This window comes from Cynocephalus volans, chromosome 15 (assembly GCF_027409185.1).
Source record: "Cynocephalus volans isolate mCynVol1 chromosome 15, mCynVol1.pri, whole genome shotgun sequence".
Taxonomy (NCBI): Eukaryota; Metazoa; Chordata; class Mammalia; order Dermoptera; family Cynocephalidae; genus Cynocephalus; species Cynocephalus volans.
The window spans coordinates 71167789-71239877 of NC_084474.1; the positions used below are offsets into that span (position 1 = coordinate 71167789).

Consider the following 72089-nt stretch of genomic DNA (forward strand, 5'->3'; position numbering starts at 1 on the left):
TTCTTTTGTTGTATCCTACTTTTAACCATACTAAGCTTACTATCAATCAAAGCCCCCCTAATTTTAAAAAATTACTATATCAGGTGCTGCTAAGTCACATCTTCTTGTATTTGCATAATTGTTTCTTAAATCTATTTTTAGTTAGTTCATTAGTGGTGGATATTTGGCTTATCTTGGGTCATATCTTTTTTAATTTTGATTTTGTCAACAGTGTCATCTAAAAGTAAAAATAAATAGTGAAGCAAATGATTAATATTAACTAGACAGCACAAAGGACAGAGTGAATATCTAGTAAAAGCAGTTGGATTGATTCTGCTACCATGTGTACTGAACTTTGGCATTAATGTATACACTTTTCTAACCTACAGAAGACTAATTCATACACCGGAATACCAAGGGATTGATTTGTTACAGAAACTTTAACTGCTGTGACGAATGTTATCATTGTGTCCACCAGATGTAATTCTTTCTATTATCAAGATATGTAGGACTCCAACTCAATCAGAAAGTTGTTTTTTGAGAATGATCTTACAGAGCAAAATCAAGTTGAATACACCTAAGGAATATTTTTATCCTTTCGTATTCTCCCATACAGATTAGCAGGAAGTCTCAAATTACCAACTGGTTGTATTTCAAATGTCGACTTGTGATCTTTTGTTTAGAATTTGTAATATTTTCCCCTAGAAACAATGTTACCATGGTGATTAAATCCCCAAGCTATTTCAAAAAGCTTGTTTGAGTTGTAATGTGAATAAAAAAACATACTTTAAGCAGAAAAAGGTAGGAAATGGTTGCTGTGTCAAAAGTGATAATTAAACAAAACAAAAATATTGAATAAAGTGGTCCATAAAATATTCACAAAAATTCTGTCATCTTAATTTCTCTTGTGTTAAGCTGTTCTCAGTTTGCTTTCCACACTTTTCTTCTATCCTCATGGCACACTAGGCATATTTATAGAGTAGCATTTATCACCCTTCACTGTAATTGTTGACTTCCTTTGCTGTCTTCTTCACTAGAAGAATCCTTTGTAAACTATGACTTGCTAATAGATGTTTTGAATATATATATTTTTAAAGTTTTCAGAGAATTTAATTATAAGCATGGGGCAAAGGAAAAAACCTCTAGAAGACCAATTCAAAGATTCCCTCCTGGTAAGGACATTTTTATAGAAAAAAAATGGTTAGATAATCTTTATTGGAATACAGAAAATAACGTTTCTTAACAGTCCATAAGTAAGAGTCAGCTGGAAGAGTGGATTGATTACTGGTTACTCAGAATAAGTTCTAAACCCATTAAACTTCATCAGAAATTGCTTATGGATTTTATCAGGAAGTCTAATTTCCTATAGGGGGATCTTGAATAACATTATAAAATAGGATTTTGTGCCATATGATGTTTTGACAATTTTTCTTTTATGGCGATATTAGGCTCTTGTATCTATAAACATCCTTTATTTTAAAAAATATGTGGTTCAGTTCAGTCTTGTTAAAGAACCCAAATTTAGCTCCCTACCCTTGGAGATCAAAGCTGTTATTTATGAAGACAGTATAGACAGAGAATGTGTGTGTGTGTGTGTGTGTGTGTGTGTGTGTGTGTACACTCCACTCTCTCAATCTATGGATACAAGATCAGAAAAAAATTGTGCCCTCAAGCACTGTGATAATTTATGACAAACCAGGTGTTTCAGAAACGTGTTGAAACAAAACAAAGAATCCAAGTGTTAATGACATTATATTTTAAGCCAGTAAGAGCTTGTTCAGAAATATGAAGTCCTAAAGGCTAGAAAAACATTAAAATTTGGGGGAAATAGATTTGCCTTAGCAAAATGCTACCACAGCAATGTATCCTGAACAATAGAAGAATACAATTAATGAGAAGGGTTATCTAATACAACTAAGTTTTAATGCCACAAATCTGATTTGTCTTGGAAGCATATCCCTTTTGGAATATTTATTTTAAAAATATGTTTAATGCTATTTACATAATTTAATACTCTGTTATATATGAGACCTTGACTTGTGCAAATCTAGAGTTTGACAAAAATAAGGCTTTTCAGGAATGTAGACCCCAGAAGTTGACAAGAGATTACTCGGTAAACTCAACTAGGGTAGGGAGCATGCTTAATTTGTCTGCACAGTAGGCAATTGGAAATTTTTTGTTGGGTGAACTTATTGGATAAAGGAGAAAATGTATTCTTCAGTTCTTTTTAATCTATTAAGGGCTAACCAGTATATGATACTGTACCAAGCCATAGTCCTTTGATGAGTGAATGAATGAATGAATGAATGGAATTGTGTATTAATCACTGCTTGAAAGTTGAAGGTTCTAAAGTTACAAAGGTGTTTCTATTACTGTCACTGCACTTGTTTTGTCTTTGGTAACTATCAATACTTTTTTTGTTGACTTAGATCAAACCTTCCTTATCTCTGTCTCAGGTACCATATCATTTCCCAACTACATTTTTCTTGTTTTCTTTTTAACATACCATTTTAACTAAAATATTTACTTTTTCAAGGGACTTCATTACTTCTATTTCCAATATTTTAATGGCTTAACAGCAGCTATTAAAATGACTAGAAGGAATATGTAGATATTAAAGTGAGGTGATGTGATTAGAGTCATGTTTCATGATTTTGTATTTGCTGCAACTAGTATGCATTACTTTTTATATAAAAACTTATGAAAATATTTTACACTAAAATTTATGTAGTTTTTTTTTAATTCCTGAGTTTTCTCATACACAGAGATAATCACATAACCTTCAAAACCCATGCTCATACTCACAACAGATATACTAGAAAAATTGTGGCATTGTAGAAAGAATTCAGCCAGAATATAAATGGACTAGATGTTATGATTTCACAACATTTATTATGTATCCTATCGTTTTTAAGACCCATAATTATTGTGCTAAGTCCTAGGGATAACAAGGTAAATAAAACACCATTCCTGTCCCCACGTAGTGTGCATGTAGGTGAATATCCATTTCATCTAAAATACATGTAGTGAGTGCTAGATGAGTGAAATTCCTGTGATGCTGTAGAAATGAAAGGATGTCATGACTCATTCTACCTTCAGGGAGGCTTAGAGCAGGCTTTATCAAATACGCACATGATTTCTCTCAAACTGTCTTGAAGGGTTGAGAGCTGTGGCATAGACAAAGGAGGAGGGTTCAGTCCAGGTAAAGAAAAAGGAGCCTGTGCAAACATGTAGCCAGTGTTGCAGATGGCTATGGCAGTCATGAGATTTATTTAGACTTGGTGGCCCTCACAATTTCTGACTTCACTTGAGTTGTTACCACTGAACGGAAGTGACTGTCTCTTAGGAATTTTCAGGCATGACTGAGACCTAGTAGTGCAATGGAAGAGCTTACTGCTTTTACCAGTGTTCTCAACCTAGTAGAGTTCCCTTGACATCAGAAAGATTGTTGAGTGAGTCTGACAATGCTTTTAAATGTAGGTTTTAGAGTCAGACGGTCTGGCCTCACATTTCCAGCCCCACTATCGAGTATGTCTTTGAACATGGGTGGATTACTTGACTTCATAATGCTTCAGTTTCTTCATCTGTAAAATGGGGATGGGAAGAATAACTACTTCACTGGTGCTTGTGAGCACTGAAAAGTGCTTGGGAAAGAGCCTGTAACACAATAAATGCTATATCCATGATGTTTACCATTATTATTAGATGTCAGGTTGCAAAACAGTATGATGACATGACCACGTTTTTGTAAAGATTGAATGTGTATTTATATGATTTTACAAGCAGAGGAAAAATATATGTATTTATATATATTTTAAATAATTTTGGTAATGGTTATTAGTGATGGGATTATGGGTTGATTTTTATTTTATTCTTTTTACTTTTTAGGGTTTTCTGGTTTTTTTTGTAATGTTCATTATCCTTACTTTTCCTTTGGATCCTAGGGGCAGCGGTCTGAGTTAACTGTATTGCTGGGTTTAGAACACACTATTATTGCTATGGACAAGATGCTCTCTTGATTTTTTCCCCCCATCACCTTTGATCCTCATCCATATTCCCATTCTCTGCCCCTACTCATAAGTCCCATTGCAATATGTGCATATATTTCCATAAAATATATGTATGTATGTAGGTTTTTAATATTTAAAATGGCATTATGCAATAAATCTTTATTGTTTCTTTTCTTCATCAATGCCCAGTATACTTCAAAGATCTGTTTTAAACAACTGTTCTAGTTAATAAATGCTATATGCCCTTTTATTTCCGGGCTTTCTGCAGTCATAGTATTTACTACCACTATAGTGGATTGAATGGCTCCCCCAACTCATTGAAGCTTGAATTGTGTCCCCCAAGTTTTATGTATTAGAAACTTGGCCCCCACTATGACTGTTGGAGGGTGGGAAATCCTATCATGGTAATTGTAAGGTGGGGCCTTGAAGAGGTGATTAGATTGTAGGACCGGGCTTTAGTGAACGGATTAATAATGTGATCAGGGGCGTAGTTCTGAAGGCTTTAAAAAGAGAGTGCGTTTGAAGGTTAGTCTTTCTCTCTCTGCTCCACCGTTTTCTCACCATGTGAGACCTCTGCATCACTGTAGCCACCACCAGAGAAGAACTTCACCATATTTGTTCCCTGGACTTCAGACTTCCCAGTCTCCAAAACTGTAAGCAATGAATTTCCTTTTCTTTATGAATTGTCCAGTTCCAAGTATTTTGTTATGAGCTACAGAAATGGACTAATACAACCACATTTTACTTATTGATTTTCCTGTGATGGAAACTGATTTTCCTTTACCTCCAACTGCCTGCCCATCACCATGAAAAAATGCCACGATCATTATCCATGCATAAGCTTCTTATGTACCTGAGTGAGATGTTTTATTGAGATATGTAACCTGAATTGGGATCACTGGGTCAAAGATATGTCCATTCCTAAATTCACTAAGTCCTGCCAGATTGCTTTCCAGAATAGCTGTTCTGGTTTACATTCTTACAGCAGTGCATGAGAATGCCCATCTCCTCACATCCTCTCATTTTTAAAATTTTTACCATTCTAGAGCTATTTCTCTGAAGATGACTAGTGAGTATGGTCATCTTTTCATATACTTGTTAACCATTTTGGATTTTTATTCTCTGAATTTCATATTTTTGTTTGCCCATTTTTCTCGTGAATGCCCTATCTTTTCTTAGCAATCCGTGAGTGTTTTGTTATATGTTCTATATGTGCACAAGAAATTTGTATATTTTGCTAGCAGTAATCATTGAAAATACCTTCTCCCAGTCTGTGTGTTAAATCTAGACTATACTGTCATTTATTGAATAGAAATCTTAATTCTGAGGTGGTCAAATCTATTAAATTTTGGACCTGTGATGTGTGCTTCCAGTGTTTTATTTACAAAAGTATTTCTCTATCTCTATATAATAGAGACATGCTCCTACATTTTCTCTTACATTAGTTTTATAATTTCTCCTTTCTCATTTAGTTCTGTAATCCAGATGTAGCTATTTAGGGCTCCACCTTTTAAATGGAGTTAGTGTTCCAGGTTTGTGTTTTGTTGTTGTTGTTGCGATCCTCATTGTTTGTAGTGCCACTTATATCATATGTAAAATTTATACTTTTTATCAGCACCGCACTCTCCCGAGTGAGCCACGGGCCAGCCCTAAATTTATACTTTTTAAAGCCCTCTTATTCCATTGGTTTGTCTGTTCCTTACCAGTATCATATTGTTTTTATTACGGTAGTTTTATAATTAGTCTTATCATTTGGGCGAGAGAGTCATTCCTCTCTTTCTCTTTAATTTTTTTCAAAATTGACTTAGCAGTTCTTGGATCTTTTGTCTTCCATATAAATGTTAGATTGAGTGAGTCAAATTTCTAAACAAATCTAGTTGGTCATTTGATTGGGATTGAATTGAATTTGTAGCTTGAGTTGGGAGAAATTAGTTTTATCTGTTCTTGGATATTATATATGAGGGGTCTACAAAAATTATTAATATATTGAATTGCCCTATTAATATGGTATGTTTTGTGATGTATTATTTTTCAGATCATCATATATATATGATACACATATATAATGTTTTGACAAAATTGGATTGCTTGTCTTTTTATTGTTGATTTGTAAAAGTTCTTTTCGTATTCTAGGTGTGAGTGTGTTGTTCAGATGCCAGATACATGTATTGTAAATGGTTCCAGTACCATTTGCAAAAAAGACTTTTTTTTTTCCTACTGAATTCACTTGATGCTTTGGCCAAAAATCAATTTACTATCTTTAGTAGGTTCATTTCTGGGCTCTTTACTCTCTTCTAGAGATGAAGCTTTTTCATTAGGTGTATACGCTTTAAAAATAGTAATGTCTTCTTGATGATTAAGATCCTATGGACTAATGTCTTTCCTAGAACACAAAATTTTGAACAAAATCACATTTGCTCTATTCAGATTTTGATGTACTTTTCTAATACTATCTACCTCACAAGCATAGTATAAACTCAAAAAATAGTACATATCTGTCTATTATGTTCTTTGTGCAAAGAGCTACTTTTCCTTTAATTTTTCTTTTTTTGCTTTAAAATATATATTGATTAGAAGAGTTCTGCTTGATGGTGGGATGTAGAAAGTTGCAATGCATCATCCTCTTAATCTAAAAACCTCAATCTAAAAACCAAGAAAAAGTACACCAACCAGAAAAATCACAGATTTCTGAACCCATTAGTAACATGAAGATACAAAGAGACCTCAGTGAATCAAACTCTTTAATGTCTCAAGATCCCATGCTCTGTCCTTGAGGACTCAGTTGCTTCATTTTACCTGTGACAATTTAATGCTGAAATGCAGTATAAGAAAAAGATCATTGTGGCTACGCTTCCAAGCCTTGTCCTCCAATAAAGTTTTTCTTGGTAATCCTGTCGCTTATTAGTTGTCAATTCAAGAGTGGAAGAAAGGAGTGTTACTTGCTGGACTCTTTAAACCTCACTCATTTGTAGGGATGCTATATGGGGAAGAAACAGATTTCATAGTTTGGTTTCCTAATTAGACTTTTTTCGTCTTGGAAGATGACATGTTAACTGACAACATTCTGATTGGCTTGATAGTCGTATTTTGTTATTACAAATTAATAAGTGGTTCTTTTGATTTATTAAAACAAAAACAAAAATGTGGTTCATTATGCCATGAAATCAGTTTTTCAAATCAACTTTTTCTAGCACAGTGTCCCTCTGTAAACTTGACACATAAAGTTCATTAATTAAGTGTAAGTCTTTCTTCTAATACCATCATCGTAAATAGACCTTATCTTATATTTTCAAAATTCTTACCAGAATGGAAACATTTCTACTTAAATAGAAAATTTAAAAGCTGAAGATATTGTGCCAGGAGTTATTTTAATTATTAAGTACCTCTCACTAGATATTTATCATTCCTGGACTATGGAATTAAATTTTGTCTTGCTAATAACTGCTTGAGATTATGAAATCCAGTACCAACAATTTATTATATTAATTAAGAAATATTGTAGTGACATGTTTAATAGTCATAGGAATGAGACAGTATTATTAAAGGTTGAGTGGATATATAAAATAATGCTATTCATGACTAAAATTTATCTTCATTCATTTTCTAAAAATAACTCAATATATTTCATTTCTCTGGTACTTTTATTACAATTCTCTATAAATATCATTTAGCTTAGGTAGAATATTTCATTAATTTTGCATAAATCGTACTAAGTCAAGGCAGGAAATAATGAAATTATGTGTAAGTATTAACATATCTAAAAATAAATGAAAAAATTAATGTAACCAAGATACCAGTCATAAAATAAATTACATGGGCTGAATAAAACTGTGAGTATCAAGTAAAAAGAGAAAATGCACTTTAAATCTAAGTCAAGGTGGATGAGTAGTGTTCCATAAAAGGAAGATTTGCGGTCATAACTATAACTAAACTTTACTTCAAACCAACAAATCTCAATTTAGATTCTTTCTTGCCCTGGGATGCAGCTAAAGTATCTCCATTTTTATGAAGAATATTGTCAAGAGTGGTGATGAAAGATAAGTAGACCTAGCATGAAGTTCCTCCTAGAATGGAATGCCATCCACATGAAGGGAAAGAAAACAAATTAAGTCTAAAATTAATGCACCCCCGGTATCCCCAAAACACTGACTCATAATCTGGCCAAGTAAAACCTTTGTTATCTGTTGCTTCAATTTTCGATTTTTTCTGGATAAGTAACCAGTAAGTGTGGGGTGTTTCTGGCAGAAAAGAAATGCCTCTGTAAGAAAGCTTTGGTAGTGATGATAAATTATCACCAAGAGAAAGACTCAATGAAGGCAAAAATATTAATTAGGTTATTTCTGTTTACATTTTTTTCATTCAATTTGTAAAATTCTAATTTTTTTTTCAAAATTTCCCCTTAATTGACACATGCTCATTATAGAAAAAAATTTTCAATGAAGAGACACAAAAAGCAGAAAAATAGCCCATGAAATGTTTACTACTCAGAGAAACACACTTTAAATATTGTTCCTACCCTCCAAAGCTTTCATTATTTTTAAACATATTTGTGTTCATATTAAATATATACATTTTTGTATTCTGTACTTGTATTTACTTAATGTAACATAAGTGTGTTTGCATATTATAACGTACTCTTCGTAAAGATAACTCTTAACAACTTTTCAATATTTTGACACATGTATACATTCCCAGAAGCATAAATATTTTATTAACTTGATACATATAGACAAATAGATTTCTAGGAATTAAACCAATTTACACCATTATGATACCGTCATATTGTGTGAGATTGCCTATTTCCCCACATTTTCAGTAACATTAATATATTTCTGGACTGTTTGTTCCATTTCTCAGATCTCTTTATCAATTTCTGCATCAGCACCCCAGTTTAAATAACAAAGCATTAGAGTGTGTTTTGTTATTGGACAGGCAAATTTTCTGAACGGTTTCTCCTTTTTCACCAGTTCTTTAAAATGTTTATTAGGACTTCCCCTCATATTAACATTGAAATTGCTTCAAAATGCAATCAGTAAAAATTGTCTTGAGATTCGATTGTGTCTTACCCTTCAATAACTTCCCTTTGTCTAGAAAGGTGATGCTCAATGAGGGGAGATTTTGTCTCCCAGGGGAAATTGGGCAATATCTGGAGGCATTTGTGTTGTCACAACTGGGGGTGGGGGAGTGCTGCTACTGGCATCTAGTGGTTGAAGGCCAGGAATGCTGCTGAATGTTCTTCTCTGCACTGCATAGGACGGCCTCCACAACAAAGAATTTCCCCAAGTTTTCCAAACTGTCAATAGTATGGGGGTTGAGAAACTTTGGTCTGTGGGATAAGTTGAAAACCCCTTTGCTTGGAACACCAGCCTCTCTTTCATCTAACCCAGCAGTCTTCTAACCAATGCACTTAAAACCGCTAGGGGTCGGTGTCTAGATCCTCAAACTGACCTTCTGGATAACAAAATAATGCTTCTACATGAGGAGGAGGAGGAAGAAGAAAAGGGGGAGGAGGAAGAGAGGCATATTTTTCATCTATCTCAAATCATACTATGTTGCAATGCCTCTAGGTTGAAAAGAAAGAAACAAACTACGAAGCATAATTTAAAGATTAATCAAGACAGTGCATAAATGCATGGGGCTTCAGTTTTATTATTATTATTTTTAAATGGGATCCAGTGTGCATGTAGTATTTGGTAAGGCTAGTCTTATCTTTTCTCTTGTTTTAACTTTTTCTAGATATTCTCAGAGATTTACATATAATTCCATTTAAACTTTTTTTTTTTTTGTCTTTTTCGTGACCAGCACTCAGCCAGTGAGTGCACTGGCCATCCCTATATAGGATCCGAACCCGCAGCGGGAGGGTCGCTGCGCTCCCAGCGCTGCACTCTCCCGAGTGCACCACGGGCTGGGCCCCCATTTAAACTTTAAAAGTGTTTAGTTCAGTTAAAAAGAATCCAATCCAGAGTGGTACATTTGTTATAATTCATGAACTTATTGACACATCATTATATGTACATATACATATGCTTATACATGTACATACATAGAAATTGAATTTCTGAAATTTATCATAAGTAATGAAGTAGAGAGTTGGATACAAAGATGTGTAAATAATTCCAACATTTATAGCATGCTTACAATGTGTGTCAGGGATTCTCTACAGGTTAATGTCTCAGTTTATCATGACAACTATGTTGAGATTGGTAACATTATTATCCCAATTTATGAGGAAAACTGAGGCTCAGAACAGGAACTTAGCCCAAGTCATGAATCTATGAAGTAAGAGTGTAAATGAAACCAAACTTTCTCTTATGCTAAGACCTTTTATCCAGTTTTTCCTAAATAGCAGTCTTTTGGGTTGCGTGTGTGTGTGTGTGTGTATGTGTCTTTGCGTGTGTTTCTAAATAGTTGTGTGTGTGTGTGTGTGTGTGTGTGTGTGTGTGTGTGTCTTTGCGTGTGTTTCTAAATAGTTTTGTCCTAAGCAACAATATCAGGGAAATCACAGTTTTGATGTGTGCAGAGGATTGAATGGCCCCCCAAAGTCATTAAAGCTTAATGCCCATGCAACTGTTAAGGGTGAGAAATCCTATTATGGTAATTGAAAGGTGGGGCTTGAAGAGGTGATTAGGTTCTGATGACCATGCCATAATGAATGGATTGATAATGGTTGTCACAGGCGTGGTTCTGAGGGCCTGAAAAGGAGAGCATGTGAGAATCTTTCTCAATCTGCTCCTCCATGTCTGTCATGTGAGACCTGTAGGTCATTGTCACCACGTCTAAGGCCTTCACCAGCTGTGTTCCCTGGGCTTTGGGCTTCCCAGCCTCTGAAATTGTAAGCAATAAATTTCATTTTCTTACAAATTACCCAGTTCCAAGTATTTTATTATAAGCAACAGAAATGGACTAATACAATGTGTTTGGTGTATCTCCCCCAAATCAAATTGAATATGTTCCACCTACAATCCTCTCAGAAAGGCCAGCTATCTGTTTTATTTATAGTTACCTGTACTGTGCTTGAAAGGCTAACACAACAATGATCTGAAGGCAGGACTGGTGAGTGAAGAGTCAAACGGGCCTCAGGGTCTATCATGGAGGGACCTCATATACTTTACAATGGCACTGGATTCCTGGGCTTGTCCTATTTCTGCACCTCTGGCATCCAAGAACATTTTGTCTTATAACTTGCTCTTTGTTGGTCACTTATAATAAACATAATTTATTACACCAGTGAAAATCATTGTTAATGCCACTCATTCTAGTTAACACACCTTCTGGTGTACATGTCAATAAGCCTATTCTGAGGATGCAGTAATCAGCTCTCACTCATCTGTAGTAAACACCACTCATAATGCATATGAAAAATTACTTTTAATATTGCTTATGAGGATTAACGTGTCCTCTGGTATAGTTATCAATAAGAATAGTTTAAGTACTAAGAAATCTACTCTTAAAATGTTGATCCCTCTTAGAACATTTCAAAAGCTAATTAATTGCCACAAGGATGTGAATGAAGGATAATTTGCATTGTGCTGTCAAGGGCAAGCATGAGTGTGCATGTGCTCATACACACACACTGCTATGGGTTAAATGTTTATGTTTTGGAAACTGACCCCCATTGTAACAGTGTTAAGAAGGTGGGAAATCCAGTTATGGTATTTGAAAGGTGGAGCCTTTGAGAGATGACTGGATCATGAGGACTGGGCCTTTGTGAGTGGATTAATCTATTTATAGAGTAATGAATTATCACAAGTATGGTTCTGATGGCTTTAAAAGGAGAGAGAGTGAGAAGGTTATCTCTCTCATGCTCAGCCCATTCTTGCCATGTGACACCCTGGTCACCATGGACCCTGTAGAGAGTTCTCACACAGAAGGCCCTCATCAGATATGTTCCCTAGACCTCGGACTTCCCAACCTCTGAAACTGTAAGAAATAAATTTCATTTCTTTATAAATTACCCAGTTTCAGGTATTCTGTTATAAGCAACAGAAATGGACTAATACACATAAATACACACCCCAAAATATTTATATCAACGTAATTTAAAGTAAATTATCATGCAGACCACAGAACAGCCTTAGCAAACAGAAACTGTGAAAGATAATACTATAATATTAACAGCATCACGTCTGGATGGTGAAATTGGGTGGTATTTATTTATCTTTTTAAGTTTTCCAAGATTTCCACAATGGGTGTGAACTACTTTTTATCAGAAAACTTAAAAAAAAAAAACCCTACAGAATCATGAACCTTTCTTTTAGAGAACAAAATGTATTAATTGAGAGCTTTGTAATTGTTTACTTTTAGAAAACAAAATATAGTTATTTAATGCTGTCTGATTGTCTTAATCAAATATTTACATTTTTAGCCTTTTTTCTTTGCTCTGCCATCTTTTTCAGTGACATTTTCTTCCCAATTATTTGACTACTGAAACCTGTAATAGAGAATCTAAAGCCTAGAATCACTGAAATAAAACGCTGATGGACTTTTCTAGAGAAATAAGGTACCCAGATGTTTTGACACAACTTTTTTTATTAACTTAGACTTAATTAGAAAACTCTCAAAAATCTTTGCTGAAGATCACTTGAAAATATATCAGCCAATTTCCCTCTCATGGGTGAAGAATGTTAACAGGTGGAGCAAGCTAAGACAGTGTTAACTATTCTTTGAGGACAGAGCTTCCCTGAGGTTCTGGAGGCTTAGGTCTCTGCACTTTATGACCAGGACACAACACTGACCTAGAGGAAAGTAAGGCATCCTGACCAATGACAATTATTTTTATATTGCTTCTTACTTGTTTGAGGATTATTCAAAGTGGCAAACAGGTGGTTTCTGATTCAGCAGGGGATTTAAACCTGTCTGTCTCCAAAATCACCTCTTCTGCCCATTATGCCAGCGCTAAGCCAGTTACAGTGGATGGAGAACACCGGGGTTGGAGTAGTGTTATCAGTGTCATAAGAGGGTAGCAGAGCAGGTTGAGAACTCAAGGACTTACTAAGATGAAGGGAAGGAGAGATCAGAAAACTCTTTTGGGCTTGAAACATGGGCCTACGGTTTTAAAGGTGAAATGTATAAGAATCTAGAAAGAATAGGTAGCTTCCTAATGATAGGGAATCAGTTAGCCAAATTAGTAAAATCTTATGGTAGAATATCAGATATTCAGTGGAATGAGAGAGGCAGGAGGTGAGAAACTGGGCTATGACTCTGATCACAGGTCAGGTGTGATGTAATGAGGAGCTGAATTGTAGAAGCAGTGGGCTTTGAAAGGAGGATTCCAACTGGATGCAGTAATGGCCTGGAAGGAAAAAAGTGGCTAAGACCTCTGCAGCTGGAATTCCTGATTCATATTCCAGCTTTGGCTCCTGCGATGTACATAGCCTCAGGCATTATTTAACTAAACCTCAGTTTTTCTCTCACTAAAATGAATATAATAGCCTGCCTTGTAGGGTTACTGAGAGATTAAATGACATATGTTCATTTAATGGCATGTTCAGCGCAGTGCCCTGCACATAGGAAAAGTTCAATTAGTAATAGCGGTGCTGCTAAAAAAGAGAAGGAGCAGGAGTGGAGGTGGGGGATGTCCATTCAGGATGATTTGGATCATAGTGGTACCACTAAGGAAAACAGAAAACCCAGAAAAAGGACTTGGCTGATTCAGAAGGTGGACGGTAAGAGAAGCCAGTAAATGATGATCTGGTGTATGAAATGGTAAAAGTAAGTTTTAAGGTTGCATGTTAAGTGTCCAACACTGCCGTGTTAGTCTGGGGAGAGGTTGCAGTATCTTATTTTTCTGGACAGCAGAGGGCTCCCAGGTACTGGGAAGCAGCAAGCTGGGGTCTCCTCTTGTTTTCTCTGCTTTGCTCATTTATAACTTTGTCATCGCTTGCACAAGTGAGCTTGCCTCATCGGATGCCATGGTTAAAAAGAAGTTGTGTATTCCTAGAGTCACAAACGTACAATTTTTTTCTATTAGGTACTTGAAATCCATTGAACCTTACAGAGCTGGAGTGTATGTCAGCTTTTAGTATAACATCCACCCATCCTTCCTACAGCATTTGTGGTGCAGTGGGCTAGACTCCCTAAAGGAGACAAGGTGCCTGCATCAGAAGCTCATGGATTAAAGGGGATGACAAGGAAGTACGTCTAGCATAAAAAGAGAAAGCGTTGGAGTTGTGGATACGGCGGTAGGAACACACAATGGAGAGAGGCTGTATCCTGCCTAGTGAATTTTGGTTAAGACTCATCAGAAGAGCTGGGTAGGATGGGAAGGGTGTTCCACGAACAGGAACAGCATATCCACAAAGGCGTGGAGGACTCAAAGTGCTTGAAAAATGTTCTGGGTGCAGCACATGTAATTTGTAGGAAAGTAACAAGTGAGAAAGTGAGAAGCCAAAGAGGGCGAGTGTCTCACATGAAGTCAAAATCTAAGTGAATGTAGAGCCCATGTCTCTAGAACTCTAGTCCTCTTCCCCTTCACTTTACTGGTTTGCTTCCCTCTACAGGGTTCTGAGAGGTACGGGTCACTGAGTTACTGATTCTGCAATTTCTGGACAGTGGTGTTTCTACCAGTGTATTTTTAAGTTACTAATTCTTTTCTTCCCTCTTCAAAAAAAAAAAAAAATACTACTTCTCAGAAGTCACTTTCCTCTCTCTTTCTAATTTTGATTTCTTATATTTAATTAGGATTTTTCTGTAATTTTAAAAAAGAGTTCTTTGAAAAGCAGGTGTCTATATCGTCTTACACTACATTAAAATAACTAACAAGTAGAATCCCCTCCAAGTCCTCAGTTTTCATCATCTCAGGATGTACTTAGCAATTACCTGTCCTAAGGAATGCGAGCATCCTGGTAGCCAAAGAAAGTCATTGTTCAATCAACAAGCCAGATCCCTGTGAAGACTTCAGATTGATTTAAAGCAAGAGGAATGTTATCTCTGTTGTTGTCTTATTCATGGAGTGGTTCCACACATGTATGCTAATTTTCAGGATTAGTATTTTTCAAGACTGGGAAATTCATTTGTTCTTCACTGAGTGTGAAATTGAAAGGATGGAAGGAAACGAAGTTTAGCAGGGAAAATCAAATTAATGCAAAAGAGGCAACAGTAACAAAAAAAACATTCATACCAGCATCTAGCTCTGTGTCTAGCAGATAACAGGTACTGCAAAATACTTCTTGAATGAGTGAATGTTGGAGGAATGAATGCTGGTGCTCTCTGCCCCTTACATCCAGGTACATTAAAATCAATGTGAGTTGGTGCACGTGATTTTAGATTCTAGGCTGTTTCAAGAATACCCAGAAACTAATAAAAAAGAAAGAAGGTATATTTCGATTTCTATTCAAAGCTTTACGAAGAGAATGTCAGCTCTTGCAGCTCCCCGACTCCTTTTGATAAATGATAAGGGAGCATTTTGAAAATGTTCTTACGTAGACATATAGAGTATATTTGGTAATTCCTTAAAAAATCAACTCATAAATATTGTGAGTGTTTGTTTTGGTCAACACAATGCAGCCGTTATATGCTGGCATTAATGTAACTGAAGGCTTTAAATGGCTTCATGTATTTACCAATAATTCACAAGGGATACATTTAGTTATGTTTTCTACGAAGCCCTTGGCATTTTGACTGAGTTTTCCAACTCAGGTGAATCTCTTCTATTGTTTACACTGGTCTGCATGTGAAAGAGGAGTGACTGAATGGAAAGGCAGCCTTTCAGCAAACAGCTGCCAAGTTTCTGGATCACCTACTTAAGAGAGGTAAATTTGGGACCCAGTCAAGAAACGAGAAAAAAATACCAGTTAATGAACAGAGTAAATATTTCTATTTTATGTACATATATAATATTTAACTAAGGTCCCAAGAGAAATGAAAATCTATAGAAAGTCAAAACAAATAAACATGAACTTTCAGACTGATGTTAACTCAGTGAACTGAAATGCTTAGACCATCACGAAACATTCTTTACAAGTTGCTTCCTGTGCCACTGAAGCAGCGCCCTGTCCAAAGAAATCCCAAGTAGTCAGGGTAGAATGGATTCTGATCAACTTCTCTCTTTTCCTTATTTCTGTTATTTTTATAGCACAGGTAATGCATCACAAAATTATTGTTAAACATTGAAATAATAAAGAGATATAAGATTAAAGAGTAAAAGAGGCCTGCATCAATGACCTCCCAGCCCCCAAAGGTAACCATTGCTAACAATTTGGTATTTATTTTTCTAAACTCTCTTTAAATTCTATCTATAGTTTGTAAGAAAAGTTCTACCATGTGATACATACGGATTTTGATAATATGCTATGGACCTCTTACCAGGACAGTACATAGATCTACCGTTTTAAAGATTGGGCCTATGGAGTTCTAAATTATAAATATACCATAATTTATTAAATATTTCTTGCTATTGTGTTAATTAGGAATTATTTGTGGTGCTAGTATTAGAGACTAAAAAAAAAAAGTGGCAGAAAACATTAAAAGTTTGTCTTTGTTATATAATGAGAGCTGGGTAGTCCTGGGCAGGTACGATGATTATGTGATGTCTTTACAGATAGGCGCATTTCATTGTTCTGATAAGGAATATCACTCCTATCCTCAAGGCAATATCATGGTCCCAAAGTGGCTGTCAGAGCTCCAGCATCAAATCTTTATTCCAGGCAGAAAAAAGTAGAAGGTAAGGAACAAAGATTGTGTGCCAGAGAAGTCAGTCCCTTTTTCAAAAAGCTTTTATCCAAGTCCTACCTAACAATTTCTGCTTGCATCTCATTGGTCACATAGCCATCCCTTTTTGTAATGAATTCAGGCAAATATAATATTTTAGCAGGACATACTGACACCACCAACAATCAGTGTTCTGTTAGTAAGAGAGAAGGGGAAAATGGAGATTGAGTGAGTACCTAGCATTCTTTACCACATTTATTGATACTTAATCTGGTTGTTTACAAATTTTACTATAACAAATAGTGCTGCAATAAATATCCACGAATGTTTCTTTTTTGTAGTATTTGCTTCATTTTTTCTGTAACCCCTAGTTTTTACTTCAGTTGATTTATTATCTTCCACTGTGTTACATTCTCTCATTATTTATAACTTCTTCCATGTTTTCTTCTGCTCTTGGCTCAAAGAAGAAAGTACCCTACTCTTCTAAGTCTGGTCCCTTTTTTCCCCCTCTTTGAGCTTGATGGTGAAAACAGAATAGCCGATTAGGATATTGATCTTTGGATGTTAAAGAGAGAGAAATTGAGGGTGTCCCTACCTGTTCATCTTCATTAATATGCAAGGTAGTCCAGGGCAGAAAGCACAGATGTGGTATAACTTCTTATTCTATGACTGTCTAGGTTTCTGAGCTTTCTGAAATTAACCTCTCTCTGTGCCTTAGTTTTCCCATCTGTGAAATGGTGTTGATTTTGATACTTACGTCGTAGGGTTGATGTGAGGATAGAACATAAAGCACTTGGAACAGTATCTGGCATGTAATAAGTGCTGTGCGTGTTAACAGATGTTAACTATTATTTCAGTGAAGTAAAATATTAGTTTCTGTGCAGGATGATGGGAATTGAGAAACAAAGAGAGGGGAGATGATGGTCAGAGCCCAAGACACTTTTAGCCAAAGGTTTGGGGTGGCCAAGGAGGAATGAGTTAAAGGACTGTTGAGCAATGTTGAGAGGACAACTAAGGTTGGGAGCACACACGTTTGTGATGAACACAGACATATGGCAGTGCTTAACTGCTCAGAATTAAGAGGGAAAACAGTGGGTAAATAGGTTAAGTTGGGGTTGGGAGTGACTAGGTGGGGTTGGTAGAAGGCCAAGTGGGTAGAGCATAGACAGTGCTGATATGAGTTTGATGAAATAAACTACCACAGGTGGGAAGGGGGAAATATGCAGCAGCAGAATACTTCAAAAAGGAGTTTTTCTTGAATTGAGGGGTTGGGGTGAATTATGGATGGAAATAAAGATGTGGACTGAGAGTAGAGTTTAGGCTTTTTTTTTTTTTTTTTTTGAGTTTAGGCTTTTAAAGATATCATTCTGGGTAATAATACATTCCCGGGCATGGCACATGTGAGTGGATTGCTGAAGTGAAACAGAAGCCAGAGATGAAGGTCAGGGAAACAGAGGAAACCAAAGGTTCCATTTAGTTTAATTAAATAGGCAATTAATGGTCATGTAGTATGTGCCAGTGAATGTGTTTTGTATTGCTGTGAACAAGATAGAGGTATTTCTTAACATGAAGTTGCTTACCATTCGGTGGACTAGGAGGATAGACTCTTGAATGAATTATGAAGTGGAATTTGCAATCACTTGCTGGCACTGGAGACAGAAAGAGATCAATGGGCCACTAGCCAAAGTCCACACGAATGTGGAGGAATGGCCAGCAGTGCATGACAGTGAAAAAGAAGATGGTATTACAAAACATCATCGAATGGGGTTGTCAAACTCAGGTTGCAGAATATTGGATGTGATTTTGTGAGTTGTCACCATGTCTATCTCTCTTACTAGATTCTGAAATCCCTGATGGCAGGGACTAGGTCTGTATAGTTTATATTCCATTTGTAGTTTTGGCACATAATGGATCCTAAAGAAATGTTTATTGACTTACCATGAAAAAAAAAAGAGAAATATTTCCAATACTTAAATACATTAAATATCTATTGCTGTGTAACAAATTATCCCCAAATTGGAAACTTAAAATAACAAAGATTTATCATCTCAGGATTTCTGTGTTCAGGAATCTGGGTGCAGCTTAAGTGGGTCCTCTGCCTCAGGGTCTCTTATGAGGATGCAATCAAGGTGCTGGGCAGCATCTGAAGACTCCACTGGGGGAGGATTCCCACCCAAGCTCACTCATGTGGTTGTGCCAGGATTCAGTTCCTTTTGGGCTACTGGACTGAGGGCTTCACTTCCTCATGAGCTGCTGGCCACGGGCCTCCCTCTGTCCATTGTTAGATGTACATCTTCATAGGCAGCTCACAGCACAGCAGCTAGCTTTCTCTGGACAAGTGAACAAGGAAGAAAAAGAGAGTGAACGTGAAACTCACCGTATTTTTGTGAACCAGTCAGAAATGACGTCCCTACTCTCTATCTGTTAGAAGTGAGTTACCAGGTCCCAGTAGGGGTCATTGGGGGCCATTATTGAGGCTTCACAAGCACTAAAAGTGTTTTTGGCAATTATCATCTTTTCACTTTAGTTTTTTATTTATTTTATTTTTTGTCATATTTTCTTTTTTAAAATTTATTTTTATTTATTATTTATTTTACTTCTCAATATGCATTGTAGTTGATTTTCATGCCCCTCTCCCCTCCACATTATATCTGTTCACTTGATTTAAATAGTTCAAGGAATTTTGGGGATTATTCTGTCTTCTTCCCCCCTGCTGATTTGTTTGTGTGTTTGTTTATTTATTTGTTTTTAGCTCCCACAAATAAGTGAGAACATGTGGTATTTCTCTTTCTGTGCCTGACTTATTTCACTTCATATAATTTTCTCTCTAGGTCCATCCATGTTGTGAATGGCAGTATTTCGTTATTTTTTATAGCAGAATAGTATTCCATTGTGTAGATATACCACATATTCCTTATCCAGTTATCAGATGATGGACATTCGGGCTGCTCCAACCTCTTGGCTATTGTAAATAGAGCTGCAACGAACATTGGAGTACAGGTATCCCTTCAACTTGATGATTTCCATTCCTCTGGGTATATTCCCAGCAGTGGAATAGCTGGATCATATGGTAGATCTATCTGTAATTGTTTGAGGAACCTCCATACCATTTTCCATAGAGGCTGCACCCTTTTGCAGCCCCACCAACAGTGTATGAGAGCTCCTTTTTCTCCACAACCTCTCCAGCACTTATCATTCTCAGTCTTTTGGATGTTAGACAACCTAAATGGAGTGAGATGGTATCTCAAAGTGGTCTTAATTTGCATTTCCTGGATGCTGAGTGAGGTTGAGCATTTTTTTCATGTGTCTGTTGGCCATTTGTAAAAGGCGAAAGATTTATACGATCTGAAGAGAAACCAGAGTATGGCCATTTGTATATCTTCCTTTGAGAAATGCCTATTCAGCTCCTTTGCCCATTTTTTAATTGGGTTGCTTGTTTCTTTTGCTGTAAAATTGTTTGAGTTCCTTGTATATTTTGGATATTAATCCTTTGTCAGATGTATATTTTGCAAATATTTTCTCCCACTCTGTTGGTTGTCTTTTTACTCTGTTGATTGTTTCTTTTGCTGTGCAGAAGCTTTTTAGTTTGATATAGTCCCATTTGTTTATTTTTCCTTTAGTTGCCTGCGCTTTTTGGGTCCTATTCATGAAGTCTGTACCCACTCCTACTTTCTGAAGTGTTTCCTCTATGTTTTCTTTAAGGTGTTTTATTGTTTCAGGATATATATTTAATTCTTTAATCCATTTTGAGTTGATTTTGGTATATAGTGAAAGGTACAGGTCTAGTTTCATTCTCCTATATATGAGTATCCAATTTTCCCAGCACCACTTGTTGAAAAGGCAGTCTCTTCTCCAGTATGTAGATTTGCTACCTTTGTCAAAGATCAGATGGCTGTAGGCATATGGATGGATTTCTGGGTCCTCTATTCTATTCCAATTGATCTGTGTGTCTATTTTTATGTCAGTACCATGCTATTTTGGTTATTATCACTTTGTAAAATAGTTTAAAGCCAGGTAGTATTATGCATCCAGCTTTATATTTTTTGCTCAGGATTGCTTTTGCTATGCATGGTCTTTTGTTGTTCCATATGTGTCTGGATAGCTTTTTCCATCTCAGAGAAAAATGTCATTGGAATTTTGATGGGGATTGTATTGAATCTTTAGATCACTTTGGGTAATAGGGACATTTTCACAATGTTAATTCTTTCAATCTAAGAGCGAGGTATATCTTTACATCTTCCTGTGTCTTCTTTAATTTCTCTCAACAGTGGTTTGTAGTTCTCTTCATAGAGATTTTTCACATCCTTGGTCAGCTTTATTCCTAAGTATTTTATTTTTTTGGTGGCTATTGTAAATGGGCTAGCTTCTTGATTTCTTTTTCTGCATGTTCACTGTTGGAGTATAGAAATGCTACTGATTTTTTGTGTTGATTTTGTGTCCCACAACTTTGCTGAAATCATTTATCAACTCTAGGAGTTTTTTTATAGAGGCTTTAGGCTGTTCAATATATAGGATCATATCATCCGCAAACAGGGACAGCTTGACTTCATTCTTTCCAGTTTGTATGACCTTTATTTCCTTCTTTTCTCTGATTTCACTGGCTAGTACTTCCAACACTATGTATGGCTTTAATTATGTTGAGATACTTTCCATCTATGCCTAACTTGTAGAGAGTTTTTATCATGAAAGAATGTTGAATTTTGTCAAATGCTTTTTCAGTGTCTATAGAGATGATGGTATGGTTTTTGTCTTTGCTTTTATTGATGTGATGTATCACATTTATTGATTTGCATATGTTGAACCAACCTTGCATCCCTAGGATGAGTCCCACTTGATCGTGGTGTATAATTTTACATATGTGTTGCTGTATTCTGTTAGCTGGTATTTTATTGAGGATTTGGCCTGTAGATTTCTTTTTTAGTTGTATCTTTACCTGATTATGGTATCAGGGTGATGTTTGCTTCATAGAATGAGTTTGGGAGAATGGCCTCTGTTTCAATCTTTTGGAACAGTTTGTAGAGAATTGGTATCATTTCCTCTTTGAAGATTTGGTAGAACTCTGCAGTGAACCCATCTGGTCCTGGGCTTTTCTTTTTTGGGAGCCTTCTGATAACAGCTTCAATCTCCTTTATTATTATTGGTCTGTTCAGATTTTCTGTATCTTCTTGGCTCAGTTTTGGTAGTTTGTATGCATCCAGATATTTATCTATTTCCTCCAGATTTTCAAATTTGTTGACATATAGTTGTTTATAGTAGTCTCTAATGGTTCCTTGTATTTCTGAGGTGTCAGTTGTAATATCACCTTTTTCATTTCTAATTTTTGTTATTTGGGTCTTCTTTCTTCTTTTCTTAGTTAATCTTGCTAAAGATTTGTCAATTTAATTTATCTTTTCAGAAAACCAACTTTTTGTTTCATTGATCTTTTGTACTGTTTTTTAGGTTTTTTATTTCATTAAGTTCTGCTCTCATCTTAATTATTTCTTTCCATCTACTAACTTGAAGTTTGGATTGTTCTTGTTTTTTTAGATCTTTAAGGTGAATTTTAGGTTGTTTATTTTCCATCTTTCCATTCTTCTGAAGTAAGCATTTAATGTGATAAATTTCCCCCTTAATACTGCTTTTGCCGTATCCCACAGGTTTTGGTATGATGTGTCATTATTTCATTAGTTATAAGAAATTTTTTGATTTCCTGTTTAATTTCTTCTTGGATTGATATGTCATTAAGTAGAATGTTGTTTAATTTCCATGTGTTTGTATAGTTTCCAGAATTTCATTTATTATTGATTTCTAATTTTAATCCATTGTGATTGGAAAAAAACACATGGAATAATTCCAATTTTTTTGAATTTGTTGAGACTTGCTTTGTGTCCTAACATGTGGTCTATCCAGGAAAATGTTCCACGTGCTGATGAGAAGAATGAATATTCTGAGGTTGTTGGATGGAATGTTCTGTAGATGTCTGCCAAGTCCAATAGGTCTAAAGTATTGTTTAGATCTTGTGTTTCTCCATTGATTTTTTGCCTAGATGATCTGTCCAATGAAGAGAGTGGAGTGTTAAGGTCCTCCACTATTATGGTATTAGTGTCTATCTCTTTCTTTAGATCTAATAGTATTTGCTGCATAAATCTGGCTGCTCCGATATTGGGTGCATATATTTTTATGATTGTTATGTCTTCTTGATGGATAGATCATTTTATCATTATATAGTGGCCTTCTTTATCTCTTCTTGTGGTTTTTGCTTTAAAGTCTATTTTATCAGATATAAGAATAGCTACTCCAGCTTGTTTTTCATTTCTATTTGCATGATATATCTTTTTCCATCCTTTCACTCTTAGTCTATGTGTGTCTTTTTAGGTCAAGTGAGTCTCTTGAAGACAGTATATTGTTGGATCCATCTTTTTAATCCAGTCAGTCAGTCTGTGTCTTTTGAATGGGAAATTTAATCCCTTTACATTTAGAGTTGTTATTGAAAGGTGTTGATTTACTCCCAGCATTTTACTAATTTTTGTGTAGATGTTTTAAGTATCTTTTGTTCCTTTCTTTCAAATTTTCTGTTTGTCTTCTGTATTTGTTGGTTTCTTGGGGTGATAGATAAACTATTTTTTTCTCTTTTGTTAGCATTTTTATTTTGCTGGGAGGTATTGTTCTTTCTTGAGTATTCATGGCAGTGATGGTTGTTTTTGTGGTATCTAACCCAGTACTTCCTTGAGAATTTCTTGTAGGGCTGGTTGTGTGGTAGTGAATTCCCACAGTTTCTGTTTGTCTGAGAAATATATTATTTGTCCTTCATTTCAGAAGGATATCCTTGCTGGGTAAAGTATTTTTGGCTGGCAATTTTTGTCCTTTCATGTTTTGAATATATTGTCCTATTCTTTTCTGACTTTTAGGGTTTCTGATGAAAAGTCTGATGTTATTCTGATTGGGGCTCCCTTATAGGTGACTTGCTGCTTCTCTCTTGCAGCTTTTAAGATTCTCTCTTTGTCTTTGAGTTTTGCCAGGTTGATTACCACATGTCTTGGAGAGGATCTTTTTGGGTCAAATGTGTTTGGGGATCTTTGGGCTTCCTGAATCTGGAGATCTGTGACTTTCCCTATACCTGGGAAGTTTTCTGCTATTATTTCAGTGAATATGTTTTCAATGCCATTTCCTTTTTCCTTCCCTTCTGGAATACCCATGATTTGGATATTTGAGCACTTAAGGTTGTTTGTAGTCTCTCTTAGATTTTCTTCAATTTTTTTGATTCTGTTTTCTTTTTTCTGGTCTGCCTGTGTTAATTCAAACAGACTGTCTTCAAGGTCAGAAATTCTCTCTTCTGCTTGCTCAAGTCCACTGGTTAAACTCTCTGTTGAGTTTTCTATTTTGTTGAATGAATCCTTCAGCTCCACAAGCTCAGCTACATTCTTTTTCAAGGCATTGATTTCTTTGTACATTTCTTCTTTCAGATCCATTATATATTTTCTCATTTCATTGTGTCGTCTGAGTTTTCTTGTATTTCATTTAATTTCCTTAGAATTGTTACTTTAAATTCCTTGTCTGTCATTTCAAAGACTTCCTGTTCTATAGGATCTAGCACTTGAGAGTTATTATTTTCCTTTGGTGATGAGGTACTTTCTTGATTTTTCATATTTCTGGTATCTTTCCTTTGGTGTTTTGTCATTGTGGCCAGAGGTATCACAGTCCACTCATTTCACACTGATGGCTTGGATCCTGAAGGGACTGCCACTTCTGGTCAGCAGGAACTACCCTGGGCTGGGGTTCCCACTGAGCCTGCCTGTTCTGAGACAGATGGCTTGGGGCGTGGGGTCCCCGAGGCTCTTATATCTCTCCTGGGGGTGGGGATCAGTCTGGGCCAGAGGTCCAGCCCCACCTGCCTTCTCTGGGATGGCTGGTTTGGGGTGTGGGAGCCCCAAGCATTTTAAGTCTCTCCAGATGGTGGGGACCGGCCTGGGCCAGAAGTCCCACCCCGCCTGCCTTCTCCAGGATGGCTGGCTAGGGAGTGGGAGCATGGAGGTTCTAAAGTCTCTCTATGCAGTGGGGAGCAACCTGAACTGGGGTCCCATGGCGGCACGCGGTTCCTGCCTGTTCCCGTGCAGATCTCGGGTCTTCTGTTGTTGCTCCTTAATAGTTGCAAATTGGTCATTCTGTGGGAGAGAGTGACACCAAGAACCGACTACTCCACCATCTTGAGTGGGACTCCACCTTTTCAATTTAAATCTGTGTCATCAGTCACAAAAGGAATGCATTTGTTGACGTACGTCTCTGCTTGGATATTCTTTGAACTGTGCGTTGCACCAAACACAGTTTAACTGTTGATTGTGGATAATATTTCAATTTTGCTGAAAAGAAAGTTCAATCTTAAAATAAGGTAATAATGTTTTCCAGCAGATATTGCTTTTGAAACACCTAAAACTTTTCTTAGAATTGAAATTGCCAAAGAAAATAATTACTTGTTTACTGCATGTTAAAATATAAATATATTTATTAGGGTGGGTATCAAAGTTGCTGTTTAGACAAATTTGACAGTTATTCTATTTCTCAAAACTCGTGAATATCATAGTATACAAAAGGCCCTGCAGAAAAGTGTCATAAATTTTCTGGTTCCTATATGTTTACAGTGTCAGGTTTAGTTGAATCTTAGAAGGCTGTAATTGAAATGTCTTCAAGATACAGAGCATGAAGACAAGATAAACAATCAAAATTGTTCTAAAAGAAACATAGCCCTTTTTATATTTGCTGTGGAAATGAAGCTGTGATAGTATTCTCAGATTACAAACTGATAGTCTAAAATTATACAGGATCCTGTATATGCATTTTTACATATTCTCTGTCAATGAAAAGAACCAATTACTATTATCTGTATTTCATACTCAACCTCCATAATTTATCCAAAAAAAGAGCAAATGGACAGGTACTAGAACTTTTTAGTACTTTCCAACAACAAGATTTTTCTTGTTTGAGACAAATAAGCTTCACTGTATTTTATTTATTGATTGATTGGTTGGCAGCTGGCTGGTACAGGGATCCCAACCCTTGACCTGGGTGTTATCACCACCAGCTCTCCCAAGTGAGCTATTGGCTAGCCTGTACATCTCCTGACAGAAATGATTCAGTAAAACTTAATTTACCAGAACCGTCAGTCCTCTGGATGCTTACTTCTGCATTCTACTCATAGAGAAAGGAGATACATCAAAAGGAGAGTTAGGTATCAGGGATTTTTAAAAAGCGAACACACTAATCTCTGTGGATTACTACACAGGTTTATTTCTCCCTCAAGCTACTCACTGTAACAAGCCAGCTTCTGCTCTGTAATCTCTTCATTCCAGGACCTGGGGTATAGGAGCTGCCTGCCCTGGGACACTGCTAGAAAAGTGAAGATGTAGATTGTGTGATGGCGCCTGAAGGTTTTGCTGACAAATGGCATAGGTCCCTTCTGCTCACTGTTCATTGGCTTAAGCAAGTCCATGCTCAAGCCTGAGGTCAGTGGAGTAGAGAAATATAATCTTCCTTCTGGGAGAGGCAGAGAATATCTTGAACAATACCAACCATACACACTTAGAGGATGAAACAGGTAATGATACTGCTTCCATGGTCACTGACAATCTAAAATGGTCATCTAACCCACTGGAATGGAGATTGGACTGGTCTCACTGCTGTAGTTCAGACCTGACTCAGTTTCCCTTGCAATCTTAACACCAATTCTCCTGTATATTTTAGATACATAATGCTATGATGTTCAGGAACATGTATCTATGACAAGAAGCTCAATCACAGCCCTTGTATAAGAAACAGGAATAGCATTTGTAAATTGTTAGGAACTTGGTTCAGAGCACTCCTGGGTGCTTTAGTTAATTTACCCAGGGCTGGCTGGTTAGCTCAGTTGGTTAGAGGGCAGTGTTGATACCACCAAGAACAAGAGTTGGGATCCCCATACCGGCCAGTCCCCCCAAACCCCGCCAAAAGAGAAAAAGAAAAAACACACAGTTGGTTAATCTACCCAGCAATTGGATGACTCTGGCAATACCTGGAGAAAGCTAAGGGGCCTCTACATCCCCAACACTTGGCACAGTACCTGGCAGATGGTAGAAAGTCAGAAAAAAAATCTTTTAAAAGAATGAAGTTTTAAAACCATCAAGGTAACTGGGAAGGCTTTGTGTCAAAATATTCACGTTTGGTCCCTAATCCTCCCCCTGTATCTCAGCTTCCCCCTGCGTGGACAGCCTGCTCAGAGCCCAGGTCATCTCCTTAGAAACACTCTTTCTTTCACGCCGAGGAGCAAGAAGAAATGACCCAGTTGAAAGCTCTGCTCGGAGTTACGGGAACCGCCTCCTGCTTTGTCGCTAAAGAGAGGTAGAGAGGACAGAGGTGGGGCTGGAGCAAAGCAGCACCTCTGAGTGGCCCAGCAGTCACAGCGTCCCACTCGGCCAGGGTCCTGCCGGTTGCGTTCAGTGCCCGGCCCCGTCCCGCCCTAATCCTCCAATCGAACTTGTGGAAACAAATTTCCAGCAAGAGCTCCGGACGGGGGACCCGGCGTCTCCGCGATGGGCCCGGGGGACTCGGGCCGCGGCAGAGAGAGAACTTCCCGGGGGCCCCCCGGAGGCCCAGGCAGAGCCGGGCTTTGGCTCCCGGTCCCTCGCCCCGCGCTCGGCTCCCCCCGGGGCGGCAGGGGCACGGACGTCGCGGCGGAGGCCTCGGCCACCAGCCAGCTGCTGGAGGACATGGGCCGGCGGCTGGTGCGCGCCCTCCAGCGGGCGGTGCCGCGCGGGGGCTCGAGGCGCGCGCGGGAGGCGGCGGCGGCGGCGCGGGAGGAGCAGGGCCGGACGCGCGTCGAGGGCGTCCTGGCCGGGCTGCGCTCGGAGCTGGTGAGCGCTCGCGGGGAGGCCGCTCCGGGGCCGCCGTCTCCTCGGTCCCCTCCGCGGGCTCTGGAGCCGCGGCCCTCGTAGCCCACCCCAGGGCTTGGGGAGGCCGACGGGAGCTGTTCCCGGGGAGGGGGAGCTGGCCGCCGGCCGCTGATCTTCCCGGGGCCACCAGCTCACGTCTGCACGCGGAGTGGACGCTCCCACCAGCCCAGCATCATCTGGGTCCTCGCAGGGACCCGTGGGGGCCTAGTCTACCAGTGACACCTCTGAGATGTCCCCTCCACACCCGTGTCTATGGTTTTTTTATATGTATGCAGAGGGCGTGTGCATGAAACGTGGAGGAGGAAATTTCCATGTGATCAAGTCTCCCATGAAATTGATGGAGCAGGGTCACCAGCACCTTTCTCTTTACATCTGGCAAGTTTTAGCCTTATCTTTCCCCTTGGTGAGAATTCAGAAAACTGCAAATACTGGAATAAGGTATTTTGTAAAATTGTAGCATTTGAACATTAGGCAGGTTAGGTCTGAATGTTAAAAGGGGAACTGGCGGTAAATAATTTAGATGACTTTTTTAATTAAGAAAAATTTCCAAATTAGACACAATTTGAAAAAGACAAAATGAAGAGAAACAATTCAAACTTTAACAGGGTGCCACCTATTAATGTGGGCAGTGGAGACTTGACTTGAAAAACTCTCCTCTTTTGCACTGAATACTAAATAAAATAACTGCTTTAGAACTGAATTAACCATCAGTAGATTGTCTGATTTAAGAACCTTAATAGAATATCTCATTTTTGAGTTTAAGAAGAGCAACATGGCATAAATCTAATTTTATGTGTGTTAATCTGAATCTGATAAGGGATGCATATATCTGATACAACTGTATCGAAGAAACACCTGGCTTTAAACAGCTAGGTGGTGGAGCTGCCTCATTAGACATCCGGAGGCCTGGAAGTCTGAGACCTGGCTCCACCCTCTCCCTGTGCTGCTGACCCAGGATATGTCACTATTATATTGAATAGGCTCTGAAACACCTTTCAACCTTAACATTCTAACAAGTTGCTGCACCAGTAGGAGTTTTAGACAACTAATGTATTGGGAGTGGTGAGAAGGAAGGGAATAAAATTGCAAACAGATGAGAGCTCAACCCCAGAATTGCCATGTACAGGCGCTGCTAACTTGCTGGCCTTACAACTTTGGCAATGTTAATTGGTTAGTTTGAGTTTGTTTACTCATTATCTGTCAAATGAAAATAATAATCTCATAGGATTGCAGTAAGGATTGTATGAGATAATACTATATGAAGTGCCTAGACCATAGGTACTATTTACTATCTCTTATTATGCTCATTATTACTATAGATTTTGGAGACTGTACCCAAAAAGGACACATACGCAGATGCTGCGTTCCTTGGTTACAGACCACGCTCAACATCTCGGTCAACGATCTCACCAATGTATGTGACTGGTCACGAGGAAGAGGCAAAAGAGTGTGGATGCTTTAGTTTAATATCATTACCACTAGAAGAAGTTTTTTTTTTTTTTTGTCTTTTTCGTGACCGGCACTCAGCCAGTGACCGGCACTCAGCCAGTGCGTGCACCGGCCATTCCTATATAGAATCCGAACCCGCGGCGGGAGCGTCGCTGCGCTCCCAGCGCCGCACTCTCCCGAGTGCGCCACGGGCTCGGCCGAAGAAGTTGTTTTTGATTATGGGCCATTAGCCAGATTTCTATAGAAATTATCATGCATTCATACACATATTAGGTATTTGTGTAAGGAACAGTGATGAACAAGTTCAATTTGATTAGAGTCATGTTGTGATTTTTACTATGTTCTGTTGTTTTACTTGGTCTTCTAGGTGGAGCGTGTTTATTTCTAGGATCTGTGAGTGGATTTCATGGGTTCTATATACCTAAAATTGTACACAAGATTTTTTATGTGCATAAAGTGCATTCCTTCCTCAGAAAGTGTTCATAGCTTTCATCAGATTCTCAAAGGAATCCATGATGAAAGAAAAGTTAAAGAACCATTGGTGTTTGAATTTCCTAAATAAGTGTGAATTATACATACTTCCTTTACTTAGGTGGTAAACTATTATCAATAATTTAACTCCTTGATTCTTAGCATGAAAGTACAGGATAGATATTCATCAGTTCCTTAATTCATTCATTCATCCATTCACTCACTCAGTCTTTTAACAAACATACAGAGAACCCACGGTGTTGTATGCTTAGGCAGTGTACTCACAGTTGGGGATACAATTATGAATAAGAAACACATTCAAGATCATTAGTCTAGTCTAGTATAGTCTGTGTGTTAGGACAGGCACATGTACAGAATGCTGTGGAAGCACAGATAAGAAGCAATTATGTCTGCCTGTTAAATCAGGGAAGGCTTCTCAGAAGAGTTGGCATTTGACTAGGCTCAGTAGGAAAAGAAATAGCAAAGGGCATCTTACACAGAGAGGGCAGAAGGAGATATGGCTTAGCGTGGCATTCAGGGACTGGCAAGATTTCTGACCAGCTGCACAAGGAGCTGACACAGGGAAGAGTGCCAGGAAATTAAGTTGGAAAAGTAGGGCAAGGTTATAGAGCTTCCGGGCCACCCTAGAAAACTGATGCTTCCTGTAAGCAAAGTACAGGGTCTTTTTGTGGTTGTGGTTGTGTGGTTACTGTTATTGTTTGTTTGCTAGATGTTCATTTACTTTATTCTTTGCTAATTCTTGCACTCAGAGAAATGGTTCCAGTGCTGAGGAATGAAGAAAAACGTCTCAGAGAAAACAGATAATTTTATCCAATGCTTTATTTTGCGAATTGGGAGGGCACCACCAATATTGCTTTCTACAGACATGACACCCTGGTTCATCCTGGGGTGGTTTCTATTGATGAGTTGATGAAGAGTTTTAAGCAGAGAGAGCAAGTTCCTCATGAATTGCATTAAACAAGATCTTCATTGAAGAAATTTGCAAGTAGTTGATCATTAGTTTTCATCTATAATACAAAAAGTATGTTGGGCTAATCTTTGTTGGGCTGCCCCTAAGTAACATGCCCTAGAAATCTATTATTATTTTTTCTAACACATGAGGACCTTCATAAACTCTCAGTGGAAGAAGGGATAAATCGGCCTTGCTATGTAACAGATTTCACTCTAGAGTGAAACGCATTGGATTATATAAGTACACATAACTATACATGTTCCTCTAAGGTGTCGTTAAATGTTTTTGCTCAGCAGGGAGACCATTTAAAATCCTGAAAACTTGAAATGACAAGTAATCAAATAAATGGGCCCAGATTCTGAACACTCAGGTGGCCATAGGCAGTTATCCTGTGGCTCAGAAAACTCATAAAGATAAATGATTTCATTGTGGATTGCATGCCATTGCTGGAAAATAGCCTTCAGTGCATAGGTATTTTTCATATGGACAGCTTTGTGCATCAGCTATTTTTGTTTTCATTTCAAGGCCATTTCAAAAGCTATTTATATATCCAGGTTTTACCTTGTCGTATAGAAAGTCAGTTTAATGGCCAGGGCAAACAGTCAGAACTGGAGAATAAGATGAGAAATACATCTTTCTTGATATCTTATTTTCCTTTCCTACAAACTCCTTATTTCTCCTGTGCAGTCACAGAGCAGTTTCATTTGATCTGTATCTCAGGCTAATAAAAATCCTTATTTTTTTCCCCTCTACCTTTTAGCTGGAAATGCATTTGCAAAACCGCCAGCTGGCCAGAACATTACTGGATTTAAACATGAAAATGCAGCAATTGAAGGAGGAGTATGAACAGGAAATGGTATCAGAATCTCAAAGGCCGGAGGATAATGCTTTGAATCCAAAATAAGAAAATGCCCACTTGAAGATCAGAACCCTGAAAGCAGCATAGACAACTCTGAAACAATTCTGACAGTAACATTGTGGATGCTTCGCATAAGCTGTGAGGGGCAATTTGCAGACCAAAAACTCAGAAGCCGAGGGGAAATGACAAAAAAACATCTAAGAGAGGAGAGAGAGAGACACTGATGTTTTATCAAGTTTTAAAGTTATTTATTCAATATTTTGCCTGGGATATAGAAGTAAAAAAAAAACTTAGACTTCTGGTACTCCATCTTTTGTCACCTTATCTTTCTGACAATGCCTGAACTTTCAGAATCTGTGCTTGTGTTTTTTTCTTTCTTTATTACTTATTGGTTTGTCTGTCCAGTAGCCTACTCAGTACCTCTGCCTCCCCCGAACCCCTTTCTTGGAGCGTTACTTCTACTTGGATTCCAGTGATGCCCTTTAGGTGGTTAAGGGCATCTCACCTTCCTGCATATAGTCACTCAGAACAAGGTAGGCAGATTGGTTGGTCCTTAGGATTTTTTCAACAGGTACTAGGGGAGTAGATGAGTATTCCTTGTTGGCAGAAACAGTGGGACAAGGAGCTTGGAAGCTGCTAGTGGCCACCATGAGAAAAAGCCCAAGCTCTAATGAGAAGGGGTGTGAAACTGAACCCCTGAGAGCACAAAAGGAAGTCTGCTGCTGTTCTTCCTTGGCCCTGGAGTCAAGCTGCATAAAACCCCGTCCCTTGCTGTTGTTTAGATACATGAAATAGCCTGGTAACCTCCTCATTGAGTCTCCTTTTGCCTAAGTTAATTGAAGTTGGAGTTTCATGACTTGTATCCGGTATGTTCCTCACTAATACAATTCCTTTGTTCAATTTTTAGGAGTTAAAATGGTTTTTACTGTTCAATTAGAATATCTAACTCTACCCTAAAAGTGCTGTCTTTTTAATGCAAAAAATAAAGTTAATAAAAATAGCTGCATATTTAAGTGATATTCATAATGGTTATTATCTGAAAAAATAAAAATTAATTTTTAACCATTTATGTAATTTTAATATTTAATTAACAATAAAAATTATTTCTTGAAGGCAAAGGAGAACAGAAGGGACATGGTCTTTCTCTTTTTGAAACGAATGCAAGTTGTTTTATATGTGTGAGGATCTGAGAATTATCTGGACCAAGTTTAGTTTGTCCTTAACTTTTTTCTTCATAGTAAGTAAATTATTCTAGCCCTGTGGTACTTAATATCTTCCTTCTGTAAAACCGAGGTATCGCCACGTTCAACTTAGAGGACATTGTCAGATGAGCAGTCCTGATATCTGACCACTGGACTCTTTGAGATATTCTGCTTATGAGCTCCTGACTGTAAATATACAGACTGATATCTCAAATTATATTTGTAAAACAGATTTCCTGTTTGTTTCTTCTTTTTAATTTTAGAGAGCTTCGGAGGAAAGAGTTGGAGTTCCTTGTGATCGGTTTTTTTGAAAAAGTTTCTACTTAAATAAATGCTGAGACAATCATTCTCGAGTGTATTTTAAAGGTTAACATTTATAAATAGTTGTGATTTTGTGTTTAGAAAATACTCAAGGGAATTAATTATATAAGCTTAGTTCCTTACCGAGTACAGATTGCTGATGTTGGTTATTATTCATGTAAGTAATTTGATTATACTGAGAATGTACTATATTGGGATCAAAACCGAGAAAACGTCAGAGAACTTCTGAAAATGGATTCACTGTTTTCCACATTTTCAGACAAAAAAAAAGTCTACTCTTTTATTGTAAAATTTTTGTTCCACTTTTTTTTCTGTCTCTCAGTGATAAACTTTGGATCATTGTATCTTTTAGGGGTGACAGATGCAGAAACAGAATAAAAACTGCTTTGTTTCGAAAGTATCTTATTTATAAAAGTCCTAATCAGTGGAGTTGGCCTGTGACTTAGCTGTGCAATATGGAAATTAAAAACCCTGGAAAGAGAGGAAATGAAACTGTGGGAGCTTGATACATGGGATGCTATTGTTGTTAAATGTTTTTGCTTTGTTTCTGCTCTGATATGGTATCCTTAGCCTTTTTTTTTTTTTTTGGAAGTAGCAGAAGCCAGATGATTGTTTTCATATTTTTTCCTTGAAATGGCACTCAGCTGTTTGTTGTGAGCTTGCTGGATTGTCATCCTGTCAGTGGTGGCACATAGGAAACCAGCAGGGAAACTTTTCTAAGGGATGTGAGAACGTGCTGGCGGTGGTTACATTCCCCCTCTTTCCAGGGTTTTTAAATAACCTAGAACAACAGTGTGACATTTTAAAGATATATGAGATGGAAGGGACCAAACTGGTGCCAGCTGGAGGGGAAAATGAGAGAATAATTATAACCTAAACTATGCAACAGGGAAGAAGTAACTGGATAAGCTGAAGAAAGTAAGATGTTCAAAACAATAGTGGAGAGAGAGAGGGCCAAAGAAGAGACATTAAAAACAGTTTTGTGAAGAAAATATGGGGCTTGGGTTTTTCAAATGACATGATTTCTCACGGCTTTGATTACTGGGGGGTGGGGGATAAAACCATGTTAGCAGGAAATGGGCTTTCACTATACAGCACTGGTTTATCACCTACTGGTGAATAGGTGCCAAATTAATTATGACAATCAGGAGCTTTGCACAGGTTGTTAGGCATTAAATTCCTTTACAGGTGGCTTGCATGCTCCTCATTTTGTTTCGCTTGCCAGACTGCTTCTGCAGTGACAGGTGTTTCTGCAGCTCCCAGCCTGGGACAGATCAGAGGCTGCTGCGGGGACGCCCACGATGGCTGAGCCTGCACAGTGTAATTACAAGAACCCTATTTCCTCTGGTCCCTTCCCGGCAGGGTTCAGGGCCCCGGCACAGCCATCAGCTCTGTTTATTTGCCACTGGAATTATTGACAGCGTCCCTCTGGGCCTGGGATCTGGCACAAAGACCCAGTGCCAGCTGCTTTTTCTCTTGGTTGCCTTCACGGTTGCTGCTGCTGCCATCACTGCTCCCTCTCCTGCCTCCTTGACCACGTTATTAATGAAGGTTTCAGTTGGATGAGAACTATGGTTAGCTTTAGGGTTGAATCTGTGTCCCCCTGCCTACCTCTGGGTCTGGCAGCCTCTTGTTCGACCAGAACCAAGTGCTGGGCAATAGAACTCTGAGATGGGTGGACGCCTCTTGCAGCGGCCTGGGTCAGCTGCTGCTTCTTGGTGGGGGGTGGGGGTGGAGTGGGGCGGGGTGTGTGCCTCTTGCTGCTTCCTGATCCTGGCACTGATGAAAGTGGGGAGTTAGGGGGCTTCACCTCTTTCTTAGGAGCAATAGTGCATCACCTTTTTCTGCTGGAACCTGTGCAAGAGGGCTGGCAAAATGTAATGATAAAAATCAAACTAGCAATTTTATCAGCCACCACTCCTGTGCCAGCCGCTGTGCCAAGAACTTCACATGTATCAGCTTATTTAATCCTCACAATATTTTATAGGCATGAGGACCTGTTTTGAGAGTCATTTGACCTTGGCATTTAGTCCTGGTTCTGCCACTTAGCAGCTATATGACGTAAAGCAAATTGCTTTAAATTCTTTATGTCTATCTAAAGAAGCTAGTGAAAATGGTAACTGTCTTATTTAAATTTTGAAGAGCCCATATTGGAGAGCCCCAAAGCAGGTTTGGGAGAAAGAATTCATGGTGGAGATTCTTCTGCTTGGTTTGTTTGTTTCTGCCGTATCCTTAGTTTTATATGATCCTTACCACCTTTTTGGACTTAGACCTTTTCCTGTGCTTCTTTCTTCATCGAATCTTTATGTCTCTTTAACATTCTGTTATGATATTGACTCTGAGTTCCCTCTGTTGATCAATAAATCGACTCACCAAACATGGGAATAAGCAGCAGGGAGCTATAAATGAACGGTAACTGCTACTTACTAACCCCTGAATCTACTTGGCACATGGTGCTATGTGCATTTAAAACTTAATTGTCCCAACAACATTGTAAGGTTGGAACTATTGCTTTCCTCATTTTATAGAAGAGAATGAGTATTGGAGAGGTGATATAGCTTGCCACAGGCCACCCAAATAGCAAGTGGAGCTGTCAAATGTCACACCTGGGCTTGGAAGTGGTCTGGCTATTGAGACTATCTCAAACTAATGGGAGAGACACATGCCTAAGTGAATAAATTCAGTATTATAAGGGAAATTATAACACAAGCATGTATGAAGTGCTAGGGATGTTTTTTGCAAGAGCCAGACAAAAAAGGCTTCATTGAGGACATGCCTCAGGTTTTTACTTGTGTCCACCTGGAAAAGGCCCCATATCTTATATAAAGGAGTAGGGTGATCTTGGGCAAATTACTCCACCTTATTTGTGCCTCATTTGAAAATGAGAGGGATAGAGGAAATGGCCCCTAAAACATTCCTCTAACTTAGAAACCTCTGTTTTATTCTAATCCTGCCTGCTTGTTACAAGGTAACCACTCTTCCATCACTCGCCTCGACTCGCTGAGACTTTCTGACACCTGTGGCAGCATGATGGGATGCTGTTTATCACTGTCCTCTGGCAGGAGGTGGACAGTTCCAGTCCCAGCCCTTGCCCTGATCACAGTCCCAGATCTTGCAGCCTTGATGATGACAGGAAGCAATTCTTGTCACTCTTGGACACCCCTGTGCTCTTCCCACTGACACTGTGACTGCAGCCGGGGGAAAATGGCACATTTGCACTTCACAGGGAGACGAGCCTCACTCAGAACTTTTATGTGTCACGATGTTAGAGGCAGCCTGCTGCGGCAGACACTGCCAGCTGAAGGCTGTGCCTCGTGCAGTCGGAGTGCAGCCTCTCCAGTCAGATGATGGAGTTGAAATCTTGGCTCCTCACCTTTTCACCATGTTACTTAACATTTGTGTAGTTTAGTTTGCTTAGCTGTGAAATGGTAAAAATCACATCTAACCTAAGGTGTGATTGTGAAGATCTAATGGATTATTACATGTGAAGTGTTTACAACACACTGAAACAGTGTTTATTATTGTAACAGCCTGCCCAGCAAGCATTGTCTTTCTTGCCTGTGGGATAGACACTAAGAACGATAGTTTCACTTTTCCCAACCTCTCTTGCAGCTTAGGGTGGCTATGGAATTCCGTTCCGTCCAACAGACATAAGGGGAAGTTTACAGAAAGGTTTCTAGAAACGTTTTTTTCCTTACGCAGGAGAGATAGGAGGTAAGTTCTCTTCTTTGCTTCCTCTTCCTTTCTTGCTTACGGATATTGTCACATGAGGGTTTAAAGCTCGCACCTTCTTCATTCATGATGGGTGGGAAGTAAATGGACACTTTGAGAATGAGAAGACAGAGAGATGAAAAGAAGCAGTGTCTCTGATGACATCATTGAGTGGCTGAACCAACCCTGTGACTGCCTACCTACGGCTAGTCTTGTTGCATGAGACAATAATGATGATAATCAAACCTATTTGTTTAAGCCAAATAAAGCCAATTTGCTTAAGCCAATACCCAGTTTTGTTTGGGTATTCAGTCCTTGCACCCAAAAGCACCCTATCTGACACACTTGAACACCAATACCTTTTGGGACAAAGGTTCATAATGGTGCATTGTCTGATGGCAACTGCAAACATCATCAGAAACTTTGGGCAGAGGACTCCAAAGACATTATTTGGTTGCTTGACATTTTCACACATGCCTTCAGTGAGGATCTACCCTATGCAACAGAAGGCCACCAAAAGTATACTGGAGGGAGACTTGTCTGTGAGAAATACCCTCCAGAGCCCTGTGGAGACTCTGGAATCCCACAGTAAATGTTCTTACTGTTAAAAACATTTCCCTCCATTCATCCTCCGTTAAGGATGTCCGAATACGTATGCAACCTACGACCTATCTGATTCTGTCAGAGAAGCCATCTTATTTTTCAGCAACTGAAAGAAATGGGGAAGAAATATTTTCTTAAAGCGTCCCAGAACTGGGCTGGCAGCAAAATGCAGTAAACTGTTTATCATCTCTTAAATTTTAATATTAGGAAAGTTTAGCAAACTGTCAATAAACAGCCTGAAATTGAGTTTTTATAAAAATTGCTTCTAAATTGATATTGAGGATACTAGTTTCTCTAAACCTTTAAAGGATTCAGTTAGGAAATGTCATGTAAAGAAATATTGCACAATTTGAAGGTGGGATTGCCAGCTTGGGGAGAGCACAGTCAATATCCTGTGAAATCTACCATCATTTGTACTGGGCTTTATGGCTCACAGTTTACCTGTTACCTTACAGTTTATCAAGTACTTTATGGTTTACAATTTACTCATTAAACTTAATAATAATGCTCTGAAATAGAGGCTGCTTGAAGCTATTGAAATTCAAGGGGCATCAAGAAGTTTGTGTATTGCTCTGTTTCTGTTGCTAATGACAAAAATACCTGGAACTGGGTAATTTATAAAGAAAATGAAATTTATTGCTTATAGTTTCTGAGATTGGGAAGTCCAAAGTCCAGGGAACACAGCTGGTGAGAGCCTTGGTGGCAGCAACAGTGACAACAGAGTACCACATTGCGAAAATGGTGGAGCAGAGAATGACACTAACTTCATTCACTGTCCTTCTAAAGCCCTCCAAACCATGCCCATGACCACCATTTTTAATCCATTCACTATGGCATGTTCCTACAATCTAATCATCTCTTCAAGGCCCCACCTTTCAATAACCATAATAGGATTCCCCATCCTCAACAATTACAGTGGGGATTAAGTTTTGAGGGGACATTCAACCCAAGGCAACTTGCCTGTCTGATTTTGGAAGTATCACCTTAATCCAGCTTTGCTTTCCCTAAGCAAGTGGTGTTACCTCCTGGAGGGAGGACAGTGTTGCCAGCTTAAGTTGAACTTGCTGTGTGATATCTGGTGAGTCATTGATGTCTCTGGGCTTCAATTTACTTATTTATAAGGTGAGGGATTGAACTCACAATGATCTTTAAGATTCTTTGGGTTAAGCATCATCATCTCCATCTAGTACTTTTACAATCACCCTTTTAAATAACATTGTCATCAACTCTTTGGTTGAATTAGCATAGGTGGTGATATGAAAACACTGAGCTTTAGAGTGTGTGATAGTAAGCAATTAAAGTGAAAGGGAATAGGAAAAATATTGAAGTTAAAATCCTTTTACTTTAAAATTTTGCTTTGGGTTAACTTCCTTTAACAGCATAAATCTAACAGTCCAAACTCTTTCTCTGTCTCTCTCTCCCTCTCTTCAACATACTGATTTGCTTTTCTGTGGATATACATATATATATATATATATATATATATATATATATATATATAGTAGTGGGATTACTGTATTACCTAATAGTTCTATTTTTATTTTTTTGAGGAACTTTCATACGGTTTTCTAAAGTGGCTGTACTAAATTACAATCCTACCAGCAATATATAAGGGTTCCCCTTTCTCCAAATTCTCACCAGCATTTGTTATTTTCTGTCTTTTTGATAATAGCCACTCTAACTGGGGTAAGATGATGTCTCATTGTGTTTTGATTTGCATTTCTCTGATGAGTACTAATGTTGAAAATTTTTTCATATACTTGTTGGCCATTTGTATGTCTTCTTTTGAGAAATGTCTTTTCAGGTCATTTGCCCATTTTAAAATTGGATTATTGTTATTATTATTTTCGTCATTGTTGTTGAGTTGAGTTCCTTGTATATTCTGGATATTAATCCCTTGTTGAGTGAATAGTTTGCAGATATTTTCTCTCATTCTTCAGGTTGTTTCTTCACTCTATTGGTTGTTTCCTTTGCTGTGCAGAAGTGTTTAGTTTGATTTGTACCATATGTCTGTTTTTGCTTTTGTTGCCTATGCTTTTGAAGTCTTATCTGTAAAATCTTTGCTCAGACCAACGTCCTAAAGCATTTCTCTTATGTTTTCTTCTAGTACTTTCATAGTTTCATGTTTTACATTTAAGTCTTTAATCCATTTTATGTTGGTTTTGGTACAGGATGAGAGATAGGGATCTAGTTTCATTCTTCTGCATATGAATATCCAGTTTTCCCAGCACCATTTATTGAAGAGAGTGTCTGTTCTTCCAATGTATGTTTTTGGCACCTTTGTTGAAAATCAATTGGCTATAAATAAGTGGGTTTATTGCTGGGTTCTTTATTCCATTGCATTGGTTTATGTCTGTTTTTATGCCAGTACCGTGCTTTTTGGTTACTATAGCTTTGTAGCATATTTTAAAATCAGGTATTGTGATGCCTCCAGCTTTGTTCTTTTTGCTCAGAATTGCTTTGGCTATTCAGTGTATTTTATGCTTCCACACAAATTTTAGGATTTTTTTTTTCTATTTCTGAGAAGAATATTGTTGGTATTTTGTAGGAATTGCATTGAATTTGTAAACTGCTTTAGGTAGTACTTCATGGTCTTATTCTTACCAGGGTGATCCTCTAGTATATAGCACCTGAAAGCAGCCCTGTGTCCTCCCACCACTGGCACCCCATGTGGTCACCCCATCTCATCAACAGACTCCATGCCAAGTGTCAGAGTGTCCTTCAGATTTGGCTATGCCTCTCTCCTTTGAGCACTATCAAAACTTTTGCTCCACAATTTTAATGTGTCCTTCTTATCAATATCATCTCGTCTTCAGTTGATGATAAACATATTGTGCTCTTCCAAGTAGGTCTTCAGCCATGCCAGGTGAGGGATGGACCACTCTTCTTACTCTGCACATAGGACCCTCACCTATCTTCCCTGGTGGTTGTATGTTTGGAAGGCAGGGGTGCAGTCAGCACTGAAAGAAGTCACATTCTAGGAATGTAGTAATTATGGCCATTTCCAATACTCTTCATTGTTTTGTATAGATCTGTGCTTCCATCCGGTATCATTTTTCTTCTGCCTGAAATATTTTTTCTAACATTTTTTGTAGTGCAGGTAAGAGGCTTATGGACTCTTTCAGCCTTTTCTTTCTTTTTTTGACATGTCTGAAGAAGTCTCCACTTCACCTTTATTTTTGAAAGATTTTCATTGGGTATAGAATTCTATGTGAACAGTTTTTTCCCCTAGTGCTTTAAATATGTTGCTTCACTCTCTTCTTGCTTGCATTGTTTCCAGTGAGAACTCTACTGTCATCCTTATCTTTGTTCCTTTATAGGTAACTCACCAGTTTCCTTTAACATTTTTTCTTTACTACTGGTCTTGAGTAATTTTATTATTATGTACATTGGTGTGGTTTTCTTGTGCTTGGGGCTTATTAAAGTTTCTTGAATCTCTAGGTTTATGGTTTTTGCTACATTTGTAAAATCTTTGATCATTATTTTTTCACATTTTTTTTCTTTCTAGCCCCTTTCTTTGGGGATTTTACTTATATGTATATTAGACCTCTTGAAGTTTTCCTACAGCCCAATGATGGCTTTTATTTTTAAAATTTCTGTTTTCTCTGTTTTAGATAGCTTCTGTTGCCATCTCTTCATGCTCATTAATCATTTTGCTGCGATAGCTAACCTGCTGATAATCCCATCCAATATATTTTTGATCTTACACAGTATAGTTCTCATGTCTAGAGGTTTTCTGTATCTTACATGTTTTACTTATCTTTTTGAACATATAGAAAAATTTTATAATAACCATTTTAAGGTGCTTGTCTGTTAATTCTAACATTGACATCATTCTAGATTGGCTTCAGTTGATTGATTTTTCTTCTCATTATGGGTCATATTTTACTGCTTCTTTGTATGCTTAAAATCTTTGATGGAATGCTGGACATCATAAGTTTTACATTCTTGTGTGATGAATAGTTTTGTTTTTCTATAAATATTCTTAACCTTTTTTTTCTGGGATGCGATTACATTACTTGGAAATTTGAGCCATTCAGATCTTGCTTTTAAGATTTGTTAGATGGGACCAGAGCACCATTTAGTCTAAAGCTATTTATTCTCAGCTACTGAGGCAAGACCCTTCTGAGTACTCTGACCAATGTCTTGCGAATTATGAAATTTCCCAGTATGGCTGGTGGGGACAGGAATTATTGCTCTGTATGAACACTGAATACTGTTTTGTTTAGCCCTTTCAGATGGCTCTTTCTCTGCCCAAGGACCATTTTCTTACATGCATGTATTGATAAGTGCTATGGTGAGTTTTCAAGGAGGACCTTCTGAGAATTTCAAAAGTCTCTTTGTATGCATCTCTTACCTTTCAGATACGCTCTCCTATGAGCCCTAGCTTCTTTAGTATCATCATATGCTCAACTCTATCTCCTTAACTCAGAGAGTTTGTCAAGATCCTCCCTGTGCACCACAGCCTGGAAACTTCTTAAGGCAGTCATCTGGGTCAATTGTAGATATCACCATGTACATTAGTCCATTTACATTGCTTATAACAAAATACCTGAAACTGGGTGATTTATAAAGAAAAACGATATTTCTAAGGCTGGGAAATTCAAAGTCCATCTGGTGGTGGTGACAGTGATTCAGGGGTCTTACACTGCAAGAGGGTGGAAGCAGAGAGAGCAGAGAGAAAGAGATAGACTCTTCTTTTAAAACCCTCAGAACCATGCCCCTGGCCACCATTTTAAGTCCGTTCACTACCACATGGTCCTACAATCCAATCACCTTCTCAAGACTCCACCTTTCAATTACCATAAGAAGATTTCCCACCCTCCTAACAGTCACTGTGAGAGCTGAGATTCTAATACGTAACACTTGGGGGACACAATTCAAGCTTCAGGGAGTTTTGGGGGGACATAATTCAACCCACTACATCATGTTTGTTTTTCATCTTTCAGAGATCACTGTTTTTTGTCGCTTGGTGTCTAGTGTGTTGAAAACTGTTGTTTCACATATTTTGTCTGTTTTTGTTTATTTGTTTGTTTCAGGTGGGAGGACAAATCTAGTCTTAGCTGAAGCTATCTATCTCATCATCTTTTAAAGACCGTTGATTTGTGAAGATAAATAAAGTAATGCACCATAAATTGCTACCTCACTTGATAGAATAGAGGAGCAAATTTTATCCTCGTCTTTTTGAAAGAGTGTTCTTTATTATTGTTAATAGAAGAAGGAAGAAAGTCCAACAGATCTTGTTTGCTTAAATTGATGTTTATCATGCACTTTTTTTCACAGTAATCTAAGAAGAGGAGATAATTGCTGAGACACTGTAATAAGAAGCTAAACAAGCTTGCAACTTGTCATTTCTTTCAGTACTTTCACAGCCTTTACAAAGGGAAATATTAAAAGGATTTGTAATTGGAGGCATGATTTCATTACCTTTCAATAAGTAAGTAACTATTGATAACATTACACTAGCATTCACAGCTTAGAATGTGGTAGAGAATAGAAGATTCTTTTTTGCAGAAGTTCATAGACTGGTCTCCATACACACCATAGTAGTGAGAAGTAGAAAATGGTTAAATTTAGTCACACATCCAGTTGTCTTGAAAACAACTCTATAAATGCATCCAAATAATTGTCTAAATGTATTTGGAATACATATATGCATATTGTATGTTCATAATTTCTGTATGCTTGTTTAGGGTACAATGGGTATAATCTAGAGTAATTGTACAAGAATTGAAGCAATCACATCTGAGGAACGTGCAGGTCTCAACATCTTTTTTTTAAGTTATTTTTTATTTTTATTTTATTATAACTTCTCAATATACATTGTAGTTGATCTTTTTGACCCTTTACTGAGACTTTAATTTATAAAAATTTCCTTTTTGAGTTTTGTCTTTAAAAATCTGGAAGATATTAATGCTTGCATGCCATTGTGATTTGTTTTTTTATTTTATTTTATTTTATTTTATTTTATTTTTTATTTTTTTTTTAATTTTATTTTGTCGATATACATTGCAGCTGATTAATGCTCCCCATCACCAAAACCTCCCTCCCTTCTCCCTCCCCCCCTCCCCCCAACAATGTCCTTTCTGTTTGTTTGTTGTATCAACTTCAAATAATTGTGCTTGTTATATCTTCTTCCCCCCCCCCCGGTTTGTGTGTGTGTGTGTGTATGTGTGTGTGTGAATTTATATATTAATTTTTAGCTCCCACCAATAAGTGAAAACATGTGGTATTTCTCTTTCTGTGCCTGACTAGTTTCACTTAATATAATTCTCTCAAGGTCCATCCATGTTGTTGCAAATGGCAGTATTTCATTCGTTTTTATAGCTGAGTAGTATTCCATTGTGTAGATGTACCACATTTTCCGTATCCACTCATCTGATGATGGACATTTGGGCTGGTTCCAACTCTTGGCTATTGTAAAGAGTGCTGCGATGAACATTGGGGAACAGGTATACCTTCGACTTGATGATTTCCATTCCTCTGGGTATATTCCCAACAGTGGGATGGCTGGGTCGTATGGTAGATCTATTTGCAATTGTTTAAGGAACCTCCATACCATTTTCCATAGAGGCTGCACCATTTTGCAGTCCCACCAACAATGTATGAGAGTTTCTTTTTCTCCGCAGCCTCGCCAGCATTTATCGTTCATAGTCTTTTGGATTTTAGCCATCCTAACTGGGGTTAGATGGTATCTCAATGTGGTTTTGATTTGCATTTCCCGGATGCTGAGTGATGTTGAGCATTTTTTCATATGTCTGTTGGCCATTTGGATATCTTCCTTAGAGAAATGCCTACTTAGCTCTTTTGCCCATTTTTTAATTGGGTTGCTTGTTTTCTTCTTGTAAAGTTGTTTGAGTTCCTTATATATTCTGGATATTAATCCTTTGTCAGATGTATATTTTGCAAATATTTTCTCCCACTCTGTTGGTTGTCTTTTAACTCTTTTAATTGTTTCTTTTGCTGTGCAGAAGCTTTTTAGTTTGATATAATCCCATTTGTTTATTTTTCCTTTGGTTGCCCGTGCTTTTGGGGTCGTATTCATGAAGTCTGTGCCCAGTCCTATTTCCTGAAGTGTTTCCCCTATGTTTTCTTTAAGAAGTTTTATTGTCTCAGGGTGTATATTTAAATCCTTAATCCATTTTGAGTTGATTTTAGTATACGGTGAGAGGTATGGATCTAGTTTCATTCTCCTGCATATCGATATCCAGTTATCCCATCACCACTTGCTGAAGAGGCAGTCCCTTCCCCAGTGAATAGGCTTGGTGCCTTTGTCAAAGATAAGATGGCAGTAAGTGTGTGGGTTGATTTCTGGATTCTCTATTCTATTCCATTGGTCAGTGTGTCTGTTTTTATGCCAGTACCATACTGTTTTGGTTATTATAGCTTTGTAGTATAGCTTAAAGTCAGGTAGTGTTATGCCTCCAGCTTTATTTTTTTTGCTGAGCATTGCTTTGGCTATTCGTGGTCTTTTATTGTTCCATATAAATGTCTGAATAGTTTTTTCCATTTCTGAGAAAAATGTCTTTGGAATTTTGATGGGGATTGCATTGAATTTGTATATCACTTTGGGTAGTATGGACATTTTCACTATGTTGATTCTTCCAATCCAAGAGCATGGAATATCTTTCCATCTTCTTGTATCCTCTCTAATTTCTCTCAGCAGTGGTTTGTAGTTCTCATTATAGAGATTTTTCACCTCCTTGGTTAACTCAATTCCTAAGTATTTTATTTTTTTGGTGGCTATTGTAAATGGGCAGGCTTTCTTGATTTCTCCTTCTGCATGTTCACTATTGGAGAAAAGAAATGCTACTGATTTTTGTGTGTTGATTTTGTATCCTGCTACTGTGCTGAAATCATTTATCAATTCCAACAGTTTTTTTGTAGAGGTTTTAGGCTGTTCGATATATAGGATCATGTCATCTGCAAACAGGGACAGTTTGACTTCATCTTTTCCAATCTGGATGCCCTTTATTTCCTTCTCTTCTCTGATTGCTCTGGCTAGTACTTCCAACACTATGTTGAATAGGAGTGGTGAGAGTGGGCATCCTTGTCTAGTGCCTGTTCTTAAAGGAAAAGCTTTCAGCTTTTCCCCATTCAGGATGATATTGGCAGTGGGTTTGGCATATATGGCTTTAATTATGTTGAGATACTTTCCCTCTATACCTAACTTATAGAGGGTCTTTGTCATGAATGAGTGCTGAACTTTATCAAATGCTTTTTCAGCATCTATAGAGATGATCATATGGTCCTTGTGTTTGAGTTTATTAATATGGTGTATCACATTTATTGATTTGCGTATGTTGAACCAACCTTGCATCCCTAGGATGAATCACACTTGATCGTGATGAATAATTTTTCGTATGTGTTGCTGTATTCTGTTTGCTAGTATTTTAGTGAGGATTTTTGCATCTATATTCATCAAGGATATCGGCCTGTAGTTTTCTTTTTTGGTTATATCTTTACCTGGTTTTGGTATCAGGATGATGTTTGCTTCATAGAATGAGTTTGGGAGATTTGGGTCCGTTTCAATCTTTTGGAATAGTTTGTAAAGAATCGGTGTCAATTCCTCTTTGAATGTTTGGTAAAATTCTGCTATGAATCCATCTGGTCCTGGGCTTTTCTTTGTTGGGAGCCTTCTGATAACAGCTTCAATCTCCTTTATTGTTATTGGTCTGTTCAAATTTTCTATGTCTTCACGGTTCAGTTTTGGGAGCTTGTGTGTGTCCAGAAATTTATCCATTTCCTCCAGATTTTCAAATTTGTTGGCGTATAGTTGTTTATAGTAGTCTCGAATGATTCCTTGTATTTCATATGAATCAGTTGTAATATCGCCTTTTTCATTCCTAATTTTTGTTATTTGAGTCTTCTCTCTTCTTTTTTTTGTTAGCCATGCTAATGGTTTGTCAATTTTATTTATCTTTTCAAAAAACCAACTTTTTGATTCGTTGATCTTTTGAATTGTTTTTTGGTTTTCAATTTCATTGATTTGTTTTATATTTCTTCTCTTTATGGCTCTCCTATTTTAAATAATAAGTATCCTTAATATCTCTTCAGTTTCCTGAGTACAAAAGGAAGGAAGGGATGGAGAAAGAAAGGAAAAGTAAGAACGGGTATTTGTTTATTATCTATTGAAGATATAATTGAATCTATTTATGTCTTAATATAATACTTTGTTTTAAAAGGATTTATGGCAACCTACAAGAATATGTACAATGTACAAGAAAAAAAAAAGACAGGGATGAGAAAATTGGATGAAGAGAAATAGAAGAGGGCACAATAGTTGACACAAGGGCAAGGCCAGTTTTTTTTGTGTGTGTGTACTGCTATAACAGAATACAACAGATTGGATCCTTTATAAAGAACAGATATTTATTTCTCATAGTTCTGGAGGTTGAGAAGTTCAAGGACAAGGCACTGGCATCTGGTGAGGGCCTTCTTGCTCTATCCTTCAGAGGGGAAGAAGGCTGTGTCCTCATGTAGTGAAAGACAGAAGGGCAAGAGAGAGAGAGAAACTACTTCTGCAAGCCCATTCTATAGTGGCATTAATGACCCAGAGCCTTCATGACACCTCTCGTTAAATCCCACATCCCAACACTGTTGCATTGAGGATTAAGTTTCCAACACATGAATTTCCGGGGGTCACATTCAAACCATAGCAGTCAGTACTTAAAATATCAAGTCTTGAATACTTGCAAGCAATGGATTGAAGATTGAGCACTGAGTTTTCTAGCAGCTAACAGCAACAACAACAAAAAAGAGAATTTAATCTATTTCTGGTGTACCATTGAAGATAAATTGTTTGCCATATATGTGCCTAGGAACTAAATAAGTTAACTCATTTTATTGGCTCCTTAACTGTAAGGCAATTAGGTCCAGTGATGGCTACCCACGATGATGACTTTTGGTTTTAGGATAGTTGAACATGAAGCCTCATAGAGCAGAAACTAAAAATAAGAACCAGTTTTTCTGTGTAGGCTTATCCTAAGTTATGCCATTAAAAGCCATGGCACCTGCATATCAAAAAATATTTATGTTAATTTTCTTAAGTAATTGCTTCCTTTTTCCTGCTCCCATTTTAACCTTTTCATTCTACATTGATGTCAAGACATTATCATAATTTTGTTCTCCCCAATTCATTGCAAAACTGATGTTACTGATGTGCACTCTAGTCACGGCATTAAGGTCACAGCATTTTAGTTTGAATTTATTCATCTTAGTCAATAGTTGATTCATTATGACAGAATTAAAAATTAAAGAAAGACCGATAAAAGTCACAAAAATCTCATGTTGCTCTTAGCACATGTATTCATGAAGCAATATAGTTCTCCTGTAACCACAGTCATGTCTAAAGATGCCTGCTTTCTGTGTATGACACAGATGCCTTGCAAATGTCTGGTTTCAGTTTATTGAAAGGGAAACTGATCTATCCATTATTAGAAGGATTATTTAGTGAATTAACAGGTTAATAATCTGGGAGCAGTATACGGTTGTCATTTTAATACACCAGTTAGAGTAATTTCTGGAAATGCTCCCGTGTGCCAGAGCAGAGTACAAGGACCACAGGAACATGCAGGTCTTAAGGAACTAAGTCTGGCGGGGAAGGGAGACAAGTCAGCAAAAAGTTATGATGTAACGTGATGGTTTGATGGTATTAAAGAGAGAGAAACAAGCACCTAAGTTGGCCTTGGAATGGGGGAGGTTAGGGAAGACTTTGCTGAAGAATTTAAGAAATCTTCAGGCCTTTAAGAAAAAAGTTCACTTCATGGAATCAGGGAAATTACTTACATTGGGCTGTATTTATTCCTTTAGAACCCAAGGTCTGAAGGGAACCATGAGGCTTTCTAAAGTTTCCTTCTTAGAGTTTAAGTAGGACTATAGTTATATCCCTTCAGAAATTTAAGAAGAAAACTCACTTAAAATTTGTCCTTAATTGTAGAATACACATAACATATAATTTACCATTAGTGACATTTACTAGTTCATACTGCTGCACAGCTATCGTGACCATCTAGTTCTGAAACATTTTCATTGCCCCTAAATGAAACCCTGTGCTCATTAAGCCATCACACCCCATTTCCCCCTTTCCCTTGACCCTGACAGCCACTAATCTACTTTCTATCTCTTTAGATTTGTCAATTCTGAATATTTCATATGAATGGAGTCACACAATTTTTGTGTCTGGCTTCTTGCACTTAACATAATATTTCCAAGTTTCATTCATATTGTATCAGTGTTCCATTCTTTTTTCTATGGCTGAGTAACAGTCAGTTGCATGGATATACCACGTTTTGTTTATATATTCATCAGTTGATGGACATTTGGGTTGTTACCACTTTTTGGCTATTGTAAATAGTGCTGCTTGGAACCACTGTGTACAGTTTTTATTGGAACACCGCTTGTTTTTATTTCTTTGGAGTACGTAACCAGGATTGGAATTTCTGAGTGACATGCTAATTTTATATTTAGCTTATTAATGAGCTGCCAAACTGCTTTCTACAGCAGCTGCACCATTTTACTAAACTTACTTTTAATGAGAAAGGACTTCCTTCAAGGCTACTGTGTGTCTTGGTAATTTATTCTCCCTACCAATTTCAAAAGATTGTTCTGAGGATTAATAACCTTTGTGAAACTGTGAAAGGTTTTTCGAAAGCAGACTTTATATAAAGTATTATGTACTTAGGCATTCATTCCAGTGCAGTTTCCAAGGAGTTTGATACTGCAATAAATTTACATGAAATTTGATCTGCATAGGTGTGGGTTTTAACAATCTTGTAAGACTCACAGCTGAAAAGAGACAAATTAAGTTCAATTAGTTTATTTCCATTTGACCCGTTTTTCATAATGAGATATTGGAGGCACTCAAAAAAAAGTGCCATCCATTTGAAGTATGGACATGCTGATTTCAGTTGTTAGATAATTAATTTATCTCTATTCAGAACATTCTAGTGAACTAAAATCCAAGTATGCTGTTGATTTAAAGCAAAAGCAAGAGCAGGGCTGAACTGATGTTTGCTATGTTTTAGCTGACTTTCATAATGGTTTCTGAGAGATAACCAAGTGAAAAAAAATTCGAACTATTCTTGTGGCTTTTAGATAGTGTTTTAAAAACTCTTCTTGAGAGGGACAGACAGCTCCTGTTCCACATCTGGTTCACATAGTGCTTTTGAGAAGTTCATCAGTCTAGCAAAATATTTATACAGCACCTCTCCCTGTAGCACCTGGGTGCTGGATGCAAATCTTTCTGAGAAAAATCTATTTCCCATTCTTGAATTAACCCGTGACTTGTCTAATGGATCTAGGTGCCAGCAGAAGCTCACACAGGAGGTACAGAAGCCAAAATAAGATATCAGGAGCTCCATCTATGTTTTTCTCTAATTTGTGATTTCAACGTTGCTTCCATGTCAAGGGCCATCCTGCTAAAGGGAACAGCATGGGAGCCTGAGGAGTGATACCCCTTGTTCAACAGGCTGCAAGGGGGTCCCATGTGTGTGACACGGCTCTGTGGAATTTCCTGTTTGTTCACCTTTGGTTGTTTGACAAGGCTTCCCAGAATTAAACAGCCTAACCTTTTAGGTTAGTATGGCTTTGGGAGGTTCCGAGGGCCCTGGGGTTTCTCAAAGGACATGTTAATAATATATCAAAATTAAGTGGTTTATTTAAAAGGCATTGTCAGTACTAAAGGTGTTTTTGATGCATGTTCCCGGTATGGGTTGGCTCAATTTAACTTTGTTATTGATTTTTCCTATAAGTGATGTACGCATTGACCCATTGTAGCTGTGGTCATGCTCTTGTATGTGTGGAATGAAGTTGTTATGTTGGAATTTTATCCACATCCCCCAGGGAGTCGGTGGGTCCGAGTGCAGTGGTGTTTACAACTAATTGATCATAACCAGTTACAGATTTCTTTGTTTTTCCCCATTCCCACAGTTTCACTTGATTTACCAAGAACATGTTGTTTCCCTAGTAATAATAAGAATGATATAGTGTGTTTTTGTTAGTTTGAGTAGGATCATTTAACTTTTTACTTTGTTCCCTGTGCTGTTCCCAGAGTCTATTGGCAGAGAAATAAAAGGTTTCGTTATAAAATAAGTAAGTTAGATAGTAGAGAAACACAAATTTTGATATTAATACGTTTTGTTTAAATCAGTTTGTAACACAAAATTTGTAACAATAACATAGAAATTTAATAGAGATTTATAGTTAAATTTTGTAATATTCATGTTATAAACATTGTGATTTTGATTAAAAATTAAAATGATTAATATAGAGCATAAGCAATATTAAATTGTTAACCATAACTAATCAATGTTATTAAAATTAAGAGTAGTAAGTATAAGTAAGATTAAAAAGGGGTTAAATTATAAGCTAAGAAGGTTAAGGTTTATGATTCAGACCAAAAGTCTGACGTTTTAAAGCCAAGCATGTTGCTATTGTATAGTTTCCTGGCCACAAGCCACAGGCTTTGGGGTGAACTATTGATGCATGAGTGGGTGTTTTTGTCACATCATGAGTGCTTTGGAACATTTTGATTTTTCTTTTTCTATAGAGATGAAATAAGAAATGTTTTGATTAAAAGATAAATCATCATGTAAAAGATTAAGTAAAACATATAAATAAAGCAAGATTCATGTGGTTGTTGTCCACACTTGCACTAGACATCTGTGGTCCGTGTCTTTCTTTTTTCACCAAAGCCACCCCACCTATTCAAGTCCAACAAATCCTGTGGAGCTGGTCTCCAGCACTTCCACCTGTCCATAACCTATTCAAGCCCTACCTTTGCTAAGGTGACACATACACATACTTGGACCCAGTTTTAAAAGTATCTAGTCTTTTCATACCTACTATGTGTTATATATTTTCCATTTATTATTTTAGACCCTTACGATCACCATGTGAAGTAGTACTTTCATATTCATTTTAGAAAGGTAAAAACTGAGTCTCTCAAGAATAAATAGTTGGTAAAGGTAAAATACAAACTGAAGCTGATACAAAGTCTGAGATCTTGCTAATATACCAGTTAAAAGATAAAAAAAGGTAAAAATAACAACAAATATTAAAAATTAATAAATTTGCTCATCTAAACCAAGATAGAAGATTCATCAGATTATTTAAAAAATGTATTACATTTATCTGCCTACCACCTAGATGTCAGCTGAGGACATTCTGTTCTTCAAGATTCAAATGAATTTGAGTGTAACCCACAATCTCCTGTGTGGTGGGAGTTCCTCATCGTCACAGGATTTTTAGGGGCTTTTCTTTTGCTTATTTACTCTTGCTCCAAGCTCCGGTACCCTCTGTAGCATTAGGTTGTTTATATGAAATCTTTCTGTTCTTTTGATGTAAGTGTTTATTGCAACAAACTTCATTCTTTGTACTGCTTTTGCAGTATCCCACAGGTTTTAGTATAATGTGTTCATTAGTTTCAAGAAATATTTTGATTTCCTGTTTAATTTCTTCTTGGACCCATATGTTGTTTAATTTCCATGTATTTGTATAGTTTCCAGAGTGTAGCTTGCTAGTTTTAATTTATTGTAGATTTCTAGTTTTAATCCACTGTGGTCTGAAAAGATATTTGAAATGATTTCAATTTTTTTTTTAAACTTGTTGAGACTTGATCTGTGACCTAACATGTGGTCTATCCTGGAGAATGTTTTATGTGCTGACAAAAAAGAATGTATATTCTGCAGTTGTTGGATGAAATGTTCTGTAGATACCTGCAAGGTCCAGTCGGTCTAATGTGTAGTTTAAATCCTGTGTTTCACTGTTGATTTGTTGCCTAGATGATCTGTCTAATGCTGAGAGAGGGGTGTTCAGGTCCCCAGCTATTATTGTATTGGTGTCTATTTCTTTCCTTAGAACTAATAGTGTTTGCTTTACATGTCTGGGTGCTCCAGTGCTGGGTGCCTATAAATTTATGATATGTTTTTTTTCTGGATAGATCCTCTTATCATACTATAATAACCTTCTTTGTCTCTTTTAATGGTTTTTGGTTTAAAGTCTATTTTATCCAGTATAAGACTTGGTACTCCTGCTCATTTTTGGTTTCCATTTTTGTGTTATATCTTCTTCCATCCCTTCACTCTTAGTCTGTGTGTGTTTTTACAGGTGAGAGGAGTCTCTTGTAGACAACATATAGTTGTGTCTAGTTTTTTAACCCAGTCAGTCTGTATCTTTTGAGTGAAGAGTTTAATTCATTTACATTTAGGGTTGTTACTGAAAGGTATTGCCTTACTCCTGGCATTTTATCAATTTTTGTCTGGATATTCTAAATATCTTTTGTTCCTTTCTTCCCTTTTATAAATGTTTGTCTTTGGTGTTTGTTGTTTTTTTTTTTTGAAGTGGTAAGATATAATTTCTCTCTCTTGTTTGTCTTCTTGTTCTACCAGTATTTTGTTCTTTCTTGAGTATTCATGGTAGTGATTATCGGTTTTTGGATTCCAGATGCAGGACTCCTTTGAGTGATTCTTGCAGGGCTGGTTGTGTGGTGGTGAACTCCTGTAGTTTTTGTTTGTCTAGGAAATACACTACTTCTCCCTCATATCTGAAGTATAGCCTTTCTGGGTATAGTATTCTTGTCTGACAGTTTTTTTTTTTCTTTTAGTATTTTGAATAGACCATCCTATTCTCTTCTAACTTGTAGAGTTTCTGTTGAGAAGTCTGCTATTAGTCCAATGGGGACTCTCTTATAGGTAACTTGTTGCTTTTATCTCGCTGTTTTTGAGATTCTTTTTTTGTCCTTGAGTTTTGCCAATTTGACTGTAATGTGTTAAAAGGAGAAGACCTTTTTGGACTGAATCTGTTTGGGTATCTTTGAGCCTCTTGGGTCTGAGGGTTTGTGTCTCTCTACATCTCGGAAGTTTTCCGATATTATTTCATTTACTAGGTCATCAATGTCTTTTCCTTTCTCTTCCCCATCTGGAACATCCATGATTTGGATGTTTGTGTGCTTAAGGTTGTCTGCTAACTCTCTTAGATTTTCTTCATTTTTTTTTATTCTCCTCCCTCCCTCCCTCCCTCCCTCTCTCTCTCTCTCTCTTTCTCTCTCTCTCTCTCTCTCTCTCTCTCTTCCACCGGGGTTATTTCAAAAAGGCCATCTTCAAAATCAGAAATTCTTTCTTCTACTTGCTCTAACCTGCTGCTTAAGCTCCCTGTTGTGCTTTTTATTCTGTTTAATGCATCTTTCAGTTCCAGGAGTTCTGCTACAGTCTTTTTAAAGGTACTAATCTCTTTGTAAATTTCCTCTTTTATATCCTGGATACTCTTTTTCATTTCATTGTGTTGTCTAACTGAGTCTTCTTGTATGCCATTGAGTTTCCTTAAGATTGTTACTTGCAATCCTTTCCAGTCATTTCAAGCATCTCCTGCTTTGGGGTCTGGTACTTGAGAATTATTGTATTCCCTTGGTGGTGTCATATATTCTTGTATTGTTTTGTTTTGTTTGTATTTCTGATATCTTTCTACATTGATGTCTGGTCATCTGGTAGAGCAATTCCTTCTATTACTCTGGAGTGGACTTGGAGGAAAGACACTTCCTCCTGTAGATGTGCTTTATATTGACCATTGAGTAGGATGTTTTAGTATTGATTCCAGGTAGATGCAGTAGTGTAGTCTCTGTGTGGATACTTCAGCTGTATTCAGTGTTGGAGTTGTGTGTGAGTGCTTCCATGTCCTAGGCACTGGGGCACTTGGTGATTCCTTGCTGAGGTTAGCGACACTGTGCTGGTTCATTGGGGTACGGGCGAGCTTTCAAGTTCTTGGGAGAAGTGCCTGGGTGCCCTTTTGCTCTTTGGCTGGGGTGGGTGACCCTGGGTGGGCTTTTTGGCATTCTAGTGAGTTTCCTCTGACCCTGATGGGTGCACTGGGGTATATTTGAGTTCCTCAGTTTGAATGGGTGACCTTGGATAGGTTGTCTCCTTCTTTCCTACAGGCAGAGGCTCGTCCTGGGACCTTGCTTCCCCCTGTTCAGGGATGGATTTATTGTTATTGGGAATTTCTTCCTTACTCTATTTGGGTATTCTGGGTTTCTGTGCTCTTGGGGGTTCCATGAGTGTCTCTCCCTGGATGAAGGCAATCCTGTGGGTTGTACACATACCTCCCACCCCTAGGTGTGCTACCACAGATGGCAGCATAATTCTCCCTATGGATCTGACCACTGGGCCTGTGCTCACTCGCCTCTTTCTCTGGGCTTCACTGGTGACTATCCTTCTATATATGCCAATGAGTGATCAGTGGGCCACCTATGAGGTGGCAGTGCCTGCTGGTATGGCAGCAAGCTGATCTTGCAGTGGCAGCTGCTATGGTGGTGGCTGTTGCAGACCATTCACTCACCTCTTTCTCCAGCCTCCACTGGAGACTCTCCCTGTGTAAATGCAGTTAAGTGATATGTAGGCCACCTGCACAGCAGTGGTGGCTGCTACTGTGGTGTTGGGCTGCCCTTGCAATGGAAGTGGCTTTGACAGGGGCTGTGGTGGACCTCCTGTATGGCAGCAGTGTCTGTAGCAACAGTGGGGGCTGCTTGCAGCTGCTGAAGTCTGCAGCCATGCTCAGTAACTTCTGAATTAGCTTAGTTTATGAAGCATTGTCTTTTCTTTCCCTAGCAGTGGAATAAAGAAAAAATCAATTTTGGCTTAAATACTATTTTATTTTTCCTTTATGTGAACCCTGGCAGAAAAATACCTGAATAATTCTTGCCACTAGCTAACTTTTTACTACTATGAAATCTTCATATTAGAGGTTCTTCCCTAAAAATGTTTTAAATTCTTAGTAAGGTAAAGCAAATTAAGTGTGCAGCTCACCACTTGATATGAAGAGAAGAGTGCAAGAGATGGAACAAGGAGGTTCCCTCAAGTCCCTCAACTAGTAACCTTTATGTTACGGTTGAGAACATAGTGGACCAGAGTGGCCTGTGGCTTGCTCAACTTCAATAGCTAGTTAGCTGACATGTTTAACTTTTAGGCCTGTACTCCACATCACTACCCACAGAGTTTGCTCAACTTTCTTTTTGGTTGTATGTGCTTTGCTTAGGCCTCCTCTAGGTTAGAGTTGGTGTTTTTGGCATTCCCAAGTACACCCAGCCCTGTGAAACAGAAGCAGGGAATGAGGTCACAATCCTAGAAAAATGTTATGCCTTAAAGGAAATCCTAAATGTCTATAATATCTTTGAGTTACTTTACCAAATGTCTCCCTCCTTCTCGGGCTTTCACAATCACAAGGAGCCTCTCAAACTGTCACCTTTTAGGTTCTCCAGGACCAACAAATGATAAGGAGAGAGAAATTCTAGTGAATTTGGCCATGGATAGCCTATTACAGAAAATCAGAATGAGAATCTCAGTATTCCCAGGGTAACATAAGATTCTTGTAAAATATTTTCCCAATTATAGAAGAAAATTACCAGGGAAATAAGAGAAGAGGGTGTTGTTACACAGATACAAAACAACAACAACAAAAAGCCTGTCGGTGCCATGAAGGCAACGAGACTGAGTCTCAGAAAACACTTTATTGCCAGCTTCATGTCTTCTAAAGATGTGTCTAAACATAAGGACCAAAGATTTGAATGAAGTGAGTCTCTGACTCATTCACTGGGTTCCACTGGTGACTCTCCTTCTATCTATGAAGATTCAAAACCATTTGTAGCAATTTATTCTCATTCCCTGAGAATTTCTGACTGTTCAGCTGTTCCTTTTAAACCTTGAAAAGTAATAAACAGCTACATCATTGTTGTCATTGTCACTAGAGAAAAATAAGGGTATGCATTATATGAAGGACTAAGACAATACCACGACTCAAAAAAGAATCCCCCAAGGTAGAGGAATGGATTTTTAGAAATGTGGAGGTTAATACTGTTTCAAGATTTCTTTGTCTTAACTGGCAGCCTAACTTTAAAAACACAAACAAAACCCATAAATCCCAATTTAGCTTATGTGAAAAAGTAGATAGAGTAGAAGAGAGAAGATAATGAAAGTCAGTGTACAAAAATTAAAGAACAGCAAAATATCTTTTCCATACGATTTTTACATAGCCTGGGGAATTCATTTAATTTGAGCTAGTGTATATCTACTCCTTGATGTAGATTGTCCAATCATATATTTATCTCTGTGTTTCCCTCAGAGGTTGTCCACTCAGGACATTTATAGTTAACAAGAGTGTGATGCTTTCTGATTTCTATGCTGATCGTGCTACATTTTACCTTTATAACTTCAGACCATCAAGTTGAATTGGATTTTTCAGTCTTCAGAGTATAATACTTTGACTTTCAAAATTCACAGGGGCAATGAGTGTGTACCTGTATAAACCAAGTTCATAAATAAAAATCACTAATATGATAAAATATGCAGTAGTTTTCTTATGATGGCATATAGATTTATAAAGCATAACCAACTACAACTAGAGATGGTAGGTCTCCCTAAACAGTATAATATAGTTTTTTTTTTTTTTTTTTAGATTAGTAAAGGGAAAAAAACACCATCACACAACCAGCAATTTAGGGGTACTTCCAGTTCGGACTGGTTGAAAATTGGAGATTGAGCTTTTAAGCTCTAGTATCACAAACACTCTATAAGTAATACGAATCTGGCAGGGTCTGCTCTCCTGCTGGCAGAGGATGCAGTGCACTATCATGAGAAAGACCTGTGCCTTGAAATCACACAGACAGATAAAGGCTGGAAATGGCTTTGCAGTGCTAAGTATGTGACCTTGGACAAGTCACTTGATCTGAGATATGTTTTCTCCTTTATAAAATGAAGGTAATGACATTTTCCCAATAAAGCATATGAAGATTCTTGGTTTATTCGGATACACACAAAGTACCTTTGTGAATTATGAAGAACAACATATTACACTTGCAAGATTTGAGAATTTGTTTCAACCCATATTGGCACTTAGGAGATGGTAACTGTATTAATTAGTTGTGCCCAAGTAACAACCCCTCTTAAATTTCAGCAGATTAGGACAGTAAATATTTATTCTTGTCCCCGTTACATGTCAGTAGCTTGTGGTCAGATGGAGCAGCATCTATGTGGGAACTGCTTTATTCATGGCAGAGAGAGAGAGAGAATTAGAGGAAATTATGCCTTTTTTAAGCTTCTGCAGGAACTTGGCAGACTGACATTTCATTGGCCAAAGAAAGTCACACGACCAAGCTTACCTTTAATGGGGAAGGTAAGTATAAAAGTGCCACCAAAGGTACTGCAAGTCTCATGACAATAAATGAGCACATTTAATCATCTTATAAGAGTGAATCATAGGAAACAATAATACAATGTACCACAAAACTATTACTGTTATCAGAGAGGTTGCATTGGGTGGTGGGTTCAGTGCATGGACTCTGAGCCTGGGTTTGTATCCTACCTCCAGTGCTACTTGCTATAAGAACTTGGGCAAGTCACCTAACCTGTCTGTGCCTGGTTTGCTCATCTGGAAAGCTGGAATAATTATAGATTCTTTCTCATCTCATGGGATTAAAAAATGTATGTATACACACACACAGATATAAATAATCACTTAGAACAAAGGCTGGCAACATAGTAATCACCATGTGTTAGCTCTTATTATTATTATCACTGGTTACACTGAGGAAATAGTAAATTTATAGAGCCATTCCATATAGAAAAAACCAGTCAACTAAATTAAAGTAGCTGTGGTGGGAGAATGGTTTATGCATTTCCCACTTCCCTCAATTTAAGTGACTTCTCTGCACAGTTCAATTGGTTCATATCATCGATTCTTTACCACTTTTTTCCTTTGTCTTGTAGGCATCAGTATTTGGAGACAGACTGGAAGAAAAGGTAAGCAGGAAGGTTCAATGACTAACATGGCATAAACCACTAACTTTCTTTCCTTGTTTCAGACTTTTTAAATGGTATTCCTATTTTCAGCAGCCTTTAGGAGAAGCGATTTTTTTTTCATGATCTTTTCCTCTATGTTTTCAAGGAATCAAATTTAGAAAGATTTTGGGTTCTGGTAATAAACATCAGTCCTTCTTTACCCCATGGGCTTATTTCCTTAGATAATGAGTATTTTATCCTTCCAATACTTTATTACTCTATTTTGAGGAATAATCACATAGGCAATTTCCCAAATAACACACAACAGTAATAATGCAAATGGTCTCAATGCCATAATGATGGTGGTTCTATAATACAAACTGTATATAGCTTATTTCCTCTATCTATATTACAGACTCTGCTTGAAAATAGCCTTAATTTCCCTTGAATAGTACCTCTGAAATTTACTAGGTAAGGAGAGGTATCTATAAACTGAGATATACATGCAAATAAGTGTTTAAACTAAAACAATGATATTTTTTCCTGTCACAAGGTAAGCAACCTAGTGAAAACCAGCTCAAATCTCATAACTGCTTATTCCAAATACTACAAAAACACTGCTGAATGAGAAAAGAACCAGTTATACTATACCTTTATTCAAAAACTTTTACTTTCTTTTCCTTCCCATGAAACATGTCTAATTAAAAATTTGCACCTCATCTTCCACTCATTAGAAATATTATGCAATGTTCTTCATAATCCTGATGGCATATGATTCAGGTTTCTAGGGAGCAATTCATAAATTTGCTGAAAAGCCTGTCTCCACCAAAATAAATGAAGTAGAGCTCTGAACTCCTGTTAAATTGAGGCAGAGAAGTGAGTCAATGGACAATTGACTTCAACGATGGAGGAATAAGTGATTGCTGCTTCTGAGTTGGGTTTAGATGGGTAGGATCACAGGAAAAGAAATAGAAAAGAAACCAACTCTGCACTCATTTCTCAATGCAGGCTTCCCACCTTCAGCAGAACTGAGCTCACAAGGAGGGGAAGCTTTAACTTTCAATGAATGTGTGAGTTTTAATTATTATACTGGAATAGATATATGAATTAGTGAACTGAGGCTATTTTGGAGGACTAAGTGACTGGCAGACTTTTATTATTTGAGAGTGACCATAAAAATCATAAGGCTGACCCTAGATTTTACCCAAGTGGTCAGAGAAGAACTGCTTCCTAGGGCTAATATGCTAGAGCTCACATGTTATAAATAATATGTTGTTTTCTATTCAGGTATGTGGTGGAACCACAATTTGTTCATAATTTCTATTCCATCTGTTTTCCTAGTAATAAGTCTTCTAATTTTTAGCTGGGCCTATGGATACCCACTAAGGACAACATTCTCCAGCCTTCTACTATGGTCTGAATGTTTCTGTCTTCCCCAAATTCATATATTGAAACCTAATCACCAATGTGATGATAATAGGAGGTGGGTCCTTTGGGAGGTGATTAGATCATGATGGCAGAGCCCTTATGGGGGAAATAGTGCCCTTATAAAAGAGCCCCAGAGAACAGGCTTCTCTTCTTTTGCTATGTGAAGACACAGAAGGCACCTTCTATGAACCAGGAAAAATGGGTTCTCTACAGACACCAAATCTGCTAGCACTTTGATCTCGGACTTCCCAGCCCCCAGAACAGTGGGAAATAAATTTATGTTGTTTATAAGTCACCCAGTTTATAGTATTTTTGTTATACCTTCCTGTACAGGTAAGATACCTTCCCTGTAGTGGTGTGATTACATGGCTAAGTGTGGACCAATAAGGTGTGGGTGGAAGTGCTATTTATAACTTCCAGGTCATTTAATTAAAAATAAGCTGCTTTATCTAGATACTCTTTTCCTATGGATAAGAAATGGCAATGATGGGGAAATTTGGGCCACAAATTGAGGATGTCAGAGCTACACCTCTAGCTTTAGACTGCTTGCTCTGGGATAGTATGAAGGAAGAATAAGATACATTTATTTAGGACACTGTATTTTTTGGTATATTTGCTGTAAAGCTTACCCTATATGCTACTTAATACAATAATTAGTATCTAAAACTATTTTGCTGCTGTTACAGAAATCTAAAATATGTAGCCTGTCTTAATGGTTAGGTAGAAGGCAACCAAAAAAGATAGTAAGGTTAGAAGGCTGGAAGACTCATGACCATTTTGTAATGATTTGGAAATCAATTTGATAAAACTGTCACCTGCAATGACTTGGAGGGCAGACCACTTAACTTTAGAGAAGTGGTTAGAAAAAGGTAGACTATCATGTGTGTTGACTGTTTCTTGCTTCAGTTAGCAAGATTTCAGAAGAAAGAAATGAGCTCGGGCAAGAATTGGCCAATTTAAGCAGAGATGAAAGGGAATGGAACTGTGCTAATAGAGGCTTGTGCTGCCTCTGATCTATAGTCTAAACTAAAGTTGTAGAGTTTTGGGGCTTGCGGGGTTGGAAAAGCCAACTCTATCTGTACCTGAAACAGCGGGAGATGAGACTCATTCATAGTCTTTCTCGGAGGTGTCCTATTAAGACTGCTCAGCTAGTGGAAGGAAGCCCTCAGACAATGAGCACATGAAAGTATGGCCTTCTGACTCAAGCCCTGTAGTAGTTCTTGTTGAAATAAAGGGGAGGAGAAGGGGCTGAACTAAAAGCCAATAAAAGGGGAAGAGCCAGCAGGCTTAGGAAAATTGTCCAGTAGAGATCCTGAGTATGATTACTTTTATGCAGAACCAATGGTGCTGGTAAATGTATAATAACCAGGTCTATGTTTTAAAAAATGCTTTGATTTTTAGTATTTTCTGACTTTCTTGGTGTAAATCCTCCCTCCGTGGTTTATTTCAGGCTACCAACATGATGCCACTGATTGTGTGGAGTTGGAAAGGAATGCGCACAACAGGATCTTGCAAGCTGGTGTAAGCCAGACCCAGAACACCCCTGCATGGAACTGACTGGAAGAAAATGGATAGGCAGCCTACTAAGTTTTGTGAGTAGTTGTATTTCCCAAGAAATTATAAGCCTAGCTCACAAAGGCTGTGAATTTTCTCATCCCTAAAAAATCCAGCAGGCTCTCAAATGTACAAGAGCAGGAAATGGGTTGTCCAGAAGGACAGACACTCCAGCATCTTCAGATGGGGCCACAGATAGTAATGCATAAGGAAGACTCTCTCAGAGGGCAAAGCCAGGGTCACAGAAGGCAATCAACAAGGGAATCATTCAGAGATCACCATCAGGTAACCTACTCCCCTGCAAGGGCAGGGAGTCCTCACAATTACTGCTCAGCAGAATGTCATCTTTGCTATGGATCACCGAATAGTGAGTGTTCCACATTCTTTCCTTATTTAAATGGGAGTTTTCATTGTGGATATGCCATTCCTTCTCTACCACTTTCTACTGGATGGGGTGGGGCAGGGAAGCCTATTGTCTAGGAGCCAACCTCAGACCTGTGGAGGTTGGGCTGGATGCAGTAACTGGACAGAGTTTGGGCTTATCTTTCTAAAGGAGGAGGTAAGGGTGTTCTTTGAACTGGGAGAAGGGTGATCATGAATTCTTGAGTGGCCAGCAAGGCACAATGTGGTAGGGATCAATAGTTATTCCTTATCTTCCATTCTTCCTGTCTTTCTTTTAGTACTAGAACCCCCTGAGATTTAGCTGGACATGTGGACTCTTGGATCAAAGACGACATGTCCCAGTCTCCCTTGCAGTTAGTGTGGCCAGAAGACTATGCCTAGAGCATGGCTGGAAGTGAGACATATGTACACTTTCCAGGTCATCTCCTTGTTGGGTAAAAAATTTGCCGAGACCTAAGTACGTGAGTGCAAGTATCCTGCAGAACCATCTTGGATCTCTTTAAGAACTCTTCCCATGCTTTTATGACATAAATCTAAGAAATGACCCATCCTGAAGCAGGCGTACAGTCCTCTTATTAATCAAATGATTCCTTCAGAATCTTGCCCTATATGGCAAAACTTCCCCCTTTTACCTTATGTCTAACCCCTTCCACTTTTAACTCATGAACTTGATTTTGAGTACTGTGGCTCTCTTTTGCCTGGCAAGAAATAAACTCAGCTTAGTTTTTATAGCTCTAGTGGTTGTATATTTATCTGACTTTTTATATTTTATTTTATTTATTTATTTATTTATTTTTTAAATTTTATTTTGTCGATATACATTGTGGCTGATTATTTTTATCTGACTTTTTAAAAGATAAAATGTTTGCCATGAATTTTTCTTTTCTTCCTTTCTGCTTGTTAGGAAATGGCTACTACTTGAAGAGCCAGCTAAACATGGTGGAGCTATTCCACCAACTTTGGCCCCCTGCACTCTAGATTGCCCTAAAAGAGAAAAATAACCTTCTCACTTAACCTCCAGTAGTTTGGTCACCATTTTATACCAATATAACCTGTACTGTAACTAGTACTCTACACAAGAACCCTGGTCTTTCAACATACCAGCTACATATGTGAAGCCTCATCACGGGGGTCTTGCATTATTACATGTTCACAGCCAGTGCTTACTATTATTATTAACAATGAATATGGCTGTTGATTAAATAAATGAGAAATAGATATGTAAAATCTATATTACCATTAAAGGATTTTTTTGAAGGATGGGGTTGGTATTTTTGAATACAATTTGTTTTTTTTTTTATTTTTTTTTTATTTTTTTATTTATTTATTTTTTTTATTTTATTATTATTATTATTATTATTTTTTTTTTAAATTTTATTTTGTCGATATACATTGTAGCTGATTAATGCTCCCCATCACCAAAACCTCCCTCCCTTCTCCCTCCCCCCCCTCCCCCCCAACAATGTCCTTTCTGTTTGTTTGTTGTATCAACTTCAAATAATTGTGGTTGTTATATCTTCTTCCTCCCCGCCCCCCGGTTTGTGTGTGTATGTGTGTATGTGTGTGTGTGAATTTATATATTAATTTTTAGCTCCCTGCAATAAGTGAGAACATGTGGTATTTCTCTTTCTGTGCCTGACTTGTTTCACTTAATATAATTCTCTCAAGGTCCATCCATGTTGTTGCAAATGGCAGTATTTCATTCGTTTTTATAGCTGAGTAGTATTCCATTGTGTAGATGTACCACATTTTCCGTATCCACTCATCTGATGATGGGCATTTGGGCTGGTTCCAGCTCTTGGCTATTGTAAAGAGTGCTGCGATGAACATTGGGGAACAGGTATACCTTCGACTTGATGATTTCCATTCCTCTGGGTATATTCCCAACAGTGGGATGGCTGGGTCGTATGGTAGATCTATTTGCAATTGTTTAAGGAACCTCCATACCATTTTCCATAGAGGCTGCACCATTTTGCAGTCCCACCAACAATGTATGAGAGTTCCTTTTTCTCCGCAGCCTCGCCAGCATTTATCGTTCATAGTCTTTTGGATTTTAGCCATCCTAACTGGGGTTAGATGGTATCTCAATGTGGTTTTGATTTGCATTTCCCGGATGCTGAGTGATGTTGAGCATTTTTTCATATGTCTGTTGGCCATTTGGATATCTTCCTTAGAGAAATGCCTACTTAGCTCTTTTGCCCATTTTTTAATTGGGTTGCTTGTTTTCTTCTTGTAAAGTTGTTTGAGTTCCTTATATATTCTGGATATTAATCCTTTGTCAGATGTATATTTTGCAAATATTTTCTCCCACTCTGTTGGTTGTCTTTTAACTCTTTTAATTGTTTCTTTTGCTGTGCAGAAGCTTTTTAGTTTGATATAATCCCATTTGTTTATTTTTCCTTTGGTTGCCCGTGCTTTTGGGGTCGTATTCATGAAGTCTGTGCCCAGTCCTATTTCCTGAAGTGTTTCCCCTATGTTTTCTTTAAGAAGTTTTATTGTCTCAGGGTGTATATTTAAATCCTTAATCCATTTTGAGTTGATTTTAGTATGCGGTGAGAGGTATGGATCTAGTTTCATTCTCCTGCATATCGATATCCAGTTATCCCAGCACCACTTGCTGAAGAGGCAGTCCCTTCCCCAGTGAATAGGCTTGGTGCCTTTGTCAAAGATCAGATGGCAGTAAGTGTGTGGGTTGATTTCTGGATTCTCTATTCTATTCCATTGGTCAGTGTGTCTGTTTTTTTTTTTTTTTTTAAATTTTATTTTGTCGATATACATTGTAGCTGATTAATGCTCCCCATCACCAAAACCTCCCTCCCTTCTCCCTCCCCCCTCCCCCCCAACAATGTCCTTTCTGTTTGCTTGTTGTATCAACTTCAACTAATTGTGGTTGTTATATCTTCTTCCCTCCCCCCCCCCGATTTGTGTGTGTGTGTGTATGTGTGTGTGTGAATTTATATATTAATGTTTAGCTCCCTCCAATAAGTGAGAACATGTGGTATTTCTCTTTCTGTGCCTGACTTGTTTCACTTAATATAATTCTCTCAAGGTCCATCCATGTTGTTGCAAATGGCAGTATTTCATTCGTTTTTATAGCTGAGTAGTATTCCATTGTGTAGATGTACCACATTTTCCGTATCCACTCATCTGATGATGGGCATTTGGGCTGGTTCCAACTCTTGGCTATTGTAAAGAGTGCTGCGATGAACATTGGGGAACAGGTATACCTTCGACTTGATGATTTCCATTCCTCTGGGTATATTCCCAACAGTGGGATGGCTGGGTCGTATGGTAGATCTATTTGCAATTGTTTAAGGAACCTCCATACCATTTTCCATAGAGGCTGCACCATTTTGCAGTCCCACCAACAATGTATGAGAGTTCCTTTTTCTCCGCAGCCTCGCCAGCATTTATCGTTCATAGTCTTTTGGATTTTAGCCATCCTAACTGGGGTTAGATGGTATCTCAATGTGGTTTTGATTTGCATTTCCCGGATGCTGAGTGATGTTGAGCATTTTTTCATATGTCTGTTGGCCATTTGGATATCTTCCTTAGAGAAATGCCTACTTAGCTCTTTTGCCCATTTTTTAATTGGGTTGCTTGTTTTCTTCTTGTAAAGTTGTTTGAGTTCCTTATATATTCTGGATATTAATCCTTTGTCAGATGTATATTTTGCAAATATTTTCTCCCACTCTGTTGGTTGTCTTTTAACTCTTTTAATTGTTTCTTTTGCTGTGCAGAAGCTTTTTAGTTTGATATAATCCCATTTGTTTATTTTTCCTTTGGTTGCCCGTGCTTTTGGGGTCGTATTCATGAAGTCTGTGCCCAGTCCTATTTCCTGAAGTGTTTCCCCTATGTTTTCTTTAAGAAGTTTTATTGTCTCAGGGTGTATATTTAAATCCTTAATCCATTTTGAGTTGATTTTAGTATACGGTGAGAGGTATGGATCTAGTTTCATTCTCCTGCATATCGATATCCAGTTATCCCAACACCACTTGCTGAAGAGGCAGTCCCTTCCCCAGTGAATAGGCTTGGTGCCTTTGTCAAAGATCAGATGGCAGTAAGTGTGTGGGTTGATTTCTGGATTCTCTATTCTATTCCATTGGTCAGTGTGTCTGTTTTTATGCCAGTACCATACTGTTTTGGTTATTATAGCTTTGTAGTATAGCTTAAAGTCAGGTAGTGTTATGCCTCCAGCTTTATTTTTTTTGCTGAGCATTGCTTTGGCTATTCGTGGTCTTTTATTGTTCCATATAAATGTCTGAATAGTTTTTTCCATTTCTGAGAAAAATGTCTTTGGAATTTTGATGGGGATTGCATTGAATTTGTATATCACTTTGGGTAGTATGGACATTTTCACTATGTTGATTCTTCCAATCCAAGAGCATGGAATATCTTTCCATCTTCTTGTATCCTCTCTAATTTCTCTCAGCAGTGGTTTGTAGTTCTCATTATAGAGATTTTTCACCTCCTTGGTTAACTCAATTCCTAAGTATTTTATTTTTTTGGTGGCTATTGTAAATGGGCAGGCTTTCTTGATTTCTCCTTCTGCATGTTCACTATTGGAGAAAAGAAATGCTACTGATTTTTGTGTGTTGATTTTGTATCCTGCTACTGTGCTGAAATCATTTATCAATTCCAAGAGTTTTTTTGTAGAGGTTTTAGGCTGTTCGATATATAGGATCATGTCATCTGCAAACAGGGACAGTTTGACTTCATCTTTTCCAATCTGGATGCCCTTTATTTCCTTCTCTTCTCTTATTGCTCTGGCTAGTACTTCCAACACTATGTTGAATAGGAGTGGTGAGAGTGGGCATCCTTGTCTAGTGCCTGTTCTTAAAGGAAAAGCTTTCAGCTTTTCCCCATTCAGGATGATACTGGCAGTGGGTTTGTCATATATGGCTTTAATTATGTTGAGATACTTTCCCTCTATACCTAACTTATAGAGGGTCTTTGTCATGAATGAGTGCTGAACTTTATCAAATGCTTTTTCAGCATCTATAGAGATGATCATATGGTCCTTGTGTTTGAGTTTATTAATATGGTGTATCACATTTATTGATTTGCGTATGTTGAACCAACCTTGCATCCCTGGGATGAATCCCACTTGATCGTGATGAATAATTTTTCGTATGTGTTGCTGTATTCTGTTTGCTAGTATTTTAGTGAGGATTTTTGCATCTATATTCATCAAGGATATCGGCCTGTAGTTTTCTTTTTTGGTTATATCTTTACCTGGTTTTGGTATCAGGATGATGTTTGCTTCATAGAATGAGTTTGGGAGATTTGCGTCCGTTTCAATCTTTTGGAATAGTTTGTAAAGAATCGGTGTCAATTCCTCTTTGAATGTTTGGTAAAATTCTGCTGTGAATCCATCTGGTCCTGGGCTTTTCTTTGTTGGGAGCCTTCTGATAACAGCTTCAATCTCTTTTATTGTTATTGGTCTGTTCAGATTTTCTACATCTTCACGGTTCAGTTTTGGGAGCTTGTGTGTGTCCAGAAATTTATCCATTTCCTCCAGATTTTCAAATTTGTTGGCGTACAGTTGTTTATAGTAGTCTCGAATGATTCCTTGTATTTCAGATGAATCAGTTGTAATATCGCCTTTTTCATTTCTAATTTTTGTTATTTGAGTCTTCTCTCTTCTTTTTTTTGTTAGCCATGCTAATGGTTTGTCAATTTTATTTATCTTTTCAAAAAACCAACTTTTTGATTCGTTGATCTTTTGAATTGTTTTTTGGTTTTCAATTTCATTCAGTTCTGCTCTGATCTTAATGATTTCTTTCCGTCTGCTAACTTTAGGATTGGATTGTTCTTGTTTTTCTAGTTCTTTAAGGTGAAGTGTTAGGTTGTTCACTTGCCATCTTTCCATTCTTCTGAAGTGAGCATTTAATGCAATAAATTTTCCCCTCAATACTGCTTTTGCAGTATCCCACAGGTTTTGGTATGATGTATCATTGTTTTCATTAGTTTCAATAAACTTTTTGATTTCCTGCTTGATTTCTTCTTGGACCCATATGTCATTAAGTAGAATGCTGTTTAATTTCCATGTGTTTGTATAGTTTCCAGAGTTTTGTTTGTTATTAATTTCTAGTTTTAATCCATTGTGGTCTGAGAAGATACATGGGATAATTCCAATTTTTTTGAATTTACTGAGACTTGATTTGTGACCTAATATGTGATCTATCCTGGAGAATGATCCATGTGCTGCTGAGAAGAATGAATATTCTGAGGTTGTTGGGTAGAATGTTCTGTAGATATCTGCCAATTCCAATTGGTCTAGAGTCTTGTTTAGATCTTGTGTTTCTCTACTGATTCTTTGCCTAGATGATCTGTCTAATATTGACAGTGGAGTGTTCAGGTCCCCTGCTATTATGGTATTAGTGTCTATTTCCTTCTTTAGGTCTAATAGAGTTTGTTTTATAAATCTGGCTGCTCCAACATTGGGTGCGTACATATTTATGATTGTTATGTCTTCTTGATGGATCAGTCCTTTTATCATTAAGTAGTGTCCCTCATTGTCTCTTTTTATGGTTTTTAGTTTAAAGTCTATTTTGTCAGATATAAGAATAGCCACTCCAGCTCGTTTTTCTTTTCTGTTTGCATGGTAAATCTTTTTCCATCCTTTCACTCTTAGTCTGTGTGAATCTTTATGGGTGAGGTGGGTCTCTTGTAGGCAGCATATAGTTGGGTCCTGCTTTTTGATCCAGTCAGCCAGTCTGTGTCTTTTAATTGGGGAATTTAAGCCTTTAACATTAAGAGTTGTTATTGAAAGGTGTTGATTTATTCCTAGCATTTTATTGGTTGTTTGGTTGTCTTAGGTGTCTTTTGTTCCTTGCTTTCTGATTTACTGTTTGGTTTCTTTGTTTGTTGGTTCCTTAGGTTGTAGATAGTGTTTTTGTTAGCTTGTTTTCTCTTCATGAATGCCATTTTTATTGTACTAGCGGGTTTAGATTTTTCTTAGGTTTTTATGGCTGTGGTAGTTATTTTTCAGGAACCAAACCCAGTACTCCCTTGAGGATTTCTTGTAAGGGTGGTCTTGTGGTAGTGAACTCCCGCAGTTTTTGTTTGTCTGAGAAATATACTATTTGCCCCTCATTTCGGAAGGATAGCCTTGCAGGGTAGAGTATTCTTGGCTGGCAATCTTTGTCTTTTAGTATTTTGAAAATATCATCCCATTCCTTTCTAGCTTTTAGGGTTTGTGATGAAAAGTCTGATGTTAACCTGATTGGGGCTCCCTTATAGGTGATTTGACGTTTCTCTCTTGCAGCTTTTAAGATTCTCTCTTTGTCTCTGAGTTTTGCCAATTTGACTATGACATGTCTTGGAGAAGGCCTTTTTGGGTTGAATACGTTTGGAGATCGTTGAGCTTCCTGGATCTGAAGATCTGTGATTTTTCCTATACCTGGGAAGTTTTCTGCCACTATTTTGTTGAATATGTTTTCAATGGAATCTCCATTTTCCTCCCCTTCTGGAATACCCATGACTCGGATATTTGAGCGCTTGAGGTTGTCTGATATCTCTCTCAGATTTTCTTCCATGTCCTTGATTCTTTTTTCTTTCTTTTTGTCTGCTTGTGTTATTTCAAACAGCCCATCTTCAAGTTCAGAGGTTCTCTCTTCAACTTCGACAAGCCTGCTGGTTAAACTCTCCGTTGTGTTTTTTATTTCGCTGAATAACTTCTTCAGTTCAGCAAGTTCTGCTACATTTTTTTTCAGGACATTGATTTCCTTGTATATTTCCTCTTTCAGATCCTGTATACTTTTCCTCATTTCATCATGATGTCTAGCTGAGTTTTCTTGTATCTCATTCAGTTTCCTTAGAATTATCACTCGAAATTCCTTGTCAGTTATTTCAAGGGCTTCTTGTTCTATAGGATCTAGAGTATGAGATTTATTAACTTTTGGTGGTGTACTTTCTTGATTTTTTGTATTTCTGGTGTCTTTTTTTTGGTGTTTATTCATTGTTGCAGGGGGTTTCACAGTCCACCGGTTTAAGACTAATGACTAATAGGATGTTGCTGTGGTTGCCAATTTGGTATGGCTCCCACCGTGACTGCTCAGTTGGCCTCTAGTGTCTTGTGTGTGTGGTTGCCTCGGGTCTTGGGCTTCTCCGGGGATCCACCTTTTTGGTCAGCTTGTACTCTGCTGGGCTGGTGGATCACGTACCACAGGGTGTGTGATCTCTGTTGAGCTTTCACTTTCTGTACAGGACTTCTCCCCGTTCCGTGTGCTCTGGCCCAGGCTGTTAGATCATGCAGTGGCGACCCCACCGGGTGTGTGGTTTCTGTCGAGACTCCGCCTCCCTGGCCGCACGTCTCCCCCCTCTGTGCACACTGTGCTGGGCTGGGGCGTGTCTTCTGCACCCCTCGTCTATCAGCTGGGCCTTCAAGACCCTGCTCAGCACCGCCTCGCCCAGGAAGTCTACCAGGTTTCTGCTAGGCACAGACGACCGGTCTCTCTGGGTGCCTTTGTAGCACTGTGTAGATCTTTCTCGGGTCTTGTTCACCTTTGTATCCCCCCGGTATAAACCGAGTCTAGTGCCCGCCTGCAGCCTGCTCTCCGGCAGGTTCAAGCGGACCTGGGAACTCTCCTACCGCACTATTCCCAACCAGAAATTCGTTAGGCTTTTTTCCAAACTGGTGGTCGCAGAGATGGTATCTGCCTCCCAGTAACAGGAAGTTTACCGGGGCTTGAGTCCAGGGTGTGGTGGAGTGACAGTCGGCCCGCCCGTACTTCCTAGCCCTCCCAAAACTGGTCGGGACGCCCCACACCCCCAGTCCTGCCAGAGAACCGCGGAGGGAGTGGGAGAGGAGGTCGGCCCGCAGGGTCCGGAAAGCCCCGCGCCAGGCCAAGCAAATGGGCTCAGTGATGGCCGAGCAGGGCGGAGCTTCCCGCACCTGGGCAAATGGAGGCAGCACCGGGGCAGTGAGTGGCCTGGTGGTGCAGGCGGAAGCCGCGTGGGCATTCACCCCCCGAACAGAGCTGTGCCAGGGATCACTCACAGTGCTGTGCCAGGTCGGGCGCTCGCTCTGTCTCTGGTTTGTTGCCTTCCGTGTTCTCGGCGCTGCCGCCTCGGGCTGTTCAGTCGCGGCTCCGCTCGGGCGCTCCCAGGAATCTTCTTTAATGCCGGCCTGAAACCTCGAATCCTGAATAGGGCAGCTGGCCGCCTTCAGTGCGGCCCCAGCCTCCGGGATCCTGGCTGCATCCACAGCAGCCCTGGCGCCGTGTTCCCTGTTTCAAGACTCACTTTTGCAGCTAAGAATCAGTTCTTTTCCTGCTCCACACTTCAAAGCTGTTGCCTGTAAATGAGGCAGCCTCTCCTGCCGGGGGCAAAGTGGCGTTGAGCCCCCACGACCGGCCAGCAGCAGCAGTCCTCCCTTAAGAGATGGCCAGAGGAAGGTCCACAAGTTTCCCGGCTGCCTGAGGCCCAGTGGCCACCTTTTCCACCTCAGCTACTCCGCGCCAGCCGCCGCAGCCGCCGCCATCTTGAAACCTGAATACAATTTGTATCATTAAATGGAAGCAGGAGAAGCAAATAGAAAAGCATTAGCCACGGTACACTAACAATGTTTACTTTGAGCATGCACTATGATTGATGCTTTATAAAAAAGTAATAAGAACTATGATCTCTTCTTAGCAGGCTCCTAATCTAAATGAGATGATCAGCAGTATTGCAAACCAAGGATAAATATGCAGATAAGTCTGACAGGTGGCGTTGTTGCTTGTTCTTTTCTTTATCTCTCTTCTCTTATTACATGTGTGGAAACAAAGTATCTCACAAAAAATGTTATGAAAGAAAGCCACATGCTATTTATTTAGGACAAATATGTCTGAGTGTTAAGGTACAATCTGCTTCTGCCCTTTGGAGATATTATGCATAGAGAGTTATCCCTAACTTTTTGGAAATTTCTGAGACCAGTCCAGTGGCTTTAAGAATGCTTGTGTGTGTGTGTGTGTATTTCTGTTTTAGAAACCACTGTGACTCACCATCATTTTACCTGTGAAAGATTGCATTTTCTTTTCCTCTTTTAAAAAATATTATAATGGAAGATCATTGTATCTTCTTTAAGTATTAATTCTAGGAGTGATTCAGTTACAATTCACTCTAACATTACACTTCCTCAAAGAAAATACAATGGCATGGAGCAGAAAAGGGAAAGAAACTGAATTGTCTTGGGGAATTGGGAAATGGCGCAGGACATCTTTCCCTTTCCTGTCATTAGCTTCCATTCTGCCAAGGTCTGACAGGACAGGAGATTAGTTGCCCTATGCTGATTCTTTAATGCACCTTTGGGTATTAGTGGTCTCAGGCCCAGTCCTGGGAAACATTTGTCAAAATCTTGTAACTTTCCTGACCAAGTTTCCTTACATTGTACACAAAGAAGTAGCTGAGTAAAAATGGCAGATCTGTAAAGCAGGCTACTGAGGCACAGAGCAGAAGCAACCTAGGTGAACTCTTCATGTATTTAATTGTTCCAGATGCAGCGAACTTTCCCCTCCACGACCACTGAAGTAATCGAGTTTTCAAGATGCTGCGACATGTGAGAGCAGTCTGTTATTTTCTGCCCTGAGCATTTTTGCCCAGGGGGTTGACTCCTTGAACCGTGCCAACGAAAAGCAGCTCTCTGGTCACAGAGGTAAGATGAGAAGGAAAATTAAAAACTTTAATGGGGTGAAGACAGGATCATTTCCAAGTGGACAGAAGCCTAGAGGAAGAAAGAGAAGAAAGTATGACATCAGGCTGGATTTTTCTAAAAATCTGAATGACCAATACTCCAAATGATGTTATAAAACAAAGGAAACTCACGTGAATA

General features: G+C 38.2%; 1 protein-coding gene across 1 annotated transcript; it reads left to right on the plus strand.

The window, feature by feature from the left end:
- Positions 1–27175: 27175 nt before the first annotated feature.
- On the plus strand, positions 27176–31332 carry AARD (alanine and arginine rich domain containing protein). Its single transcript, XM_063079107.1, has 2 exons — positions 27176–27496; positions 31189–31332. Exons 1-2 carry the CDS (start codon positions 27176–27178, stop codon positions 31330–31332), a joined length of 465 nt encoding a protein of 154 aa, XP_062935177.1.
- Positions 31333–72089: the final 40757 nt, after the last annotated feature.

What these genes read in the sequence shown, in the direction of transcription:
- AARD (XM_063079107.1), top strand. Translation starts at nt 27,176, where the DNA reads ATGGGCCCGGGGGACTCGGGCCGCGGCAGAGAGAGAACTTCCCGGGGG. An exon ending in CCGGGCTGCGCTCGGAGCTG is followed by an intron (nt 27,497 to 31,188) that starts GTGAGCGCTCGC and finishes TCTACCTTTTAG; the next exon opens with CTGGAAATGCATTTGCAAAA.